Source organism: Gopherus flavomarginatus, chromosome 5, assembly GCF_025201925.1.
Source record: "Gopherus flavomarginatus isolate rGopFla2 chromosome 5, rGopFla2.mat.asm, whole genome shotgun sequence".
Lineage (NCBI taxonomy): Eukaryota > Metazoa > Chordata > Testudines > Testudinidae > Gopherus > Gopherus flavomarginatus.
The window spans coordinates 35662659-35732970 of NC_066621.1; the positions used below are offsets into that span (position 1 = coordinate 35662659).

Here is a 70312-nt window from a genome sequence, read left to right on the forward strand (position 1 = left end):
GGGGCAAGAAGGCACCTTGCTCGTTCCTCCAGCTGCTCACTGTTCACTCTGGCCATGGCTTTTCGTTGTGCCACCGTTCACTCCACCACTCTGTTGTCAATGGCCCCGCACAGTCACCTTCTGCTGCCACCTGCGAGTTGGTCTCTTGAGGTTCCACACAGTTCACAGTGATTTCAGCTGAGCTCTCAGTGGGGGAACCTCGCTGATAGTGCAGTCTGGGTGTCTTTTACACAAAAACACTGTCCCCACAGGAACACTGTCCCCACAGCAGGACTAAGCACTTAGATCTGATCATCAGTGATTTCAGCTACAGTGGTCACTTAACAGAACAAAAGACTATCTATGGAGCCTAATCAGCTCTGTCTTTAAACAGTGGAGAGGGATAGGTCCCCGCTCTCTCTCTTGATGCCCTCAATCAGCACAGGCTACGTACAGTTCTACTGCCCTTTACTTATACAATAAGAACAACAACATTTCATTCTCCCGCCCCCCACACATGCATTCAAGTGACTCGTAACCCAGCTCCAGCCAAAATCTATCACTTGGGCAACACAGCTCTGTTTGCTGGATACATAGGTAGATTAGGTGTGAATGTAAATACAGTCTGGTCCTGAAGCCTTTCCCCCCAGCCCACAGCTCATCACTAGCTGTCAGGGAGAGCTCATTTAGACTTTGCTTACAAATCATCTTTTGAAATTATTAGGTTGGCCAACATTACCAAAATGAATGCACTGACATTGTCATAAAAAACAACAGCTGTATAAGGAAGCTAGTCTATGTTCATACTTTTCAAATATATTATACTTTCAGATACACGTATTTTATCATACACTGTATATGCTTTTAAAGTGTGTATTAATGTTTCAATTTCAATTCATATTTCCAAACAGTCACTAAGTTGGCATGTTTCAGCGTAGCAGCTGTGTTAGTCTGTATCCACAAAAAGAACAGGAGTATTTGTGGCACCTTAGAGACTAACAAATGTATTTGAGCATAACCTTTCGTGGGCCCACTTCATCGGATGCATAGAATGGAACTTATAATGAGGAGATTATGTATACATACAGAGAACATGAAAACGTGGGAGTTGCCCAACCAACTCTAAGAGGCTAATTAATTAAGATGCGCTAATGTCAGCAGGAGAAAAAAAAACTTTTGTAGTGATAATCAAGATAGCCATTTAAGACAGTTTGACAAGAAGGTGTGAGGATACTTAACATGGGGAAATAGATTCAATGTGTGTAATGGCTCAGCCATTCCCAGTCTCTATTTAAACTTAAATTGATTGTATCTAGTTTGCATATTAATTCAAGATCAGCAGTTTCTAGTTGTAGTCTGTTTTTGAAGCTTTTCTGTTGCAAAATTGCCACCTTTAAATCTGTTACTGAATGGCCAGAGACGCTGAAGTGTTCTCCTACTGGTTTTTGAATGTTATGATTTCTGATGTCAGATTTGTGTCCATTTATTCTTTTGCATAGAGACTGTCTGGTTTGGCTAATGTACATGGCAGAGGGGCATTGCTGGCACATGATGGCATATATCCCATTGGTAGATGTGCAGGTGAATGAGCCCCTGATGGCGTGGCTGATGTGATTAGGTCCTATTATGGTGTCACTTGAATAGATATGTGGACAGAGTTGGCATCGGGCTTTGTTGCAAGGATAGGTTCCTGGGTGTTTTTTTTTTGTTCAGTGGTGTGTGGTTGCTGGTGAGTATTTGCTTCAGGTTGGGGGGCTGTTTGTAAGTGAGGATAGGCCTGTCTCCCAAGATCTGTGAGAGTGAGGGATCATCTTTCAGGATAGGTTGTAGGTCTTTGAGGATGCACTGGAGAGGTTTTAGTTGAGGGCTGAAGGTGACGGCTACTGGAGTTCTATTATTTTCTGTGTTGGGCCTGTCTTGTAGTAGGTGACTTTTGGGTACCCTTCTGGCTCTATCAATCTGTTTTTTCACTTCAGCAGGTGGGTATTGTAGGTTTAAGAATGCTTGATAGAGATCTTGTAGGTGTTTGTCTCTGTCTGAGGGATTGGAGCAAATGTGGTTGTATCTTAGAGCTTGGCTGTAGACAATGGATTGTGTGGTGTGTCCTGGATGGAAGCTGGAGGCATGTAGGTAAGTATAGCAGTCAGTAGGTTTCCGGTATAGGGTGGTGATTATGTGACCATTGCTTATTAGCACAGTACTGTCAAGGAAATGGATCGCTTGTGTGGATTGGTCTAGGCTGAGGTTGATGGTGGGATGGAAATCATTGAAATCATGGTGGAATTCTTCAGGAGCTTCTTTTCCATGGGTGCAGATGATGAAGATGTCATCAGTGTAGCGCAAGTAGAGTAGGGGCACTGGGGGCTGAGAGCTAAGGAAGCGTTGTTCTAAGTCAGCCATAAAAATGTTGGCATACTATGGGGCCATGTGGGTACCCATAGCAGTGCCACTGACTTGAAGGTATATATTGTCCCCAAATGTGAAATAGTTGTGGGTGAGGTAAAAGTTGCAAAGTTCAGCCACTAGGTTTTGCATGTAACTAGTTCATAAAACTGGGGGGGAGTATTGAGGAAATTCAGGGGGGAGTGTAGGGAACTCACTGTATGCATCCATGCTGATGACAGGTTCTGCTCAATAATGATCCAAAGCAGTTCAGATTGATGCACGTTAGTTTTCATCATCTGAGTTAGTTGCCACCAGCAGAAGGTTGATTTTCTTTTTTGGTGGTTTGGGTTCTGTAGTTTCCACGTCTGAGTATTGCTCTTTTAAGACATCTGAAAACATGAGCCACAACTTGTCCCTCTCAGATTTTGGAAGGCACTTCAGATTCTTAAGCCTAGAGTTGAGTGCTGTATCTGTCTTTAGAAATCTCACATTGGTATCTTCTTTGTGTTCTGTTAAATCTGCAGCAAAAGTGTTCTTAAAATGAAGAACATGTGCTGAGTCATCACCCGAGACTGCTATAACATGTAATATATGGCAGAAAGTGGGTAAAACAGAACAGGAGACATACAATTCTCCCCCAGTGAGTTCAGTCACAAATTTAATTAATGCATTATTTTTATAATGAGTCACATCAGTATGGAAGCATGTCCTCTGGAATGGTGGCCGAAGCATGAAAGGGCATACGAATGTTTAGAATATCTGGCATGTAAATACCTTGCAGTGTCGGTTACAAAAGTGCCATGCAGACACCTGTTCTCACTTTCCAGTGACATCGTAAATAAGAAGTGGGCAGCATTATTTCCTGTAAATGTAAACAAACTTGTTTGTCTTAGTGGTTGGATGAACAAGAAGTAGGACTGAGTGGACTTGTAGGCTCTAAAGTTTTACACTATTTTGTTTTTGAGTAACAAAACAAAAATAAATCTACATTTGAGACTTATAATTGTATGAGGTGAATTGAAAAATACTATTTCTTTTGTCATTTTTACCATGCAAATATTTGTAATAAAAATAGTAATATAAAGTGAGTACTATACACTTTGTATTCTGTGTTGTAATTGAAATCAATATATTTGAAAATGTAGCAAAACATCCAAAAATATTTAATAAATTTCAGTTGTTTAATAGTGAGATTAAAACTGCAATTAATTGTGATTAATTTTTTATCACGATTAATTTTGAGTTAATTGCATGACTTAACTGGATTAATCAACAGCCCTACTAAATATATATTTTTAAAAAGCAAGGCTGCAGGTAGTAACACCAGGAGGGGAGTGGGAAGTTACTTTGCCCTGCACTTCAAAAGCCCCAAGTCCCTAAAAAATCTACAATAAAAACAAACAAAAAAATATTTAAAAATAATGAGTCATTATTCTATAAATCCATTTGCAAATAAATTTATAGTTATGTAGGTAATAATTGTGCATATTTTAAAAAATAGTACCTGGTGCTTATAATTAAGCTAGTGTCCCATTATTGGGGGAAGGGGGTATATTGGAGCCCCTGGATGTTGCTATTTAATAAACAACTAACAAACCTCCCAGAGCCTAGTTTGATCTCTGGGAAATTCTTGGATTTTTAGTTTTAAAAGGTATAATGAGGCTACTCTCTCAGTATTTTGTCACTGTCACTTCCACTGCTTACCATTGGGAACTTGGCCTGTATTTGTCCTTGCAGGTAAGGCGCCCTGAAGATAATTTGATGGTGCGGGAAATGTCCCCTTTGCCCTCTTTGTAGCGTCAAGCCTGCCCCTATCTAAATTGTACCATCCATATTCCACCCCCAACACACCATACAAGATCCAAGGGTCCTACACATGCCTACCCCAGCATGTAGTGCACCTTGTACAGTGCATCAAATGCCCCAATGGCCACTGTGTGACTGAAACCAGACAATCATGACTCTCTCAAATGAACTCCCCCAGGAATATGATACAAGACCCTCTCACCCGTTGGTGAACCCTATTCACAAAGTGATCGCTCCATATCTGGCCTCTCAATCCTCATCCTCAAAGGAAACCTGCACAATGCCTTCCCAAGGTAAGCCTGGGAGCTTAGAGTCATAATGCTGCTAGACACGTGGTCTGAACAGAGATGCTGGATTTATGGCTCATTACAACGGTCCAGAACCTACCAATCTTCCTATGTCCTGCAGACCAGTTAAATGCCAACTTCACCATGACCAGACTCTTGCCATATGTTCACTCCACCCTGTATGTACCTGGGATGTTCTTGGGACCTTTCTCAGGCTGGAAGAGCTCCATGGAGCTTGCAAGCTGGTCTGAACAACAGAAGTTGTTCAATCAAAGATACTGTATCTCACTCACCTTGTATACCCTTGATTTATCCATCTCAGTGCAAAGGTCCCAGTTCTCCTCCCTCCAGGGACAAGGGACACCCCACCCTAAAACAGTCACATTGGAGATATACAAGCTAGACAAAGGGTGTGTGGGGAAACTGAGGCACAAGGAGACCAGACACATGCCCAGGGGCACATGGTAGGTTAGAAGAAGAGCTGGGAATAGAATATTCTTCTCTATTCAGGGCATGAGTTCCCTAGTTGCCTGTGCTAGAGCTGAGCTGGTGTTCATTTTTTGCTGGCTCAGGCCTGTCTGCAGGATGCTGGGAGTCCACAACTACTTTCAACACAGAGGGATGTTCTAGGGGTCTGTGCTTGGAAGCAGCTTCATGTCATCCTGTGTGGTGAGAGAATGCTTCAGTAGCTGAAACAGGAATGGAGGGCTCCTGCCCTGTTCCCTACAGAACCCCCTGCAGGGAGAGGCTGGGACTGGAGTAACCAGGAGCTCCCCACACAGCCAGTGCCCTCGCCCCGCTCTCTGCAGCACTCCATGGTGAGAGAGGCATTACCCTGTGTGTGTTAGTCCCACTCCGCTTACCCTGATGCTCTCGCCCCTCTCTGCCCACAGAAGGAGCTCGATCATGCCTTCCAACTGCAGGGATGTGGCTGTCCCAGCTCCGGGTCAGGCACAGACTCTGTTAATTGTTCATTCTCTCAGGGATAAGAAGGTGGAGCTGCCTGCAAGGGAGAGACCCAATGGGGACAGGACCAGCTGCTACCAAGCATGGACCTCACTGCCCTAAGGGCACCCTGTCCCTCCAACTTCTCTAAGAATGCCCATTATCCCAGCACAGAGACTGCCCAGGTATGTGGGAGCTACTGGGACCACCTTTGCCTTGTACATGCCAGCCCTGGCATGGCTGGGGCCACAAACAGGGATTGTTATTGTAGGATCACAGAGGCTGCACCCAGACTGGTTTGTTATCATAGGTTCTTGACTCACAAACACAACTTAGCAAATTGTGGGGAAAAAATGTTGTGGAGATTTGTTGCCCCTTACAAGAAAAATTAGACTTAGTTGAGATCCTGCCAGTCCTTGGGCTCTGGGAACATCTAAATGACATTTGTGCAAATTCTCATCAAAAGAGATTTTTAGACTGAAAAGCTCAAAAATTAATTGTAAGGAAGTGCTGATACTTAGGGGGAGAGGAAAATCCACAGGAAATGCTGCACTGAGAATATAACCATTGGTGCCATAGCACGAACACCTACACATTGGGTTTGTTATGGTAGGGTTTCCAGTGGGTACAGGTATTGTAACCAGACTGATTTATCTACCCATAGCATTTGTTATTTTGGCAGGGCTGGAAGGTTGTAGACACTCTGCATGCCACCAAGGAAGTGGGGTGGCGGGGAAGGTACAGGGAACTGATGGGTCTCTCCTCCACAGGGCATCCCCTGTGCCATCCCTGCTGGAATCTGCAAAGGGCCCATCACCACCAGAGATGCTGATCCTGAGCTGCTCCTCCAAGCTGTGGCTGCTGGAGGGGACACTATGGAGGGGCCTGCCTGATAAATTGCCGGTGACGTGCCTCTTCCTGAGACGGGAGCGGGAGCAGGGCACAAAGTGGAAGTTAGCTAATGTAACGTCAATATTTAAAAAGGGCTCTAGAGGTGATCCCGGTAATTACGTCGGTACCGGGCAAATTAGTCGAAACAATAGTTAAGAATAAAATTGTCAGACACATAGAAAAACAAACTGTTGTAAAGGGAAATCGTGTCTTACTAATCTATTAGAGTTCTTTGAAGGGGTCAACAAACATGTGGACAAGGGGGATCCAGTGGACATAGTGTACTTAGAGTTCCCGAAATCCTTTGACAAGGCCCCTCACCAAAGGCTCTTACATAAATTAAGCTGTCATGGGATAAAAGAGAAGGTTCTTTCATGGATTGAGAACTGGTTAAAAGACAGGGAACAGAGGGTAGGAATTAATGGTAAATTCTCAGAATGGAGAGGGGTAACTAGTGGTGTTCCCCAAGGGTCAGTCCTTGGACAAATCTCATTCAACCTATTCATAAATGATCTGGAGAAAGAGGTAAACAAACAGTGAGGTGGCAAAGTTTGCAGATGATACTAAACTGCTCAAGACAGTTAAGACCAAAGCAGACTGTGAAGAACTTCAAAAAGATCTCACAAAACTAAGTGATTGGGCAACAAAATGGCAAATGAAATTGAATGTGGATAAATGTAAAGTAATGCACATTGTTAAAAATAACCCCAACTATACATACAATATGATGGGGGCTAATTTAGCTACAACAAGTCAGGAAAAAGATCTTGGAGTCATCATGGACAGTTCTCTGAAGATGTCCATGCAGTGTGCAGAGGTGGTCAAAAAAGCAAACAGGATGTTAGGAATCATTAAAAAGGGGACAGAGAATAAGACTGAGAATATATTATCGCCCTTATATAAATGGATGGTATGCCCACATCTCGAATACTGCGTACAGATGTGATCTCCTCATCTCAAAAAAGATATACTGGCACTTGAAAAGGTTCAGAAAAGGGCTACTAAAATGATTAGGGGTTTGGAACGGGTCCCATATGAGAAGAGATTAAAGAGGCTAGGACTCTTCCGCTTGGAAAAGAGGAGACTAAGGGGGGATATGATAGAGGTATATAAAATCATGAGTGATGTGGAGAAAGTGGATAAGGAAAAGTTATTTACTTATTTCCATAATACAAGAACAAGGGGTCACCAGATGAAATTAATAGGCAGCAGGTTTAAAACAAATACAAGGAAGTTCTTCGCACAGCACACAGTTAACTTGTGGAACTCCTTACCTGAGGAGGTTGTGAAGGCTGGGACTATAACAGCGTTTAAAAGGGAACTGGATAAATTCATGGAGATTAAGTCTATTAATGGCTATTAGCCAGGATGGGTAAGGAATGGTGTCCCTAGCCTCTGTTTGTCAGAGGGTGCAGATGGATGGCAGGAGAGGGATCCCTTGATCATTGCCTGTTAGGTCCACTCCCTCTGGGGCACCTGGCATTGGCCACTGTCGGTAGACAGGATACTGGGCTAGATGGAACTTTGGTCTGACCTGGTACTGCCGTTCTTATGTTCTCTCTCCCCAGGGTGATGGGGTGGAGATTGGGCTGGCTGGGGGCAAGACCCAAACCCTGGGTCCGCAGGTAGTGGAGGGACAGATTCGTCCCTTCCAGGTACTGGCTGCTCTCCTGGCCACCCCCTTCTCATTCAACCCTTTTGTCTCCCAAAATCCAAACCCAGCACCAATTCCTGCTGCTCACTCAGCGTAGCTAGTGGGCTCCAAGCCAGCCAGTCAGAAAGCTGGGTAGCTCTGCCTCCCTTCATGGCTCCAGGCCTCAAGTGTACTGTGGGGGTGGGGGGGGTGGCATCACCAGCCCCTTCTCCCCTCCACCACACTGAGGGTCACCTGCCTCAGAGGCCACCAATCAGTAGAATAAACCCCAGGGGCAGGCAGGTGGGTGGGGGATGACATGGGAAATTAGTTCCCACCCCCCACATTTTGAGACCATGCTGGGTGCAATGAACCCAGGCATAATCACATAGGCACCTGCCAGCCTTTTGTTGCCCCTCAGATGACCAGGCCAAGCTGCCACCCCCTCTTACCAAGAAGGAACTGGGGCTCACACAAACACAGTGATGCTCCACACACAGGCTGGGGGAGAGCTGGGGTCTGAGGTCTTGGTGCCCAGACTGCCGCCTTGATCACTTTGCCATGCTTCCTCAGCACATAGGGTCGGCTCCAGTCACCAGCAAAGGAAGCAGGTGCTTGGGGCAGCCAACGGAAAGGGGCGGCACATCCAGGTCTCTGGCGGCAATTCGGCGGTGGGTCCCTCAGTCCTTCTCAGAGGGAAGGACCTGCCACCAAATTGCCACCAAAGAATGAAGCAGCGTGGAACAAGTGCTACTGAAGTGCCACCAATTGTGGCTTTATCTTTTTTTTTTTGCTTCGCCGCTTGGGACAGCAAAAAAGCTGGAGCTGGCCTTGTCTGCACAGCCGCCCACTGGTGCACACAATCGCCCTAGCCTGTGCAGAAGGGACTGCACTGACACACTCCTACCCTGTGCATGGGGAACAGCGATTGCACCACTCTGCACTCCCATCATTCCCGTCTCCATGGGCCATTGCTCCCCTTCATACCCCCCATCACCATCCTGCCTCCCCCCAGCCATTGCACCCCTTCATACTCATCACTGCTCTGCCACCCCCGACCATTGCACCACTTCATACCCCCCATCACTGTCCTGCCTCCCTCAGCCATTGCTCCCCTTCATACCCCCATCATCGCCCTGCCTCCCTCGGCCATTGCACCCCTTCATAACCCCCATCACCATCCTGCCTCCCTTGGCTATTGGACCCCTTCATACCCATCACTGCGCTGGCTCCCTCGGCCATTGCACCCCTTCATACCCCCCATCAGTGTCCTGCCTCCCTCAGCCACTGCTCCCCTTCATACTCATCACAGCCCTGCCTCCCATGGCCGTTGCTCCCCTTCATACCCCCATCATCGCCCTGCCTCCCTCGGCCATTGCATCCCTTCACACCCCCCATCACTATCCTGCCTCCCTTGGCCATTGGACCCCTTTTTAGCCCTCATTTCTGCCCTGCCTCCTTCAGCCATTGGACCCCTTAACATCCGCCATCAGCCTCCTGCCTCCCTCGGCCATTGTGCCACTTCATACTCCCATATCCGCCCTGACTCCCTCAGCCATTGCTCCCCTTCCTATCCCCACATAACCACCCTGCCACCATCGGTCATTGCTCCCCTTCATACTCTCATCACCGCCCTGCCTCCCTCGGCCATTGCATCCCTTCATACCCTCATCACCATCCTTCCTCTCTCCCTCGGCCATTGCACCCCTTCATACCCCCCATCACTGCCCTTCCTCCCTCAACCATTGCGCCCATTCATGACCCCAATCACTGTCCTGCTTCCCTCGGCCATTGGACCCCTTCACATCCGCCATCAGTGCCCTGCCTTCCTCGGCTATCGTGCCCCTTCATACTCCCATCTCTGCCCTGCGTCCCTTGGCCACTGGACCCCATAACATCCCCCATCACCGTCCTCCCTCCCTCAGCCCTTGCATCCCTTCATACACCCATCTCCATCCTCCCTCCCTCAGCCACTGTGCCCCTTCATACACCCATCACTACCCTGCCTCCTTTGGCCATTGCACACCTTCATACCCCCCATCACTGCCCTTCCTCTCTCAACCATTGCACCCATTCATGCCCCCAATCACCATCCTGCTTCCCTCGGCCATTGGACCCCTTCACATCCGCCATCAGTGCCCTGTCTCCCTCGGCTATTGTGCCCCTTCATACTCCCATCTCTGCCCTGCGTCCCTTGGCCATTGGACCCCATAACATCCCCCATCTCTGTACTCCCTCCCTCGGCCATTGCGCCCCTTCATACAGCCCATCACCACCCTGCCTCCTTTGGCCATTGAACCCTTCATACCCTCCAACATCGTCATGCCTACCTCGGCCATTGCGTCCCTTCCTACCCCCATCATCATCCTGCCTCCCTTGGCCATTCCCCACCCCATAAGCCAGCCTGTCCATCCCTCCGCTTGGCTCTACCTTGCCTCTCTATGTTCCCCAGGCTGCAGGCTGCTGTGAGTGAGGCTCTCGTCCCTAGATGTTTCGCAGAGCGACCTGCTGAATGAGATGTGACCCTATGTGGGGACTGAGCAGAACCGGCGGCACCTAGCCAACCTCATTCGCCGCTTCTCCAGCTTCTGCCTCCTGGATGCCATTGACCACTCTGTCAGCTGGAGCTTGTTGCACTCCTTTGGTGCCATGGTTCATGGCTACACCCTGCCCCAGCACTGTACGCGCAGCTAATTGCAGACGCTCAGTACCACAGCAGCCAAGCTGATGCATGTACAAGGCTGCTCCATCTTTGGCCACATGGTCCTGGACAACCTCCCCATACAGAGACTGCAGGAGAGCCAGGGCTTCCAGTGCCAGCCCAGCCTGTGCCATCCAGGGCCTGTTTAACTTTTTGTGGGCCCAGTGCCAAACATATTTGTGGGCCCCCTTTGGGGAAATAAGGCATGTGATAGGAGCAGTCCACAGAGCAAGGGCCTGGTAGGAGGCAATGAGCTGCAGCACAGCAGGAGTGGCCCCACTCAGCCCAGCACAAGGCCACTGTTTACAAACCCCAAACTGCTAGATGCACATGGGCCCACCCAGCCCTGCGCTGCCAGCGTGCCCCTTCCACACTGCCCCCCTGCCCAGTGCCCTGCCCTTATGCCAGTGCCCCCTCATCCAGAGACTTCCCCCACAGATCCCTATGCTCAGCACCCCCTGCCTAGAGACTCCTCCCGCTGACATCCTACTACAACTACACAGCACCCTGCACACCATACCCCCTGCCCAGCTCCCCCACCCACAGATCCCCTACTGTCCAGCACTCCCTTCACAGTCCCACCATCACAGCTGTACAGTGCCCAATATTCCTGAGGGAATTCTGCATCAAATTCTGTGCATAATATTTTAACATTCTGATTTTTAAAAAATAAATAAATGTGGAAGCTCCACCATGGCAGCGGGGAGCACAGGCCACTGGCTGCATGGAGGTGGGAGAATACCCTGCAGCCTCCCCCACCCCCCGGGACAGGGACTTGTGCTGTGTCAGGTTCAGTCTCACTGCCAAGGGCCAGGCCTGCCACAGAAACACCCTGGGGCCCTGCCCCTTTTGCGCCAGGCACACCAGATATGGACAGGGAGGCTCAGCCCAGCAGCAGGATCCAAGTGCAGAGGGACTTACTGTGGGGATATCCAGATGGGGGTAAGAGGGTTCTGTGGGGGGCAGTCTGGGTGCAGGCAGCTCAGTGGGGGATCTGGATGCTCAGGGAGATGCCAGGTGCAGGGGCAATGTGAGTCTGCAGGGGGTACCAAGTGAAAGGGGTTGGAGCTCGGCGGGGGTGGGGGGAATCTGGGTGCAGGGGAGGTGGGGTTGTTGTACTTAAAGTACTGCACAGGATCTTTTCAGGGGGAATAAGGCAAATGACACATTCATTGGTAATACATGCATCAATCAACATTGTATCTTATGCATATGATCTATATTATACTCATGCACTCACATACACACACACAAACACACTCTGTCTTCTTGTTGTTACCAGCTAGTTGCTCCCCTTAACTTCACTGGCCAGATGAGTTAGATAGGGGAGGGGTGGAGCCGGGCTTCTGCGGATCTGGATCAATGCTCCGATGTTGACAAGACCCAGGGTCTTCTGCAAGACACCTCACATTTACAGTAGCTTCCCTCTCATGCAAATCTGAACCAGATTCAAAATCTGTGTCCGTTGGTCCTTTGTGCTGCTTCCTTTTGGGTGTTGTGACAATATTGTTCAAAGAGGGTGTTTCCAAAAGAAGGTGCTTGATTCTAAACCCCCACCGTCGAGGCCGTCAATATGTCTGCTCTTCTTTAGTGAGCCCACTTGACAAATTCGATTGTCCTTGGGTCTGGCTTCCATCCTCTCTCCAACTAGCTGTCTGGAGGTGCCTGTCTTCCATGCCTTACTCATTCATACATCATTCATTCAACAGGGAAATTGATTAAGGGAGTGTGGGGAGGGGGAATCTTATTCTGCTCCTAGCAAAAAGACATTTTTCTTCTACTTTAACAATCCTTAGGGGCTATAACATTGTACCAAGGCTTAACACAAAGTTCTCTGTAAGTTTTTCTACATAGGGATGTGATACAAAGTTTCTATATCAAAGGACTTGATACAAAGTTGTATGAAAATAGCTTAATACAGGCTTATATGAAGAGGCATAATACAAAGTCATATGAAAGTTAGAGGTTATATATGGATAGGCTTAATACATTATATAGACAGGCATAATACAAAGTCATATTAAAGTTATGTGAAGATGCTTAATAGAGAGATTTATCTAGAGGGTTCATTTGGGTGGGAGTCTAGGTTAGGTGGTTGGGGCTCAGTGGGGAGGGTGTCTGGAGGGGGCTCATCGGGGTGGTACAGATGCAGGGGAGGTGGGGCTTGTCAGGGTGAGTGTTTGATGGGCCTGCTTAACAGGGCAGCCCCAGCTGCTGCCAATAGGATCTGCATGCGGGGCCCCTGTTTCCCCTATCCCAGTGATCGGTAACCTTCGGCACATGGCCCACCAGGATAAGCCCCCTGGTGGGCTGGGCCAGTTTGTTTACTCGCCGTGTCCGCAGGTTTGGCCGATTGTCGCTCCCACTGGCCATGGTTTGCCGCTCCAGGCCAATGGGGGCTGCAAGAAGCCGCGGCCAGCACATCCCTCATCCTGCAGCCCCCCATTTGCGTGGAGCCGTGATCAGCCGAACCTGCGGACACAGCAGGTAAACAAACTGGCCCAGCCCACCAGGGGGCTTACCCTGGAGGGCCGCGGGCCGAAGGCTGCCGATCCCTGCCCTATTCCCTTCTCTTCTCCATCCCATGCCCCTTCCCCACCACTCCATCTCCTCCCTATCTCACCCCCTTCCTTCCCCACTGCCTCTGTCCTCCTGCCCTGCCTGCCCCACCACAGCACTCACTGTTATACAAGATGAAGGATGGTTCCCAGCACACAGAAGGGAGCTCAGCCAGCACTAGGACCCAGAAGGTGGTGTCCAGTTGCAAAGTCCCTGGAGCTGAGCAGCACCTTCTTTTTTCAGCCTGTTTGTGCAGCTCTGCAGTCAGAGTAGGATGCTCGTCCCACCCCTCTCCCCAAGGCTCCACCCCACCTGTTCTCTGCCTCCTCTCCCCAAGTGAGCATGCTGTGGCTGTGCTTCTCCCTCACTCTCCTGCTGGAAAACAGCTGATCAGCAGCAGGGAGCAGGAGGGTGAGAAGGGAGCAAGCTGTGAGAAGAGGCAGGGGAGGGGGAACTTGGCTGCCCTACTGCAGCAGAAGCCTCAGTGCCAGGACCACCAAGCCTCTGCCCCCTGTAGGAGAGAGTGGGGGGCAGAGAAGAGTAGGCCGGTCAGGGCCCCCTTGGAGTGTGGGCCTGGCTCCATGGCACCAGTAGCTCCATGGTAAATCCGCTACTGCTTGGAGGGGAGTGGGGTCGAGTGGTCAGAGCAGAGGAGGGGCTGGCTTGGGGCCAGGACTCCAGGGTTCTGTCCCTGGCTCTGGGAGGAGAGTGGGGTCTAGTGAGGAGAGGAGGGACGATGCATGCCAGGACTCCTCAGTTCTCTGCACGGTACCACCACTCACTTGTAGGGGACAGTGCAAGTCTCTACTATACACTGAGGTTTATAACCTTCAGCTTCGCGGATCACCCTGTAACTGATGTGTTGCCTGGGAAAGCCCCACCCTGTTTTGCATATCCCCCTGGGGGCAGGGTCCCCCTCCTTCAGCCCTGAATCTCCAGCAGATGCTGCTTTCTTGGGCTGGGAACCCTCAGTAACTCCATCCCCACTCGGGTGTCCCCTGGCCCCATGGACACTCATGTCCCAACACCCTGCTCTGCCCAGCCAGCCAGTAGTCTGGAAACGAGACAGGTTGTTAGGGACCAGATCCGAGTGACTGGATCCTACACTATGGTCACAGATCCATCATGCCCACCCTCCCCCATGGGCAAGCCCCCTGGTTTCAGATCCCCCCTACGGGCACAGACCCTTGCTGTCTCTGATACTCTCCAAGGAGGAGAACAGGGCAGGGGGAGACCTCTCAGTGCTGCCACCAACACCCCAGTGCTGAGCTCCACCCAGCCTGAGGCCTGAGTGCGAGTGGAATGAAGAACTGCACAGGGGGCGGCAGCCCATGATTTGCTCCAAAACGTCTGTTAGTCTATAAGGTGCCACAGGATTCTTTGCTGCTTCTGTAATTTAGATGGTAAATATTACAGGGTCTTTCAGCTTATAGATACTAGAGAGGAGCCTTCCCCCCAGCACAAATACACATTAAAATCATTCCAGCAAAATACACATTTGCAAATAAAGAAAACAATCAAAAAGACTAAACCACCTTTGTACTTGTACTCACTATTTGAACAGAAAATTAGAGAGCCTGTAGGTACGTCTGGTTACTCTCAGAACCCAGAGAGAACAACAGACAAAGAAAACACACACACAAAGACTTCCCTCCACCGAGATTTGAAAGTATATTGTCTCCTGATTGGTTCTCTGGTCAGGTGTTCCAGGTTCACTGTTTGTAACCCTTTACAGGTAAAAGAGACATTAACCCTTAACTATCTGTTTATGACAAGGACAATCTCAGGAGCTGTAAAGGGTGCCCTGACCTTTTCCAACATGCCTGTCTAGCCTCCCTGGAGCCTCTGCTCAGAACAGAGGAGGGATCCCCCGCCACATACACAAGGCCCCCCCATGGAGCGACCCTTTCCCATGGAGTGGGGCAGAAATTCCTTCCTGACCTGGCTGAGCCCAGCACTTGCCCTAGAGCATGAGAGTTGTTGCCAGATTTTCCCATTACTCTGGGATATGCTCATTTATTAGGGTTACTTTTCTGGAGGGGGGTGTTCTGTAATTCTATTGATGTACTGCCTGTGTTACATGTGTTTTCATACAGAGCTCTGCTTCTCCCTGCTGCAAGTTCCCTCCTACTGGAGTTATCCTGCAGGACCTCGGTTGCCCTGGGCTGGGTTCTTCCAGCCCCAGAATCAGACTCTCACACACAGACACACACCCCACATGTCTGAGTGGACAGGGTTAATCAGCACTCCCAAGCTGACCCCTTATATGCCCCTGGGCTCAGCAGACTGGGTCAACCAGCACCTCAAAGCTGCCACCCTCATACATCCCTGGTTCAGCATGTCCCTAGCCCCACTTTCCTGCCCCAGTTGCTCTGGGTCACCCACGTGATGAGCAAACCCCTCAGGATTTTGGGGAACAGCTGGGATCTGTAGCCCAGGTGGGAAGAGCGTGGCTGCGGGGCGAGTGAGGAACCCCCAAACCCACCAGGCTGAGGGCCGGGGCTGTGCTTAGACACACGGAGCTGCAGCTGCGCAGGGCACCGGTGTGTTTGGGGCCCCGCTCTGCTGGGCCAGGAGCAGGGGAGCAGAGCTGGGTCCTGCAGGGGAGCAGAGCTGGGTCCTACAGGGAGCCGAATGCGACATGGGCAGCACATTCCAAGGGCGGGAACTGGCTGCTGGGGGCTCTGGGGAGGGGACTCACCCAGGTGTGAAACACTCCCTGGCATGAGGCCAGGCAGGCTAGGGGGCTGTGGCAGTATCCTTTGTTGTTCCCCATAAGGTGCATTCTCCCCTCCACCACTGCAGAGCACCCCCGATCTCTCCGCAGAGCACCCCCCTCCCCTCTGACAGTATCCTTTGTTGCTCCCCATAAGGTGTATTCTCCCCCCTCCCCACTGCGGAGCACCTCCTATCTCTCCGCAGAGTACCCCTGTCCCCAGGGGCAGCTCTAGATATTTTGCCGCCACAAGCACGGCAGGCAGGCAGGCTGCCTTCAGCAGCTTGCCTGCAAGAGGTCCCCGGTCCTGCGAATTTGACGGCAGCCTGCGGGAGGTCCGCCGAAGCCACGGGACCAGCAAACTCTCAGCAGGCAGGCTGCAGAAGGCAACCTGCTGCCACCCTCACGGTGACCGGCAGAGTGCCCCCTGTGGCTTGCCACCCCAGGCACGCGCTTGGCATGCTGGTGCCTGGAGACGCCCCTGCCCCTCCAGCAATATCCTTTGTTGCTCCCCATAAGTTGCATTCTCCCTCCCCCTGCAGAGCACCCCCCTTCCCTCCGGCAGGGCTGCCATCATTATCCACACCCCAGAGCCAGTGACAGCTCCTGCCTGAGCCCCCTGACCCAGTACAAGGCACCACCTCCTACCTAAGTCCCCTTCCGCAGCAACCTCCATGGGGCAGGGCTGAGGCCCAACAGAGTGGCCAGGAAAATCCAGGGCTCTGCATTGGGCCCAGTGGAACTAGAATAGGAGTGTGCAAACTACAGCCTGCAGGCCGGCCGGCCCCTCAGGCATTTGGATTCGGCACCACATCCGCCCCTCAGGCAGAGGGTTCCCTGCATTGCCTCCAGGCACCGCCCCCCGCAGCTGCCATTGGCTGGGTATGGGGAACTGCTGCCAATGGGAGCTTCACGGGAGGTACCTGGAGGCCCGGCAAGGGCAGCGCACATGGAGCCCTCTGACCTCCGTGCCCCATAGACTGCAGCGTTTATAGGAGCCGTGCACAGTTGGGGATAGGGCAGGCTTGCAGGGAGCCTGCTCTGGCCCCAGTAGGCGCTGCTGCCACCCCGGAGCCGCTTGAGGTAAGTGGGGCCAGGCTGGAGCCTGAACCCCTCCTGCACCCTGTCCCCCAACCCCGTGCCATGAGCCCTCTCCTGCAGTTTGCACCCCTTCCCTGAGCCCCCTCCTTTACCCCAACTCCTGCCCTGAGCTCCCTTGTACACACTGCACCCCAATCTCCTTCCCTCTGACACTCTGCACTCCCTCCTGCATCCCAGCTCTCTGCCCTGCATACAATTTCCCCACCCAGATGTGGCCCTTGTCCCAAAAAGTTTGCCCAACTCTGCTTTAGCGTTCAGGGTAATGGTACAGAGTCCCTGTTCAATACAGTGCAATGACAGACTGTGAGTAGGTGTGTTATGGGTGTATCGGGGGAATTGCTTTCCTCACTTCACCATGCACGCTTGGTAACAGTGGAATGGGGATAATGCTCATGCTTTGTAATGTTTGGAGCATGTAGTTGGTCTATGGCCCAAAACTTTGTGGCTATTTATTACATGTGTAAAAAGACTAGGGTCTCTCTTTCCCCCGCCCCACCCCCCCATCTCCTGCAACATACAGCTCCCCTCCCCTGTCCTCCCACTAGAATTTCCACCTCACCCTCTCCTTCCCATTCATTAAGGAATCAGCATTTCTCAAAGCAGATGTGCACAAAAACCGTTGGTAAAAGCTGTGAACTTGAAGAAAAGCTGTTTTTTCAGATGGCAGGTAGATGTATTTCAGGATCCTGTTGTTCAAATGATCTCAAATGTGGGTTGCTAACCCTATGTCAGACCTGCAGGAGGCACCCCAAATTTTAAGACTATCCAAGTAAGCATGGGGATTTCAGAGCACTTAGAAAAATTGGTTTTAAACAGAAGCCTTCTCTATTTTACCCATAACTGACCTAGCACTCAGCTGTAAAATTGTATGAAATTGTATGAGCTGCTTTGCTATCTCCAGATCCCCAGCCTGGGACAATCCTGAAAGTACAGGGGCTCTGAGCAGTGTGACAGGGCCCATGGATCTCGATGTGATGGTATCCGCTGAAGAAGAGCACCCAGTGAGAGGATACAGCCTGGGACAATAGCTCCATTCATCTCAGTGGGTGTTCTCAGCCCCCCCTCCGCTGATCAGTGCTTGGGAGTTTGTGTTATGCACCAAGATTTCTTGTTCTTAGTTCCTCATTCTGATCTAGTGGTGTGGTTTTGGTGCATGCTCCTGGGACAGGGCTTCCCTAAATGCCGGCTAAGGGAGGGGTGGGGGTGAGGGGCAGGGAAAGGATGTCAGATACTCCCTAGTGAGGCAAGGTCCTCAGATCCCAGCACACATGAGGGGAGGCCAAGAGAGGGGCCAGACACCATATAAAGGTGCATGGACCCAGGGCTGCCCAGAGGATTTAGGGGGCCTGGGGCAAAGCAATTTTGGGGGCCCCTTCCATAAAAAACAGTTGCAATATTATATAATACTATATTCCCATGAAAAAAGAACAGGAGTACTTGTAGCACCTTAAAGACTAACAAATTTATTTCAGCATAAGTTTTCATGGGCTACAACTCACTTCTTTGGATGCATAGAATGGAACACACAGACAGATGATATTTATACATACAGAGAACATGAAAAGGTGGATTCTCATGGGGGTCCTGGGGCAAATTGCTCCACTTGCCCCCCCCCCCCCCCAGGTGGCCCCGCATGGACCCCTAGATCTTGGCACACACCAAGGGGCAGGGAGATGGGGTCAGACACTCTCAGATAGACCTTCCTCCCAGATCCCAGGACATACACAGGGGCAGGGAGAGGGGCTCAGAGCCTCCTAAAGGGGCTATACATATGAAAATATGCTTAGGAATGAAGCCTTATGGGTGGCACCGTCACACTCTCCTTCTGAACTTACTGCCAGAGATTTGGACACTGTCCATGGCGGAGACAGTACATGTAAAACCCCTGTTTGTCTTTGGCTGCACTCTCATTTAGTACCTTTTAAACCATATGATGTCATTCATAAGTGTTCTAACAAGTCTTGGGGTTCTTGGTCCCTGAAAACAGGTTGAGATGTAATATTGCTAACAGAATGCAGATGGTAATATCTGTTAGAGTAGTTCTCCTGGCATTTAGCCATCAATGCCATGAGGCGGTGTGCCTCAGTTTCCCCTTCTGCACAGCAGCATGGGCCTGTTAAGCTTTTGCTGCTCTGCCAAGCTCTCAGTCTGTTTACAGGTATAGGCTGAAAAGTAACATGCTTGTGGGGTTGTCTTATGACCATCTCTAGTCTGTACAACAGTTTCTTCCACAAATCAAGATGTTCCACATCTTTAAAGGGTTTACCACTAGTATTAACTTCTTTATTTTATCCTATATGTAACCCTTCTGCCCCTCTGAGTTGGCAGCAACAAGGGCCGGGTTCAGTACCCAGGAGTTCCGTTTCAATAACAATGCATAACCTGCTCGAGCCCCCACCCAAGTGACCTGGGACACTTACATACCACCCCTGCCCCGGGTGCCTCTAAAAGGCAATACTTCCCTACTCACAAGGCCGGAGTCTGACTGTAGCAAAATACTTTTAATAAAGGAGGGAAACAATGTGGCATCACATTGGAGAAATACCACAAACAGGATTATAACACAAACCATAAGCAAAAAAAACCCACCTCCAAGTACATCTGGCAATGTCCTTTCCCCCTTAGGGTCTTAATTCCAATCACCCCAAAGTCCAACAACCCTAAAGTCACTGTCCTTTGTTCCAGTTTCTTTCAGGTATCTTTGGGGGTGGAAAGGCTCACGCTTTAGCCAGCTAAAGACAAAATGGAGGGGTCTCACCTGGGCTTAAATAAACTTTCTCTTGTGGGTGGTGACCCCCTTCTCTCTCCTATGCAAAGTCCAGCTATAAAATAAAGTATTGGAGTCACCTGGGCAAGTCACATGTCTGTGCATGACTGAGTTCCTTACCAGCCAAGCCACATTCCTGGAAAAGTCCAGTTGTGGATTGGTGTCTCCAAGTTCATTGTTGGCTTAAGTATGTTTTGATGGGGCACTTACTGGGAATCGTTTTTTCTCAGGAAGCTGACCAACTGCTTCACTACAGCCTACTTAGAATCAAACAAGTATGCAGCCAATATTCATAACTTCAAATACAAAAATGATACATGCATACAAATAGAATTAATAGATTCAGTAGATCATGACCTTTAAAAAGATATGTTACATGGCATATGTAGCATAAAACACATTCTAGTTATGTTATATATATAAGTATATTTTCATAAAGCCTTATCGGTGTCACTGTCATAAGAAGAACCCCAGATTCTAGCTCACATGATGCCTCCAGAAACCCTCAGAGGGACAGTACTGCCTGATCTCAGGGCACATATGGGAGGGAATAATGTGGGTGTGACTGACACCCACTCACCCTGCCTCCCACCATCACATCACCTGAATCCCCTAACCCCTCTGACCTCCTCATAATCCCGCTCCCTTTGCTGCAGCCCCAATTCCCTCTACACCTGTTCACCACTGCCCCCTAATTCTCTGTCCCAGCAAATACTCACATATGGCATTTATTTATTTGTTACTAGTTTAAGCACCTTCTGAGTCTTTTGCCGTCCTGCAATTACATTTCCCCAGTCCCCCAAATAATAAGATTAAAAACTCCTTTGGCAGAGTCAGGTTGTAGCAGCAAGAATGGTTTGCTCTCAGACTTATCCCAAGGGTTGGATATGAACTTACAGCCATTCAACCACATTGATAGTGGCCTGTGAGCTGTGGCTAGCATATAGCTTTATTGATTGGGAGATTGGTATAGTTGCTAGGATGTCTACAAACTAGGGAAGGGGGCAGTAAAGGGGAGCTGTGCTGCAGGGTGCTATATTTATAGGACTTAGGATAAGTTCCACCCCAGGAGGCTGTGAAAAATGCATTAGATTGTGAAATCTGCTCTACCCCAGGAAATCTGGCCATTGTAGGAGAGTTGTAGAATTTCCACACTTAGTTTTATGCAGCTGCTGGCAGCAGTGCTGCCTTACAAGCTGGGCAGCTGGAGAGTGGTGGCTGCTGGCCAGGAGCCCATCTCTTAAGGCAGCACGGCTGCCAGCAGCAGCCCAGAAGTGAAGTTCGTGGTATGGTATTTCCACCCTCACTTCTGCACTGCCACCACCAGCAGCTTCCTGCAGCCAGGAGAGGTTCTGGAGGTTGGAGTGTAGAGCCCAGTGCACAGGAGGAGCCCTCGGCTGGGGTGCCCTAGACCTGCCCCTTCCCGGCTCTAGACCTTGTGCTCAGTGGGTAAAGGGGCCTTGGACTGGCTGTGTGTGTGCCACACCAGTCCGGGAGTTGTCCATCCACAAGGCTGAACCTGTATCCAGTGCTGGTGCAACCCATTAAGCAACCTAGTTGGTCACCTAGAGCACTAGCATTTGGGGGCGGCATTTCAGGTCCTTCAGCGGCAACCACGGTGGCCAGATCTTCGGCCGCCCCAGTTGTCATCGTCGTCATTTAGGTGGAGGAAGCTGGGGCAGGAGGGCGTGGGGAGGGCCGCCTGCAGCAAGTAGGGGGGTGGGCAGCATGCCGAGGAACTCCCTGCCCCAGCTCACCTCTGCTCTACCTCCTCCCCTGAGCACGCTGCTCCACTCTGCTTCTCTCCCTCTCAGACTTGTGGTGCCAAACAGCTGATTGGCGCCGCAAGCCTGGGACGCAGGACAAGTGGAGAGGTGATGGCGTGCTCGGGGAGGAGGTGGAGCAGAGGTGAGCTGGGGCAGGGAGCTGCCGCACGGCTCCTCGGGCTGGGGGAAGCTGCTGTGGGGGGGTGCCACAGGGCGGAGAGGGGGAGCTGCTGGGTGGGGTGCATTAGGGCGTGGGGGGGTGGAGAGCTGCCCCAGGGCGGAGGGGGAGGCGCAAGGTGAAAGTTTTGCCTAGAGCGCGAAACATCCTTGCACCTGCCCTGCCTGTACCATCCCCCCAAAGTGACAGCCCTCCCCATACTATGCCACTCTTACTTCTGTGATGCTGCTGGTGGCAGCACTGCCTACACAGCTGGGATCCCAGCCAGCAGCCACTGCTCTTGGGCCTTCCAGCTCTGAAGGCATCGCCACCGCTGGCAGCAGTGCAGAAGCAAGGGTGGCATGATATGGCATTGCCAGTCCTACTTCTGTGTTGATGGTGGTGGCCACCCTCACTTGAGTGCTGCTGCTGGCGGTGGTGCTACCTTCAGATTTGGGCTCCCAGCCATCAGCCACAGAGCTTCCTGTCACCAAAGGAGAATCCCAGAGGTGAGTCTGACCTGGCCCGGGGAGCGGCCCATGCAGGGGAAGAGGAAGACCCGTCCTTCCCCAGCCTGACTAGGATGAGCAGCTGGAGCTCAGTAGGTGGTAGGAGCCCGTGGTGGGGGATCCCCCAGCCCTGTCCCTCCCTGGCTCTGGTCCCAGCACTGAGAGGTTTAAGGGTCTTTGGAATGGTTGAATGTAGGGGGAGCATATCACCTCCCTGACCATGACACCATGGGCTGTTGCCCACCCATAAGACCAGCCCTTCCTCTCCCAAAAAAGTGATGACCTCTCTCATACTATGCCACCCTCCATTTTCTGCTGCTGCTGGTGGTGGCACCGCTGCCTTCAGAACTGGGCTCCTGGCCAGCAGCCACTTCTCTCCAGCCACCCAGCTCTGAAGGCAGCGCCACTGCCAGCAGTGCTCAGAACTAAAGGTGGCAATGCTGCAACCTCCTCTTGAATGGCCTTGCAACCTGGCCCAGGGCCGGTGCAAGGATGTTTCTTGCCCTATGCAAAACTTCCACCTTGCGCCCTGCCCCCCCGCACCCCCACTCTGAGGTGCCCCCGTGGCAGCTCCGCCCTGAAAAGACCCCTTTGTGGCAGCTCCCCACCCTCTGCCCCGAGGCACCCCCCCACCCCAGCTCACCCCTGCTCCGCCTCCTCCCTAGGCACGCTATCGCTGCTTCACTTCTTCTGCCTCCCAGGCTTGTGGCGCCAATCAGCTTAGGTGCCGCAAGCCTGGGAGGCGGGAGAAGTGAAGCAGCCACAGTGTGCTCGGGGAGGAGGTGGGGCAGGAGTGAGCTGGGGCTGGCAGTTCCCCTGTGTGCTGCCCCCCACCCTTTACTTGCTGCAGGCATCTCTCCCCTGCTCCTCTGCGTAAATGCCACCGGCGGCTGAAGATCCGGCTGCTATGGTCGCTGCCGAAGAAAATGGTGTCTCCCAAATCCTAGCGCCCTAGGCAACCACCTAGGTCGCCTAAATGGTTTTACTGGCCCTGACCTGGCCCCACAGCTGCATTTTGGGTTGGGAACCCCCACGATTTCAACACCGTGAAATTTCAGATTCAAATATTTGGAACCGTGAAGTTTTTAAAATCCCCTGATATTGACCAAAATGGAGTGTGAATTTGGTAGGTCCCCCCATGAAGCTGATATGTGCTATGTTACAGAGAGATGCCGGAGAGATGGGAGATGTTTCTAGTTCAGAGTGCGCAAGCTTTTGGGACAAGGGCCACATATGAGTGGGTAAATTGTATGCAGGGCAAGGATTTGGGATGAGGGAGGGAGTGCAGGCTGTGGGAGGGGGTGCAGAGTGCAGGAAGGGGCTCAGGGCAAGGAATTGGGGCAGAGGAGGGGTGCGGAGTGTATGAGGGGGCTCAGGGCAGGGAATTGGGGCACAGGTGGGGTGTAGAGTTCAGGAGGGGGCTCAAGGAAGGGGTGAAGCAGGGGTGTGGACTGTGGGAGGGGGCTCAGGGCAGGGGTTGGGGTGCAGGGTGTATGAGGGGGCTTAGGACAAGGAGTTGGGGTGCAGGAGGGGTGCAGACTGAAGGGGGCTTAGGGCAGGGGTTGGGGTGCAGGAAGTGGCAGGGGGATCAGGGCAGGGGATTGGGGTGCAGGAAGGGTGTGGCAGGGGCTCAAGGAAACGGGTTGCGGTGCAGGAGGGATACAGGGTGTACAAGGGGGCTCAGGGCAGGGAATTGGGGTGTGAGGTGCAGGCAGGGGCTTAGGGCAGGGAGTCGGGTGCAGGAGGGGTGTGAGGTGCAGGCAGGGGGCTCAGGTCAGGGGGTTGGGGTGCACAGGGTGCAGCAGGGAGCTTGGTGCAGGAGGAGTGCAGGGTGTACAAGGGGGCTCAGTGCAGGGAGTTGGGGTACAAGGCGCAGGCAGGGGACTTAGGGCAGAGAGTTGGGGGGCAGGGTGCAGGAGGGGTTCAGGGTCTGGCCTGGCCTCCCTTATCTCAAACGGCTCTGGGGTAGCAGCAGCTGGTACCAGGGCCAGGGCAGGCTCCCTCCACGCCTGCCCTGTCCCCAGCCCCGCACTGCTCACAGAAGCGCTGCGGCCCCTGGGGCAGGGGGCACAGAGGGCTTCTCATGTGCTGCCCTTGCCACCTCAAGGTACCTTCCCCGAAACTCCCACTGGCCACGGTTCCCTGTTTCCGGCCAATGGGAGCTGTGGGGGGCGGTGCCTGGAGGCAATGCACGGAGCCCTCTGCCCCCCAGCCCGGAGGCCGCAGGGACATGATGCCCGAAGCACTGTGGGCCGGATCCAAAGCCCTGAAGGGCCGCGGCTGGCCCATGGGCTGTAGTTTACCTACCCTGGTCTTGACTCTCACAAACACAGCTTAGCAAATTGTGGGAAAAAAATGTTGTGAAAATGTGTTGACCCTTACAAGAGAAATTAGACTCAGTTGAGGTACTGACCTTCCATTCCTTGAGCTCTAGGAACACCCAAGCCCCACTTGTGCAAATTCTCATCAAAAGTGATTTTTAGATTGAAAAGCTGAAACATTAACTGTAAGTGCTGATATTGAGGAGGAGAGCAAAATCCACAGGAAATGCTGCACTGAGAATATAACCATTGGGATGGTTATTGTAGGGTCTCTAGTGGGTACAGGTGTTTTAACCAGTCTGGTTTGTTGTTGTAGGTCTACCCAAAGCATTGTTATTTTGGCAGGGCAGGAAGGTTGCAGACACACCTCATGTTACCAGGGAGGTGGGATGGGGGGGAAGGTCACAGGGAACTAATGGGTCTCTTCTCCAGAGGGCATCCCCTGTGCCATCTTTGCTGGAATCACCAGAGATGCTGATCCTGAGCTGCTCCTCCAAGCTGCGGCTGCTGGAGGGGACATTATGGAGGGGCCTGCCTGATACATTGCTGGTGACAAGGATCGATCTTTTTTTGCATGTGCCACTTCCTGGGATGGGGATGGGAGCAGGGCACAATGTTCCCTCTCCCCAAGGTGATGGGTTGGAGATTTGGCTGGCTGGGGGCAAGACCCTGCCCCCAGGTGCTGACTGCTGTCCCAGCCACTCCCTCCCCATTCACATCTCCTGTCTCCCAAACTCCAAATCCAGCAAATTCCTGCTGCTCACGCACTGTAGCCGGCAGGACCTCCCCAGCCAGTCACAGGGCAGATTGGCTCCATATCGAACAGTTAACAGCACAGGCAGGCTCTGTGCCAGCCAGTCACTGCATGGGCAGGCTCCATGCCAGCCGAGCAAAGACCCGGGTAGCTCTGGCTCCCTCCATGATTCCATGTCATCACAGGGCTCAAGTGTGTGTGGGGGTCACCAGCCCCTTTGTCACCCCTCCTTTGCGCTCAGGGTCTCCCCTGCGATCCCAGGGCAGGACCCATAAATAAGGAGTCAGACCCCTAAATCAGGAGAGTAAACCTGGGGTGGTGGTTAGAGACAGGACCTGCCGTGGCCCTTGTCCCTCATGCTCCCTTCCCCATATCTTTCCCCTCCATATCCCTACCCCCTCCCTGCCCCTCACCCCAACCCCTAGCATCCCCCACTCGCTCCCCATTCACCTCTCCTTGCTGCTCCTCACATTCCCCTGCCCCCCATCTCTGGTACCCATAGCCAGGGGCACCCGTCTTCCCAGGCCTCAGCCCTCTGAAATCATTGCGAGGTGGTGGCCATCTTGACTAAGGGCAGCCTGTGGTGTCAGGCCCATTGGCAGGGATGGGAGAGGGAGACCATGTTGGAGAAGGGTAAAAACCCACCTAATGTGCAGAAGATCACGAAATGCCTCTCCCCCAGCTCTGCCCCCACCACCTCCATGTCTCTGGCAGGTCTATGGCACTGTGATGACCATAAACCGGGGGAACCCGGTTGCACAGGAGGTGCTGGTGGATTCATGGCCCGAGTTCAAAGTCATCCTCACCCAGACGCGCAGAAAGGTGAAGCTGCTCAGCCACCACGCTGCACCTGGAGACCTGTATAGCTTGGGCGGATGACTGGGATTCTGGGCCCTTCCACTTCAGGGGGCCACAGGGTTGAGCCAAGCTGGCTTGAGAGCTGGGTATGGGACACGCAGCCCATCCGCTCTAGGGGGGACCAGGCTGGCTCTGGGGAGATGGAGAAGGCAGATCGGTCATTCCATTGGGAATTCTCCCATCTTGGCTGTATATCTCCACCAACAGGTGGCATTGGATGACTCTGATTTGTACACCAACACATACATAGTGTACTACCAGGGCCTAGGTGCCAGCCGGGCCCTGCTGGCCAGTGTGGGTGCTGTCAACTGGGGACAGAGCTTCCGCATCCTTGGTAACTTGTGCCCCAAAGCATCTGGGAGAGCCCCACAGCAACTGAACATATATGTCCTGTCTGGGTCAACCCCAGGATCCTGTCCTACAATGACAGCCCCAAAGCCCTCTCCTCATCCAGGCTGCAAGGCTGCTCCCCAGAGCCCTATGCAGGGCAGGAACATATGAGGTAGCCCCGTGACAGTGCTAGGCTGGGGTCAGATCACCTGACCACACCATCTTCCCTTAGGGTTGGGGCTGGGGATTTGAAAGCTCAGACCCCTGCCGCTCCTGACTCGTGTGCCAGGCTGGGCTCCCCACACATATGGACACTTTTGTCACCATCATTCATTCCCTTTCCCCACTGCTCATGGCCCGTCGCTGCCCCCTGCAGGCCTCCAGGATGGAGTGTACGAAGTCTGCAAGGACATCGCCAAGGCTAAGGGGATCAAGCTGGAGGTGTTGCGCTACTTCACCTATTTTCACCCAGATCCCAGCTCCATGCCTGAGATCCGGTCAGTGTCTGCCTGTGTCACAGGGCCCCACAGGGGGTGTGCTAGGGAAGGAGGCAGCCTAAGAGGTGGGGACAGTGGCCAGCATGGCATTGGGATTAGGGTGACCAGAGAGCAGGCATGAAAAATTGGGACAGGGGGTGGGGGGTAATAGGCACCTATATAAGACAAAGCCCCAAATATCAGGACTGTCCCTATAAAATCTGGACATCTGGTCACCCTAACCTTGGGATGCACAAGGTCTGGCCGACTATTTCTTATGCAGGACCTAGGGCACTGGGGTCCTGTTGCCACCAGCAGAATCTCAGTGGGATTGGCACTGAGCCCAATCTCTTTCAGGGACCCTGCAAGGACTGGGGAGCATAGCCAGATTCAGGTGGGGCCAGCCATGGGGAGGGGGATCCCTCTTCAGCTCCTGCACAGAGCTCCCAGCCTCTACCAGGAAAGACTGATACAAATGGCTTCTGTGCCGCCAGTGGGGCCCCATCCATGGCCCCTGGGGACCAGGCAGTCCTTCAGCCAGCCAGCCATGGGCAGTGACAGACCGTGCTCCCACCCATCCCTGCACCACAGCTCACCTAGCCCAGGATGGAGAGGAGCCTTCCCTGTGCACAGCCTGTTCAGACCTCGGCTTCTCACCCAGGACCCAGAGAGGGGCAGATACCCCGGGGGCACTTTAGGGATGGGGGGTCTCTATCAGCAGGGCTGGCTTTAGGCCTATTCCACCAAATCCCCCGAATTGGGCCTCACGCCTAAGAGGGCCCCATGCCCAGTGAGAATCCCTTCCCTGGCTAGTCCCTTCGGTGGCACTTCAGCGGCGGGTCCTTCAGTGCTGCCAAAGACCTGGAGCGAGTGAAGAACCCGCTGCCGAAGTGCTGCTGAAGACTTGGCGCACCACTTGGTGAGTACAAGCCCCACGTGTTTTTTTTACACGTGCGTGTGGTTTTTGGTTTTTTGGTTTTTAGTCATCCCTGCCGGGGCCCTGTTGAAACTGTTCGAATGGGGCCCCACACTTCCTAAACCCGGCCCTGTCTATCAGGAAGGGGAATGAAACACTCAGTTCTAATGAGACGAGATATTAGGCAGCCTTGCCACTGTATGAGTAAGGGGAAAAGGCCCCGTGTCCCATTTCCCATCCCCCAAGCAAGGCAGCTACCTCACCCCTCCACTTGGATCTATTATCCCCCATCTCCTGAGTCCCACAAGTTTGGCCAGGTCTGGAGCTCATCTTGCTATGATCTTCATGGCAAACCCCCCCTGCCCTGGGGGGAAAGCCCAGTCTGACTGACTGCTTCTCCCACACACCCTGCTGGGAGAAGAGCAGCCAATCAGAGCTGCTGCAGTAAGAGATCCCTGCCCCTGCCTTTCCCTGAGGTAACATGACACCTTCTCATGAGACGGGTTGGGGGAAGAGGAAGCAGAATTTGTTCAGCATCTCAGGGTGGTTCCACTCTCTCCTCCCCCACCCCTCTTGTGAGCAATGGGACAGCGTGGTGTCCCTCTTCACCCCTTCCCTAGGACACCCAGCCTGGGAAGCATAGAGGGGAGCCTGCTGTAGCCCCCACAGGGCTGGGAGGGGTGGAAGAACACCAGGAGGTGCAGAGGGGAAGCTGGGAGGGGGCGGGGCTGGAGACAGAGTTGATGGGTGCCTGTGTGGGGGCAGAACTGATGGGACAGAATGATTTGTGGGGCAGCAAATGGGCAGATATGGGGATAGGAGATTCTGCAGTGAGGCCCACACCACCATAATAAATCTGGGATTGCTGGTAATACTGATCATGTCACATCCAGGGGTTGGGGCCAGAGGAGTTCAGCTGTCAAGGAAGACCAGCAATCACAGTGTCATATTTTAAAAAAAAACCTCATGATGTTAAGGCCATCTCATGATTCTGAGGTGTCACTCTGATCGCTGACCTTTGGGGCTTTGCCGTGCTGCTTTCTGCCCCCCTCGGCTGGACCCTACCATAAGGCTCTCGTCCTTGGATGTCTCCCATGCTGACGTGCTGAATGGTACGTGGGTCTTTGGGGGGAACGAGAAAAGCAGGAAGTACTTGGCCAGCCTGATCTGCCACTTCCCCAGTGTCTGCCTGCTCGATGCTGCTGGGCACCCAGTCAGCTGGACTGCTTCATACCCGTTTGGTGCCATGGGGCTTTCCTACACTCTGCCTCGGCACCGGCAGTGCGGCTACGTGGGGATGCTGAATACTTTGTTAATCAAGCGGTTGCACACACTAGGCTATCCCAGCTATGGCTGTGTGGCCATGGAGAACTACCCCATGCAGAGGTTGCAGGAGAGGCAGGCCTTCCAGCGCCAGCCCCACCTGTGGTACTTCATTCTTCACAACCCAGCATTGGGGAAAGTCCCGACGTTAACCCCCAGGCCAGCACCAGGCACAGCCCCTGCATGAGTCAGCCCAGCCGCCCAAGGGACCTGTCATAAACAGATAGCTAAGGGTTAATGTTCTTTTACCTGGAAAGGAGTAACCTGAAACACCTGACCAGAGGACCAACCAGGAAACAAGAATTTTTCAAATCTGGGTGGAGGGAAGTTTATGTGGGAGTCCTTTGTTCTGTTCTTGAATCTGTCCCTCTCAGCTATGGGAAGGATTTTTCTGTTTCTTGCTTTCTAATCTTCTGTTTCCAAGTTGTGAGTACAGAGATCATAAAACAATAGGGGTTATTGTTTTTTTCTTTTGTATTTACATGGTGTAGTTGCTGGAGTGTTTTGAATTGTGTTCTTTTGAATAAGGCTGTTTATTCATATTTCTTTTAAGCAATTGACCCTGTATTTGTCACTTTAATACAGAGAGACCATTTTTATATATTTTTCTTTCTTTTTACATAAAGCTTTCTTTTTAAGACCTGTTGGAGTTTTTCATTAGTGGGGAACTCCAGGGAACTGAGTCTGTGCTCACCAGGGAATTGGTGGGAGGAAGAAGTCAGGGGGAAATCTGTGTGTGTTAGATTTACTAGCCTGACTTTGCATACCCTCTGGATGAAGAGGGAAGTGCTTGTGTTCCCAGGACTGAAAATAGGAGAGGGTGGAGTCCCTCTATTTAGATTCACGGAGCTTGCTTCTGTGTATCTCTCCAGGAACCCAGGGAGGGAACACCTGGAGGGGGGAAGGGAAATGGTTTATTCCCCTTTGTTGTGAGACTCAAGGAATTTGGGTCTTGGGGTCCCCAGGGAAGGTTGTTGGGGGGACCAGAGTGCCCCAAAACACTCTAATTTTTTGGGTGGTGGCATCTTTACCAGGTCCAAGCTGATAACTAAGCTTGGAGGTTTTCATACTAACCCCCATATTTTGGACGCTAAGGTCCAAATCTGGGATTAGGTTATGACAGGACCTGACAAGGGAGGCAGGTAGAGGAGTCAGGGGATCATTCTTGGCCAAGTGGAATCCGTAACATCTCCCAGTTCCAGCCCCACAGGCCTTGCCCTCCCCCATAGCCCTATATCCACCTTTAGAGGGTCTGTCCTACACTTCCAGGCCCATAACCTACCCTCCTTGATGGATCCTACCACGCCAGACCCATACACATAGTACCCTCATCCCACTTCCCTACACTGCCCCATCCCAGTTCCTCCAACAATGGCTCAATGATCTTCCACCCAATCTAGCTACATGCTCACCTGCCTCCTGCATCTGCTCTGCTCCTCCTCCCCTGCTTTCCCTGGGACACCCTGTTCAGTGTATTGCATCTCTAACTCTTCCACAGTCAGTGTATCACCCTCCCCCTCCCCTGCCAGAGACATCTTCCCCAGATCTTTCTCCCCCACTTCCTTGGGGCTTCTCATGTCTCTTGCTGTTCCACCCTGCTCTCATCAGCTCTTTTCCCATTTCCTGGACAATACAAGCCGGGGCAGCTTTATGTGGGGTGGGAGGGGCTGGGAAATAGGTCCCCATTCAGCAACATCTCCTTGAGCACAGCGTGCTTTAACCCATGATGCTTCTAACCCATGATGGATCTGGCTGTTCTGCATTGATACTCACCAGCCTGAGAGTGTTCCCATGCCAAGCACCAGTCTCTCTGAGTAACTCAAGGGTTAAATATCTCCCAGGGATGTTGATTATCCTTAAACCAAACTTCACCATCACCAAGAACTCCTGGCCTGAGGTCACAGTCAAAAGCAATCCAGACGTGTTAAATTCAGCAGCACACAGCCAAGACACCCAAATCCCTTTAACTCTGCCCACCGACATTGACCGATAGTAGGAAGCGTTTTGGGCTTAGTGATCCCAGCTGTGATTAAACTGATTGTTGAAAACACCTTTGAGTATTTCCCCTTCGTGGCATCACTCCCTGGCAGGGCTGGGACCACGCGGGCGAGGGGAAAGGTAGAATTACAGCTAGGGCCATGCAACAGTTTTTCAACCCACTTTTCAAATGAAATTTTCCCAAAAAAGGTTCTGCTTGTTCCCAGAAAATGTTGGCTTTGTGTCAAAATACTGACGGTCAGAAGACCAAAGTGTTCTGGGTGCATAACCTGGTCTGCAGGGTTGTCTCCGCAGCAACAAGGGTCAGGTCAAATATCTAGAGCTTCCTTTGGAAAAGTAACCAATAGCACCAGTTGGAGCTATCCTAGCAAATTTCTACGATCACTAAATATCATCCCTGGAGGGACTTTAAGAGAGAAACTGAGTGTGTGTGAAACAAGAAGAGCTTTGTTAGAGGGGACGGGGAAACCAGCATGCAACTGCAGAGAGCTCAGCAATAACAGCTCACCTATCTGTACTTATGAATAATAAGTAAACAACCAGTCCTGCCCCTTAGTGTCTCCGGCGTATCAGTGTCTCCAGCTGTGTCCTCTGATTTAGTTCCCCACCCACAACCACTGAACAGATGCCCCTTCAGCAGTGGTTTCCTCCTCTGCTAGGCTTCACTCACCGTTTGCTGTCAGCTGTTGGCCTCGTCCCAGAGCCTGGCATTAGACAGGCCTGTGCCCTATCCTTTCAGAAATGCCAGCTGGGCCAGCACCCAGGCTCCACCACCCCACCCAGCTCTGGTGATTTCAGCCTCGTTTGCATGGAGTAAGGGAGGGCTGCCATCCTCTGCTGCCATCCTCTGCTGCTTTGGCAAAGGGCCACCTCGGTGCTGCCTCCCAATGAAGAGTTTTCCAACTTCAAATCTGGCCCCCCGCCCCCTCCATATCTCCAGCAGATCTACGGCGCCACAATGAACAGTGGAGAAACAGTAAATCAGGTTGGCCAGAAACCGCCGGCTCTGCTCAGCCCCCACAAAGGGCCATGTCTCGTTCAGCAGGTCGGCATGAGAGATGTCCAGGGACAAGAGCCTCAGAGCAGAGTCCAGCCTGGGGAGCACAAAGAGGCAGGGTAGAGGAGCCAATGGAAGAGAGGTACAGACTGACTCAGGAGGTGGGGAATGGGACATGGGGCCTTCTCCCTCAATGGGTGCTGGCTCCGATCCGACCCTGGGGCTTGGGAACTGATTGGCTCAGAGAAGTGGGGAGCATGGGACCTTTCCCTGGTAACACAGGTGGGAGCAGCACTGTGTCATTGTAACACAGGTGGGAGCAGCTTTGCGGGTCTCAGAGGGGGTATCTCCTCAGGGAAGCTTCTCCCCATTCCCAGAGCATCCCCTGGAGCCAGGCCCTTTGCTGGGGGCCTGAGTGACTGAACCAGCTTTGGGCAGGGAAGATGCCCCTGCCCTCGGGGGGTCCTTGTGGCTGGAGGAGCCACAACATGGGGCAAGTGGCTGGTAGCTGTCTGTGCTCTGCCTAGGCTGCTTGCCAGGGTGTAGGTCTCCAGGAATGCAAGTTGGGCAACTGTTTGGCAGGGCCATCATGTGCTGTGGAGCAAGGGAGGCCATTGTCCTTCTAGACCTTGGCTTGTCCTTCCCGCATAGGACTATCAGCTCCTTTTTGCTCCACCTGACTGATCCTGTAATAGTCAAACACAGCTTTGCTCTTCCTGCCCCCTGAGTTTTTCTGAAATGACACCTCTGGTGTTGGGGAATCACGAGTCTTACACACACACTGTGGAATCCAGCTGGGCACAAAGTGCTGGTGGATTCACAACCCTAGTCCAAAGCCGTTCTTAATCAGTGACCCACAGAAGTGTCCCCCTTCAGCCAAATCAATCTTTCCATTGGGAGTTTCCCTTTAACCTTTCGGCTCTGTGTCAGGTGGCATCAGACAACTCTGACTTCTACATGAACATGTACACAGAGTTCTGCCAGGCCCTTCTGGGCAGCGTGGGCATGATCAACTGAGGTTAGGCTTTCTGCATCCACGGCAATGTCTGGGGCTGCCTCCTCCTGAGCACCACAATCACTGCGTGTCCCCCACACCATCTAGGGCCAAACTCCAGCCAGCCCCAACACTGCCAGACCCTGAGTCTCCAGGTCCACACATTTCCCACCAGCCTGCTCCCATGTGCCCCATGGTCTCAGGACTGGATTGCCTCACTTGGTGCAGGCTCACTTTCATGAGACCGGCATGCCAGTGGGTCAGCTTGTTCCCCTCTCCTCCCCACATTCCAAGCTGGGCCTCCAACAGCCACGTTCCCCATCAGGACTGTCACTGCTCAGGGCCTGTCGCCACCTCCTGCAGGGCTCCAGGATGGTGTGTATGAGGCCTTGAGGGACATCACCAGGGCCAAGGGGGTGCAGCTGGAGGCATCCAACTACTTCACCTACCTCCATTGGATCCCAGCACCATGCCTGAGATCTGGTCAGTGTCTGCTTGGGGGTGGGAACAGTGGGGTGGACAGAGTCACTGGAAGACCCACAGACTGGCCAGCAGGCCCTATTCCTCACCTCATCTAGGCCCCAGGCACGGGCTCGTGAGGCCAGTGGCTGCATCTCACTGGGATGGGCACTGCACACACAGGCTGTTCTCTGGCTGCTCAGGGACCCCACAGACACTGGACAGCTCAGGCACAAGGGGGTGTGTGTGTGTGTGTGTGTGTGTGTGTGTGTGTGTGTGTGTGTGTGTGTGTGTGTGTGTGTGTGTGTGTGTGTGTGTGTGTGTGAGAGACTCGTGATTCCCCAACACCAGAGGTGTCATTTCAGAAAAACTCAGGGGGCAGGAAGAGCAAAGCTGTGTTTGACTATTACAGGATCAGTCAGGTGGAGCAAAAAGGAGCTGATAGTCCTATGCGGGAAGGACAAGCCAAGGTCTAGAAGGACAATGGCCTCCCTTGCTCCACAGCACATGATGGCCCTGCCAAACAGTTGCCCAACTTGCATTCCTGGAGACCTACACCCTGGCAAGCAGCCTAGGCAGAGCACAGACAGCTACCAGCCACTTGCCCCATGTTGTGGCTCCTCCAGCCATAAGGACCCCCCGAGGGCAGGGGCATCTTCCCTGCCCAAAGCTGGTTCAGTCACTCAGGCCCCCAGCAAAGGGCCTGGCTCCAGGGGATGCTCTGGGAATGGGGAGAAGCTTCCCTGAGGAGATACCCCCTCTGAGACCCGCAAAGCTGCTCCCACCTGTGTTACAATGACACAGTGCTGCTCCCACCTGTGTTACCAGGGAAAGGTCCCATGCTCCCCACTTCTCTGAGCCAATCAGTTCCCAAGCCCCAGGGTCGGATTGGAGCCAGCACCCATTGAGGGAGAAGGCCCCATGTCCCATTCCCCACCTCCTGAGTCAGTCTGTACCTCTCTTCCATTGGCTCCTCTACCCTGCCTCTTTGTGCTCCCCAGGCTGGACTCTGCTCTGAGGCTCTTGTCCCTGGACATCTCTCATGCCGACCTGCTGAACGAGACATGGCCCTTTGTGGGGGCTGAGCAGAGCCGGCGGTTTCTGGCCAACCTGATTTACTGTTTCTCCAGCTTCTGCTTCCAGAATGCCCAGAGCAGCCCGGGGCAGGGGGTGGGGCGGCGGAGCACAAGAATTCTCCAGCCCTGGCCTCCTCCGCCTTTCACCATCCCCTGGCGCCCCAGCATGGCGCATCCAGGAGTGGCCCTGGACAGAACTAAAGTAGTGTGGCTCAGGTGGGGCCTGAGCTCCTCCCCGCTCAGAGCCACATGGTAAAGGGGTGGGTCTGCGAGCTCCGATCCCGCCAGAGCTATGCCACTGCAGTGCTGTCCAGGGGCCAGGGCAGCTCCTGGATGTGGCACGCTGAGGCTCCAAGAGAGGGGAGAGACGGGAATAATCCAGGAGTGACCCTGGACAGAGCTAAAGCGGCATGGCTCCAGAAGGGCCTGAGCTCCTCCCTGCTTGGAGTCACATGGTAAGGGGGTGCAGCTGCAAGCTCCTGGCTTCCTGGCGGAACCTCAGGCCCCTCTGAAGCGACACTGCTGCAGTGCTGTCAAGAGCCGCTCCTGGATGTGGTGTGCTGAGCCCCTGGGAGACGGGGGAGGTGGGGGTAAGCAGCAGGGCCAGGAGGGTTGGATAAGGGGCAAGAAGTCCCAGGGACAGAGAGGGGGCAGAGGTTCGTGGGGGGCGGTCAGAGGACAGGGAATGGGGGGTTGGATCGTGGGCATTCTGGGGGTCTGTCAGGACTCTGCGGGGGGAGGGGTGGATAGGGATCAGGGCAGTCAGAGAACAGAGGGGTTGGTGGGGGTGGGGTCCCGGGTGGTGGTTGGGGAGAGGGTCTCAGGGGGTGGTGAGGGGACAAGGAGCAAGACGGGTCAGGGATTCTGAGGGGTAAGTCGGGGGGCAGGAAGTGGATGGAGGTTGAATGGGGGCAGTTTGAGGCTTGCAGACAGCTATTTAACACAAAGAGCCAAGCTATTATCTTTTCCATGGGGAAGAGATCACATGAGAAGAGCAATATCCTACACCACCTACCTCCTTCCCAACCCTACCAAGGGAGACCCCCCCTCCCCTGCATTCACCGAGGCTCCAGAGCGGTTAATTCAGTGGTTCTCAAACTTTAGTACTGGTGACCACTTTCACATAGCAAACCTCTGAGTGTGAAACCCCACCTCTTATCAATTAAAAACACTTTTTAAATATATATATGTGGGACTATTATAAATGCTGGAGGCAAAATGGGGTTTGAGGTGGAGGCTGATAGCTCACGACCCCCAGTAATAACCTCATGACCCCCTGAGGGGTCCTGACCCCCGTTTGAGAACTCCTGGGTTAATTTAATTTTAGCACCCTGTGTCCATTCACATGCATGTGCTATTTTGAGCATTTCAGTTTTCACAGCATAGGCTCACCCCCGATTCTGGAACAAGCTCAAATGCTCAGTTCGTGGAGTATGTACGTACACTATACTAAAGACAAACCCACAGTAACCATCTCCAGTTTGTGAGGGACCCCGTGGAGCCAGTCTCTTGGAAACAGATACCTTTATGGAGGTTAAGCCCATTAATGGTTATTAGCCAGGATGGGTAAGGAATGCTGTCCCTAGCCTCTGTTTGTCAGAGGATGGAGATGGATGGCAAGAGAGAGATCACTTGATCATTACCTGTTAGGTTCACTCCCTCTGGGGCACTTGGCATTGTCCACTGTCGGTAGACAGGATACTGGGCTGGATGAACCTTTGGTCTGACCCAGTATGGCCATTCTTATGTTCTAACCTAAATGAACCCAAAGTTATGGAGATACATATAAGTCAAGGAAGCTGGCAGAGTATCAGAAACCTGGAAAAATCTCTGACTGGATGGGCTCAGGCATTTGGTCACAAGCTGCGGTGGTTCAAAAGTTTTGGATTTTTTTTAAGCAGAATTTCTTTATTGTTTCTTTAAACAAACACAGCAAGCAGCAAATATTTGGCCACACACTTCTGAAACCCCAAACCATGTTCAGGTTTTGGCAGACTAATTTCAGCTTTTCAATTAAAAAAACCACAACAAATTTTGAAGGAAAGCAGACATTGTCCGTGATTTTTTTCTGCTTTTTAAAAACCCCCAGTTTTCGATCCAAAAGAAGTTTTGACAGAACATTTTTATCCAACCCTTTTAATGAGCTTTAGTGCCTTTTAGCACTAGCTGATGCTGAGAACCAGTGATACCTTGTAAAGGTGACTTGAAAAGAAGTTCTGTCGAAACTGGGTTTGTGCGTAGATGTGGAAGTTTTTAAATGTTTATTTTTCCCCAAGGCTACTCGGGGGGGGGGCAGGGGTGAAGTGGGGTAATTGTTTTGGGCCCCACACAAGCCCCCACAGGAATATAGTATTCTATAATATTGCAACTTTTTTTTATTGAAGGGGCCCCTGAAATTGCTTTGCCCCAGGCCCCCTGAATCCTCTGGGCGGTCCTGTGGATGCCACTAGCTAACCTGTTAGCTGGAGCCTCATGGACCCCTTTGGTGCCACAGCTCACGGCTACACCCTGCCCCAGCACCATAGGTGCGGCTACATGCAGGTGCTCAGCACCATGGCAGCCATCTTTGGCCACATGGCCCTGGACAACTTCCCCATATAGAGGCTGCAGGACAGCCAGGGCTTCCAGCACCAGCCCAGCCTGTGCCATCATTATCCACACCCCAGAGCCAGTGACAGCTCCTGTCTGAGCCCCCTGACCCAGCACCAGCCACCACCTCCCACCTAAGTCTCCTTCTCCAGCAACCTCCATGGGGCAGGGCTGAGGATCAACAGGGTGGGCACTCCATTGGGCCCCATGGAACTAGAAACATCTCCCATCTCGCCAGCACCTCTCTGTAACATATGGCAGAGCTTTGACCTTGCTCCCATGGGTCCTGCGCTTCTAGCCGATTTATGCTAGCCTCAGTGGCTCACTGTGACCCTCCACGTAGCCCTTCTCTCTCTAGGGCCAGGGTTACAGTCTACTAAGCCCTTTTCATCATAGGCCTGCAAGGAGGTTGGTGAGAGAACTCTCACAGTCTCTGTTGTCCCTGGGAGCTTATTTCAGAACAGTTTAGCCTTCTGTCCTGACAGGGGCCTGACCTCCCCTCCCAGGAGGTGTTCCTGTAGTGGTGGGTTGCGGGGAACCTGGGCCCGCCCTCTACTCTGGGTTCTGGCCCAGGGACCCTAATGGTAGCAGCTGTTGGCAGCCAACCTTTCACCGCCAGAGTTGCTACATTTCCCTGGGCCACTTCCCCACAGCTCTCCTGCTTCTCCCTTCTTCACCCTTACCTTAGGTTTCCCTTAATGATGGTTTGAGGGTGTCTTCATTAACCAGCCCTTCAACCACATTTCCTGTCCTCTGGCTCCCTGGCTCTCTCCTGCCTAACTGGAGTGAGCCCTTTTTATAGTATCTGCAGGGCCTTAATTAGAGTCAGGTGGTCTCATTAACTTAATGGCCTCACCTGACTCTTTGCAGGTTAATTAGAGTCAGGTGTTCTCATTAGCTTGGAGCAGCCCCTGCTCTGGTCAGTCAGGGAACAGAAAACTGTTAATCCAGTGGCCAGTATATCTACCTTCTGCTATTCTGCTGTACCCAACTGGCCTGGGTGTATCACACATAGAACATACCAGCCTCATGGTGCGGGGGCTACCAAATTCATGCTCCATATGGGTCAATATCAGGGGATTTTAAAAATCGTAAACTTCACGGTTCCAGATATTTAAATCTGACATTTCACGATGTTGAAATCGTAGGGATTCCTGACTCAAAATGCAGCTGTGGGGCCAGGTTGCAAGGCCATTGTAGAGGGGGTCACTGCCTTCAGAGCTGGGTTGCCGGAGAAAAGTGGCTGCTGGCCAGGAGCCCAGCTCTGAAGGCAGCGGAGCCACCACCAGCAGCGGAGGAGTGAGGGTGGCATAGTATGAGAGGGACCATAACTTTTTTGGGAGAGGGAGGGCTGGTCTTAGGGGTGGGCAATAGTCTTTATGGTCAGAGGTCAGCCATCCCAAAGCCCCTTAAGCCTTTGAGTGCTGGGACCAGGGCAGGGAGGGGCAGGGCTGGGGGTTCCTACCATGTACTGAGCTCCAGCTGCTAATCCCATCCATGCTGGGGTGAGATGGGTCTTCCGTTTCCCCTGCATGGGCCACTCCCTGGGGCAGGTTAGAGCCACCTCCAGGATCCTCCCCTGGTTTCAGGAAGCACTAAGGCTGATGGCTGGGAACCCAGCTCTGAAGGGAGCACGACCGCCAGCAGCAGCACTCAAGTAAGGGTGGCCACCCTTACATTTGTGCTACCACCACCTGCAGCACAGAAGTAAGACTGGCAATACCATACCATGCCACCCTTGCTTCTGCAGTGCTGCCAGCAGTGGTGATGCCTTCAGAGCTGGAAGGCCCAAGAGCAGTGGCTGCTGGCTGGGAGCCCAGCACTGAAGGCAGTGCTGCCACCACCAGCAGCAGAGAAGTAAGAGTGGCATAGTATTGGAGGGGCTGTCACTTTGGGGGACAGGGCAAGACAGGTCCAGCCTTATGGATGGACAACCCCCAGGGTGCTGTGGCACATACACAGCCAGCCCAAGGCCCCTTTAACCACTGAGTGGTAGGTCTGGAACCGGGAAGGGGCAGGTTTAGGACACCCCAGCCGAGGGCTCCTCCTGTGTGCCAGTCTCTTCACTTCAACCTCCAGCACCTCGCCTGCCCGCAGGAAGCTGCTGCTGATGGCAGTGCAGTAGTGAGGGTGGAAATACCATACCATGAACCCTCCCTTCTGGGCTGCTGCTGGTGGCAGTGCTGCCTTCCGAGCTGGGCTCCCGGCCTGCAGCCGTCACTCTCCAGCCACCCTGCTTGTGAGGCACCACAGCAGCCCAGAATTGAGGGTTCATGGTATGGTATACCATATCCTGCAACCCTGTACAATAGCCAGGTTTCCGGAGGTAGACCGGATTTCATGATCTGTAATGCATTTTTCCCAGCTGTGAATTTGGTAGGGCTCAGTAGCCTCCCTGGGTGGAACTTACCCTGAGTACTATAAACATAGCACCCTGCAGTCCAGCTTCCTGCGCTGCCCTCTTCCTTGGCTTGTAGACATCCTAGCAACTGTAACAATCTCTCATCCAATAAAACTATATGCCAGCCACAGCTCACAGGCCAGTATCAATGTGGTTGAATGGCTTTAAGTTCATATCCAAACCCAGAGAGAAGTCTGAGAACAAACCATTCTTGCTGCTACAGTCTGACTCTGCCAAAGGGGTTTTTAATCTTATTATTTGGAGCTGTGGGGGAAATATAATTGCAAGATGGCAGAAGATTCAGCAGGTGCTTAAACTAGTAACAAATAAATAAATGCCATTTGTGAAAGTTTGCTGTGACGGGGAATTAGGAGGCAGGGCGAAATAGGGGTAGAGGGGACTGGGGCTGCAGCAAAGGGAGGGGGACTATGGAGAGTGGGATATTGGGACAGGATATAAGGTGGTGGGAGGGAGGCTGAGCAGATCTGAGTTACGCCGCTATTCTTCCCTCCCATATGTGCCCTGAGGTCTGGGGGGGGGGGTCTCACACCTTCAACCCTTCCCAAGATACTTTCCAATGCATAAAAAGGCGTTAACAATATACAATGCTGGTGCTGACCCTTGGGAGGGGGGGCATTTTATTGTGACACTGGGGATCTGGAGATACCAAAGCAGCTGCTGCTGATTAATTTCGTACAATTTTACAGCTGAGTGCCAGGTTGGCTACAGTTAAAATTGAGTAGGCTTCTGTTTAAAACCAATTCTTCTAAGTGCTCTGAAATCCCCATGCTTACTTGGATTGTCTTGAAATTTGGGCTGCCTCCTGGAGGTATGGAGTCGGGAGAGTGATAGAGTGGCCACACATCACATTTTGGTCTACATCATGCAGACAGTGCTACAGGTAGAAGAACTGTCGCTGCAGCGTTTTCAGTGTAGACACAGCTTGATCCTGTTCCACATCACATCTGTTTAATTTTACAACCCCTTCAACCTCCTACCCTTCAGGTACATGATGCCATCTAACACTACACTGTCATTTACCTTTCATGCATACCCACCTCACTGATAACCGTCTTCCAGGCAGGAAGACCCTGTGCTCATTAGTGACACAACGTGTACAACTCAGCACTGGAATGAGGCAAAATACATACCTTTCCTTCGATCACACACTGTGGAGGAGGAGCAGGAAGAGGGGCTCACCTCTGTTGAAGGGAACAGCCCCCCCAAGCCACCTCATCTCAATCACAGCTCTTCTCAGCTGCTCCAGCTAACCATTCCCCCATTCAGTACAGCAACATGTAACGCTCTGAGGACAGCTGGAGCTCAGGGGCTCTTGGCAGCTCCAGGGGCAGAGTTAAGGGCCATGGGCAGGCACCTTAACTCCTCATTGCTTGGTTTTCAGATGTGAGAGTTTTGCTGGGCTTAACATTCTGGAAGGGCGCATGGAACTTCTGGGCAACATTAACTCCGTGGTTTGCCAGTGACTTAGCATGCAAGGGAGCAGGAGACATGGACACAGCTCTGCTGCAGCTTGGAACAAAGACACGGGGTGTGAGGAAGGCGACTGTGTTTGTGAGAACCCCAGAGACTCAGCATCCCAGGAACTCACAGAGGGATGCAGAGACAAAAGGAGGGAGATTCAAGATCAATCCCACAGAGTTGCTGCGGCCAACATGGCCTCTGCCTTCAGCTCGGGTTCTCTGATGCTGGATTCCAGCTAAGTAATAAATATGACGTTAGGTCATGGCAGATACTGATTGCATTGCTCTTGGCGGGTAATGAACCATGACAGCCACATCCCAGAGCGCTTCCATCTTGTTGTAGGTGAAACCTGCCCAGACTGGATCCCATGACCACTCCCCAATGCTGATAGGAACCCAGGTGAAATGCCAGCCTCTGCATAAGCAAAACAAGCACAGAGTGTAGGGCACACACTCCTCAGTGGACAGGGCTGGGAGAGACACAGGCCAGAGGGAAGGATGCAGCCAAGGAGAGAGGCCCAGAATGGAAGCTCCCATGCCAGCAGAATCCTCTACCAAAGGAAGAGACAGAGTTAGCAGAGCTGCTATGCAGGAGCCCAGGTCTGGGACAGCAGGGACTGTGGGTCAGGACAGAGGGGCGCCAGCAGAGATGCTTTGCCCATGCCCCACTCCTGGCTGTGCTCGTGTTTCTTCAGAATTGTACACCACTGGCCTCAGGAAATCATTTCACCCCTGGCTGCCCATGGAAGGCGCCTGATCGTGCCTTGTGACTTCAGGGAGGTACCCCTGGCTCAGGGCCAGACACAGACTCTGCTAATGGTTCATTTGCTCCCATTTGCTCAGGATTAAGAGACTGGAGCAGTACTCAAGGGAGAGATCCAGCAGAGACGGGACCAGGTGCTGCCAGGCAGGGACCGCACTGTTTTCTCTGGGACTGCTCCTTACCTTAGCACAGAGACTGCCCAGATGAGGCAGGTCTTGGGATGCATCAGATGAGGTATTTCCAGTAGAGATAAGGAGGTGTTAGTACCTTTATACAAGGCTCTGGTGAGACCTCATCTGGAATACTGTGTGCAGTTCTGGTCTCCCATGTTTAAGAAGGATGAATTCAAACTGGAAGAGGTACAGAGAAGGGCTACTAGGATGATCCGAGGAATGGAAAACCTGTCATATGAAAGGTGACTTAAAGAGCTCAGCTTGTTTAGCCTAACCAAAAGAAGGCTGAGGGGGGATATGGTTGCTCTCTATAAATATATCAGAGGAATAAATACCAGGAAGAGAGAGGAATTATTTAAGCTCAGTACCAATATGGACACAAGAACAAATGGATATAAACTGGCCATCAGGAAGTTTAGACTTGAAATTAGACAAAGATTTCTAACCATCAGAGGAGTGAAGTTCTGGAACAGCCTTCCAAGGGGAGCGGTGGGGGTGAAAGACATATCTGGCCTCAAAACTAAGCTTGATAAGTTTATGAAGGGGACGATATGATGGGATAGCCTAATATTGGCAATTAATTGATCTTCGATTATTAGCGGTAAATATGCCCAATGGCCTGCAATGAGATGTTAGATGGGGTGGGATCTGAGTTACTACAGAGAATTCTTTCCTGGGTGCTGGCTGGTGAATCTTGCCCACATGCTCGGGGTTTAACTGATCACCATATTTGGGGTCAGGAAGGAATTTTCCTCCAGGGCACATTGTCAGATACCCTGGTTTTTGTTTTTTTTTTTGCCTTCCTCTGCAGCATGGGGCACGATGCCAGAGGAGGCAGGAAGCCTGCTTTAGCCCCACTATGCCACCGACTGGACTTTTACTGACCTGTCAGTGGTGCTGACTGGAGCCACCAGGGTCTGTGAAAACGATGCCTGGCAACCCTGACCCAGCCACGGTCAGGGTCACGGACAGGGTTTCCCCTGTGATACCAGCCCAGGGGTCAGACACCAAAAATCAAGAGAGTAATCCCGGAGTGGGGGGCAGGATACCACCATCTTCCCTGGCCTCAGCACACTGAAATCACTGTGTGGTGGTAGCCATCTTGAGTAAGGGCAGCCTGTGGTGTCAGCCCCATTGGCAGGGATTGGAGAGGGTGGCTATTTTGAAGAAGGGCAAAAAACTGCCAAAGTGCAGAAGATCACAAGACACTGAACCCCCCCCAATAAACATTGGGAAGCTCCTGACAGAGTCATGAGAGCTGGAATTGCTGCCCTGCCCCTAGCTCTAACCTCCACCACATCCATGTCACCGGCAGGTCCATGACGCTGTGATGACCATAAATTGTGGGAACCCGGTAGCGCAGGAGATGCTGGTGGACTCGTGGCTTGAGTTCAAAGCTGTCCTCACATGGCCATGCAAAGAGGTACCACCCTCAGACACCGTGCTGCGCCTGGGTGTCCTGGCTCTCTCAGGTGCTGGGGAGTGGGACCTGGGGCCTTTCCCCTCTGGGTGGGCCATGGTGTGAGGGCCAGGCTAGCTCAGGGGCAGGGATTGGGATTCAGTTCCGTTCCTCTCTAGGTGGCCCCAGGGTAGGGATCAAACTGGTTCAGAGGGGCAGGGATTGGTATTAAGGACCTTTCCACTCTACAGCAGTAGTTCTCAATCTTTTGGGGCTTAGGACCCATTTGTAACTGTTGTGACCCAGTAAATAGTCTGGGGGTGGAGACCCTGGGGTAGTTTCTGTCGGATTCTGTCCCCTGTGCGGGGTAGGGTCCTGCCTAGCACTCACCTCAAAATGGCAGCTCCTGTGGTGTGGGGCGGGCTGGGCTTGGCTCTTTGCTCTGGCCATTGCCACCTCCAGGGTTTCAGTGCCACTCAGGTTTGGTCCCAACCCCCTGACTGGACCAAATTTGTGAGAGTGGAGTTGTGCCCTGGCTCATGGGGCTGCAGTGCCACTCACTCAAATTTGGCCTCCCATCATCATAGCGGTTGAGCCAAACCTGAATGCCACCGGGACCCCAGAGGTTGCAGTGCCTGTAGCAGGGAAGTGAGTTCTGCCAGTGCCATGGGACAGTAGCCACAGGAGCAGCCATGTGACTGTTTCAAATATTCTGGCAACACATTTTTGGGTCCTGACCCAGAGGTTGAGAAACCCAATCACCTCTCTGCACTTATGAATAATAAGTAAACACCCAGTTCTTCCCCTTAGTGTCTCCAGCTGTGTCCTATGATTCAGTTCCCCACCTACAACCACTGAACAGATGCCCATTCAGCAGTGGTTTCCTCCTCCACTATGCTCCACTCACGGTTTGCTGTCAGCTGTTGGCCTTGTCCCAGAGCCTGGCATCAGACAGGCCTGTGCCCTATCCTTTGCAAAATGCCAGCTGGGTGCCACCACATGCCACAGCTCTGACAGCCACAAGGGTTGCCCAGGCAGTAGTGCAAGGTGGTGGAGGCTGGGGACTGGCCCAGCTGGTATAAGTACAGATAGGTGATTTCAGCCTCATTTGCATGGGGTAAGGGAGGGCTGCCCAGGGCTCCCTCAGTCCTGCTGTCATCCTCTGCCGGTTTGGCAAAGAGCCACTTTGATGCAGCCTCCCAATGAAGAATTATCTGACTTTGCAAAATTTGACACTCCTCCCGCCATGCCTCTGGCAGATCACAGCACCGTGATGGACATAAACTGCAGGAACCTGTACTTTCAAGATTGTCCCAGGCTGGGGATCTGGAGATAGCAAAGCAGCTGCTGCTGATTAATTTCATATAATTTTACAGCTGAGTGCCAGGTTGGCTCTGGGTAAAATAGAGAAGGCTTCTGTTAAAAACCAATTTTTCTAAGTGCTCTGAAATCCCCATGCTAACTTGGATAGTCTTGAAATTTGGGGTGCCTCCTGCGGGTCTGAGGTAGGGTTAGCGACCCACATTTGAGATCATTTAACAGGTTCCTGAACTACAGCCACCTGCCATCTGAAAAAACAGCTTTTCTTCAAGTTCACAGCTTTTACCAATGGTTTTTACACACACCTGCCTTCAAAAATGCTGATGCCTTAATGGGATGGGAAGGAGAGGGTGAAGTGGAAATACTGGTGGGAGGACAGGGGACGGGGGCTGTATGTTGCAGGAGATGGTGGGCGGGATGGAAGAGAGAGACATGCCCGTCTTTTTACACATGTAATAAATAGCCACCAAGTTTTTGGGTCATAGACCAACTATACACTCCAAACATTACAAAAGGAGAGAGAGCTAAGATGGATTCCACAGAGCTGGGGGTATTGAGGCAGTTGTTGCTGCCAACACAAACTCTGCTTTCAGCTCAGCTTTGCCAAGCCAATCTGAGGATTCTCTGATGCCAGATTCCAGCTGAATAATAAACGTGACACCATGTTGCTGCAGATACAGACTGCATTGCTCCCGGCAGGTAAAGGACCATCACAGACCCATGCTAAGCCCAGCCCAGAACCCATGGCTGCTCCCCAATGCTGATAGGGACCATGCGAGATCCAGGCTATGGCATGGATGTAACAAGGAAAGAGTGTCCCAGGGTACACAACCCTTGGGGGAACAGGGCTAGGAGTGACACAGAGCCGAGGCAAAGACAAAGCCAAGCAGAGGGGCTCAGACTGAGGGCTCCCAACACAACCCTCAATCAAAGCAATAGACAGAAACTGCAAGCTAGGAAGGAGCTGCAGTGGGGGAGCCCAGGGCAGGGACAGCAGGAGCTGTGGGACGGACTCAGGATTGAGGGGCACCAGAAGAACTTGTTTCCCCATATCCCACGCCTGGCTGTGCTCACGTTTCCTCAGAATTCTAATCCACTGACCCCAGGAAATCATCTCACCTCTCCCTGCCCATGGAAGGAGTGCCCGTAACTGCAGGAATGTTGCTGCCCCCAGCTCCGGGCCAGGCACAGACTCTGTTAATGGTTCATTCACTCTGAGATAAGAGGCTGGAGCAGCCCCTGAAGGAGAGCAAGACTCAGTGGAGACGGGACCAGCTGCTGCCAGGCAGGGACCTCACTGCCTCACGGACACCTTGTCACTCTATCTTCACAGGGGCTGCCCCTAACCCTGGCAGAGAAATTGTCCAGGTAAGTAGAAGCTACTGGGGCCACCTGAGTCCTGTACAGACCAGCCCTGGCATGACTGGGGCCACAGACATATAGACAGGACAAACTGGGAGGAGTGGTAGATATGCTGGAGAGTAAGAATAGGATAAAGAGGGATCTAGTCAAATTAGAGGATTGGGCCAAAAGAAATCTCATGAAGTTCAACAAGGACAAGTGCAGAGTCCTGCACTTAGGACAGAAGAATCCCATGCAATGCTACAGACTAGGGACTGAGTGACTAAGCAGCAGTTCTGCAGAAAAGGATCTAGGGGTTTCAGTGGATGAGAAGCTGGATATGAGTCAACAGTGTGCCCTTGTTGCCAAGAAGGCTAACAGCATTTTGGGCTGTATACGTAGGAACATTGCCAGCAGATCAAGGGATGTGATCATTTCCCTCTATTGGGCATGGTGAGGCCTCATCTGCAGTACTGTGTCCAGTTTTGGGCCTCACATTACACACACTACAAGAAGGATGTGGAAATATTGGAAAGAGTCCAGTGAAGGACAACAAAAATGATTAGGGGGCTGGAGCACATGACATAGGAGGAGAGGCTGAGGGAAGTGGGATTATTCAGTCTGCAGAAGAGAATTAGGGAGGATTTGATAGCTTCTTTCAACTACCTGAAGGGGGATTCCAAAGAGGATGGATCTAGACTGTTCTCAGTGGTACCAGATGACAGAACAAGGAGTAATGGTCTCAAGATGCAGTGTGGGACGTTTAGGTTGGATATTAGGAAAACCTTTTTTCACTAAGAGGGAGGTGAAGCACTTGAATGGGTTACCTAGAGAGGTGGTGGAATCTCCTTCCTTAGAGATTTTTAAGGTCAGGCTTGACAAAGCGCTGGCTGGGATGATTTAGTTGGGGACTGGTCCTGCTCTGAGCAGGGGGTTGGACTAGATGACCTCCTGAGGTCCCTTCCAACCCTGATATTGTATGATTCAATGATTCTATTGTAGAGTCTATGATGAGTAAGGGAGAAGCACCCAGACTGGTATGTTTTTGTAGGGTCCCACAAACACAGTTTAGCAAATGTTGTGAAGATTTGTTGCCCCTTACAAGAGAAATAAGACTCAGCTGAGGTACTGACCTGCCACTCCTTGAGCTCTGGGAACATCCAAGCACCACTTGTGCAAATTCTCATCAAAAGTAATTTTTAGATTGAAACCTTAAACATTAACAGCAAGAAAGTGTTGTTACTTAGGAGGAGAGGAAAATCCACAGGAAATGCTGCACTGAGAATATAACCATTGGGGTGGTTATTGTAGGGTCTCTGGTGGGTACAGGTGTTGTAACCAGAGTGGTTTGTTATTGTAGGTCTACCCACAGCATTTGTTATTTTGGCAGGGCTGGTGGGGGGGGGGGCAGCTGGGGGAAGGTCACAGGGAACTGATGGGTCTCTTCCACAAAGGTATCCCCTGTGCCACCCCTGCTGGAATCTACCAAGGGCCCATCCACTCCAGAGATGCTGATCCTGAACTGCTCCTCCAAGCTGCGGCTGCTGGAGGGGACACTACGGAGGAGCTTGCCTGATACATTGCTGGTGACAAGGACCGATCTTTTTTCCCAGGGATGGGAGCAGGGCAGAAAGTTCTCTCTCCCTAGAGTGATGGGATGATGAGATTGGGCTGGCTTGGGGCAAGACATAACCCCTGGGTCAAAGGCTAGCTGGGGGGGCAGGCCCCTCAACTCAGGTGCTGGCTGCTCTCCGAGCTGCCCCTTCCCCACTCACATCACCTGTCTCCCAAACTCCAAATCCAGCAAATTCCTGCTGCTCACCCAGTGTAGCCGGCAGGACCTCCCCAGCTAGTCACAGGGCAGATTGGCTCCATATCAAACAGTTATAGCACAGGCAGGCTCCGTGCCAGCTGAGCAAAGGCCTGGGTAGCTCTGGCTCCCTCTATAATTCCATGTCCTCACAAGGCTCAAGTGTGTGTGGGGGTCACCAGCCCCTTAGTCGCCCCTCCTCCGCACTCAGGGTCTCCCCTGCGATACCAGGCCAGGACCCACAAATGAGGAGTCAGACCCCTAAATCAGGAGAGTAATCCTGGGGTGGTGGTTAGAGACAGGACCTGCCTCGTCCCTCATACTCTCTTCCCCATATCTCTCCCCTCCATATCCCTGCCCCCTCCCTGTCCCTCACCCCAACCCTTAGCATCCCCTATATCCCACACTCGCTCCCCATTCGCCTCTCCTTACTGCCACTCACATTCCCCTGCCCGCCATCTCTGGTACCCATAGCCTGGGGCACCCATCTTCCCCCCTCAGGCCTCAGCCCCCTGAAATCATTGTGAGGTGGTGGCCATTTTAACTAAAGGAAGGATCTAGTGTCAGCCCCATTGGCAGGGATGGGAGAGGGAGACCATGCTGGAGAAGGGCAAAAACCCACCTAATGTGCAGAAGATCACGAGATGCTGAAACCCCCGAATAAATACTGGGTGGCTCCAAACAGAGTTGTGGGAGCGGGAATTGCTGCCTCCCATCCAGCTCTGACCCCAACACCTCCATGTCTCTGGCAGGTCTATGGCACTGTAATGACCATAAACCGGGGGAACCCGGCTGCGCAGGAGGTGCTGGTGGATTCATGGCCCGAGTTCAAAGTCATCCTCACCCGGCCGCGGAGAGAGGTGAAGCCCCTCTGTCACTGCGCTGCACCTGGGGACCTGGATGGCCCAGGAGGATGTAGAATGGAACCCGAGGCCTTTTCTCTCTAGGGGACTCCAGGATGGGGGGCCAGATTGGCTCAGGGAGGAAACGGACTGGGATTCTGGGCCCTTCCACTTCAGGGGCCAACGGGGTTGAGCCAAGCTGGCTTGGGGGCTGGGAATGGGAGACGCAGCCCTTCCCCTCTAGGGGGGACCAGCCTGGCTCAGGGGAGACCAGGCTGGCTCAGGGGAGATGGGGCAGGCAGATCAGTCATTCCACTGGGAATTCTCCCATCTTGGCTGTATGTCTCCCCCAACAGGTGGCATTGGATGACTCTGATTTGTACACCAACACATACACAGTGTACTACCGGGACCTAGGTGCCTACCGGGCTCTGTTGACCAGTGCAGGTGCTGTCAACTGGGGACAGAGCTTCCGCATCTTTGGTAACTTGTGCCCCAAAGCATCTGGGAGAGGCTCACAGCAACTGAACATATATGTCCTGTCTGGGCCAAACGTAGGATCCCACCCTACAAAACCAGTCCCAAAGCCCTCTGCTTCCCTCGGGCTGCAAGGCTGCTCCCAGGAACCCTGTGCAGGGCAGGAACATATAGGTTACCCCCTTGACAGTGCTGGGCTGGGGTCAGCTCACCTGATCACGCCCTCTTCCCCGAGGGCGGGGGCTGGGGGTTTGGAAGCTCCAACTCCTGCCCCTCCTGACCTGTGTGTCAGGCTGGGCTCCCCACACAAAAGGGGCCTTTTGTCACCACCATTCAGTCCCTTTCCCCACTGCTCATGGCCCATCTCTGCCCCCTGTAGGGCTCCAGGATGGAGTGTACGAAGCCTGCAAGGACTTTGCTGAAGCTAAGGGGATCGAGCTGGAGGTGTTGCGCCACTTCACCTGTCTTCACCCAGATCCGAGCTCCATGCCTGAGATCCAGTCAGTGTCTGCCTGTGTCACAGGGCCCCACAGGGGATGTGGTAGGGATAAGGCAGCCTAAGAAGTGGGGGCATTGGCCAGCATGGCACTGGGATTAAGGTGATCAGACAGCAAGCATGAAAAATTGTGATGAGGGTGGGGGGTAATAGTCACCTATATAAGACAAAGTCCGAAATATGAAGGCTGTCCCTATAAAATCGGGACACCTGATCACCCTAACTGGGATGCCAAAGATCTGGCCGACTATTCCTTATGCAGGGCCTAGGGCACAGGGGTACTGTTGCCACCAGCAGAATCTCAGTGGGATTGGCACTGAGACCAACCTCCTTCAGGGACCCTGCAGTGACTGGGGAGCATAGCCAGATTCGTGTGGGGCCAGCCATGGGGAGGGGTATCTCTCTTCAGCTCCTGCACAGGGCCCCCAGCCTGTGCCAGAAAACCCTGATGGAAATGGCCCCTGGGGACCAGGTACTCCTTCAGCCAGCCAGCCCTGGCAGGGCTTGGGCAGTGACAGACCGTGCTCCCCCCATCCCTGCACCACATCTCACCTTGCCCAGGATAGAGAGGAGCCTTCCCTGTCCACAGCCTGTGCAGATCTCGGATTCTCATCCAGGACCCAGGAAGGGGCAGATACCCTGGGGCACTTTAGGGATGGGGGATCTCTATCAGGAAGGGGAATGAGACACTCAGTTCTAATGAGACGAGATATTAGGCAGCCTTGCCACCATATGGGTAAGGGGAAAAGGCCTCGTGTCCTATTTCCCATCCCCCAAGCAAGGCAGCTTCCTCACCCCTCCACTTGGATCTGTTATCCCCCTCTTCTGAGTCGCACAAGTTTGGCCAGGTCTGGAGCTCATCTTACAATGATCTTGATGGGAATCGCACCCTGCCAGGGTTGGGGGGGTAGCCCTGTCTGATTGACTGCCCCTCCCACACACCCTGCTGGGAGAAGAGCAGCCAATCAGAGCTGCTGAAGTAAGAGGTCCCTGCCCCTCCCTCTCCCTGAGGTAACATGACACCTTCTCATGGGACGGATTGTGGGAAGAGGAAGCAGAATTTGTTCAGCATCTCAGGGTGGTTCCACTCCCTGGTCCCCCACCCCTCTTGTGAGCAATGGGACAGCGTGGTCTCCCTGTTCACCCCATCCCTGGGACACTCAGCCTGGGAAGGGCAGAGGGGAACCTGCTGTAGCCCCCACAGGGCTGGGAGGCATGAAAGAACACCAGGAGGTGCAGAGGGGAAGCTGGGAGGGGCTAGGGTGGGCAGGGCTGGAGACAGAATTGATGGGTGCCTCTGTGAGGGCAGAACTGATGGGGCAGAATGATTTGCTGGGCAACAGACGGGCAGATATGGGGATAGGAGATTCTGCAGTGAGGCCCACATCACCATAATATATCTGGGAGTGTTGACAGTACTGATCATGTCACGTCCAGGGGTTGAGGGCAGGGGAGTTCAGCTCTCAAGGGAGACCAGCAATCACAGTGTCATAGTTTTAACAAACCTCATGGTCTTAGGGCCATCTCATGATTCCGAGGTGCCACTCTCATCACTGACCTTTGGGGCTTTGCTCTGCTGCTTTCTGCCCCCCGTAGGCTGGACCCGGCCATGAGGCTCTCGTCCCTGGATGTCTCCCACGCTGACCTGCTGAATGAGAAATGGAGCTTTGGGGGGAACGAGAAAAGCAGGAAGTACCTGGCCACCCTGATCCGCCACTTCCCCAGTATCTGCCTGCTGGATGCTGCTGGCCACCCGGTCAGCTGGATCGCTTCATACCCATTTGGTGCCATGGGGCCTGCCTACACTCTGCATGAGCACCGGCGGCGCAGCTACATGGTGATGCTGACTAATTTGTTAGCCAAGCGGTTGCATGCTCTAGGCTATCCCAGCTACGGCTATGTGGATGTAGAGAACTACCCCATGCAGAGGTTGCAGGAGAGTCAGGGCTTCCAGCGCTTGCCCAACCTGTGGTACTTCATTCTTCACAACCCAGTCCCGGGGAAAGCCCCCACATTAACCCCCAGGCCAGCACCAGGCACAGCCCCCGCGTGAGTCCCCAGCCCAACAGGCCAGGGGACCTGACAAGAGAGGGGGTGTAAGGGAGTCTGGGGATCATTGTTGGCCAAGTGGAATCAGTAAAATCTCCCAAGTCCTGCCTCACATGGGGCCTACTACCCCCAGCCCCACAGGCCTTGCTCTCCCCCACAGCCCTATAAGCACCTTTAGAGGTTCTGTCCTAATCTCCAGGGCCCATAACCTGCCCTCCTTGATGGACCCTACCACCCCTGACCCATACACACAGCACCCTCATCCCACTTCCCTGCACTGCCTCATCCCAGTTCCTCTTCCAGACACTCCAGCAACGGCTCAATGATCTTTCACCCAATCTAGCTACATGCTCACCTGCCTCCTGCATCTGCTGTGCTCCTCCTCCCTTGCTTTCCCTGGGACATTCTGCTCAGCGTATTGCATCTCTAACTCTTCCACAGGCAGTGTGTCAGCCTCCCCATCCCCTGCCAGAGACATCTTCCCTAGATCTCTTTCTCCCTCACTTCCTTGGGGCTTGTCATGTCTCTTGCTGTTCTACCCTGCTCTCATCAGCTCTTTTTTCCATCTCATGGACAATACAAGTTGGAGCCGCTTTAAGTGGGGTGGAAGGGGCTGGGAAATAGGTCCCCATTCAGCAACATCTCCTTGAGCACAGCGTGCTTTAACCCATGATGCTTCTAACCCATGATGGATCTGGCTGTTCTGCATTGATACTAACCAGCCCGAGAGTGTTTCCCTGCAAAGGACTCCCTCAAGGGCCAGTCTGACTCAGTAACTCAAGAGTTAAATACCTCCTGCGATGTTGATTATCCTCAAACCAAACTTTACCATCCCTAAGGACTCCCGGCCTGAGGTCACACCCAAAAACAATCCAGATGTGTTAAATTCAGCACCACACAGCCACAACACCCAAATCCCTTTAACTCTGCCCACAGACGTTGACTGATAGTAGGAAGCGTTTTGGGCTTTGTGATCCCAGCTGTGATTAAACTGATTGTTGAAGACAACTTTGAGTATTTCCCCTTTGGGACAGCACTCCCTGGCAGGGCTGGGACCACGTGAGTGAGGGGGAAGGTAGAATTACAGCTAGTGCCATGCAACATTTTCCCATATTTCAAACCACTTTTCAAATGAAATTTTCCCTAAAAAGGTTCTGCTTGTTCCCAGAAAATGTTGGCTTTGTGTCAAAATACTGAAGGTCAGAAGACCAAAGTGCTCTGGGTGCGGAACCTGGTCTGCTGGGTCGTGTCCGCAGCAACAAATGTCAGGTCAAATATCTAGGGCTTCCTTTGGAAAGCTAAGCAATAGCACCAGTTGGAGCCAGCCTATCAAATTTCTAGGATCACTAAATATCTTCCCTGGAGTGACATTAAGAGACAAACTGAGAGTGTGTGAAACAAGAAGAGCTTTGTTAGAGGGGACGAGGAAATGAGCACCCACCTGGGGAGAGCTCATCAATAACAACTCACCTCACTGCACTTATGAATAATAAGTCAACAGCCAGTCCTGCCCCTTAGTGTCTCTAGCTGTGTCCTCTGTTTCAGTTCCCCACGCACAACCACCGAACAGATGCCCCTTCAGCAGCGGTTTCCTCCTCCGCAACGCTCCACTGATGGTTTCCTATCAGCTGTTGGCCTCGTCCCAGAGCCTGGCATCAGACAGGCCTGTGCCCTATTCTTTGAGAAATGCCAGCTGGGCCAGCCCCCAGGCTCCACCACCCCACCCAGCTCTGGTGATTTCAGCCTCGTTTGCATGGGGTAAAGGAGGGCTGCCCAGGGCTCCCTCATTTCTGGTGCCACCCTCTGCTGCTTTGGCAAAGGGCCACCTCAGTGCTGCCGCCCCATAAAGAGTTTCCAACTTCAAATCTGACTCCCTCCCCCGCCCCAACCGTATCTCCAGCAGATCCACGGCACCACAATGAATGTAAACTGCAGGAACCTGGTTGGGCACAAAGTGATGGAGGATTCACAACCCTAGTTCAAAGCTGTTCTTACTCAGCGACAGACAGAAGCGTCCCCCTTCAGCCACCATGCTGCACCCAGGTGGCCAGGCTGGTTCAAGGAGTGGGACACAAGGAGTAGGACCATTTTTCCCTATAGGGGGCCTCCGGGGAGAGGCCCGGCTGACTTGGAGGAGGTGGGGAGGCGGAGCAGGCAAATCAATCATTCCACTGGGAGTTCTCCTTTAGCCTTTCTGCTCTGTGTCCCCAACGGCAGATGGCATCAGACAACTCTGACTTCTACACATGTACACAGAGTTCTGCCAGGCCCTTCTGGGCAGTGTGGGAATGATCAACTGAGGTTAGGCTTTCTGCATCCACGGCAATGTCTGGGGCTGCCTTCTCCTGAGCCCCACAGTCATTTCATGTTTCCCCCACCATCTGGGGCCAAACTCCAGCCAGCCCCAACACTGCCAGACCCTGATTCTCCAGGTCCACACATTCCCACCAGGCTGCTCCCATGTGCCCCATGGTCTCAGGAAAGGATTGCCTCACTTGCTGCAGGCTTCCTTTCACGAGACCGGCATGCCAGTGGGTCAGCTTGGTCCCCTCTCCTCCCCACATTCCGAGCTGTGCCTCCAACAGCCACGTTCCCCATCAGGACTGTCACTGCTCAGGGCCTGTCGCCACCTCCTGCAGGGCTCCAGGATGGCGTGTATGAGCCTTGAGGGACATCACCAGGGCCAAGGGGGTGCAGCTGGAGGCATCCAACTACTTCACCTACCTCCATTGGATCCCAGCACCATGCTTGAGATCTGGTCAGTGTCTGCCTGGGGGTGGGCACTGTGGGGTGGGCAGAGTCACTGGAAGACCCACAGACTGGCCGGCTGGCCCTATTCCTCACCTCATCTAGGCCCCAGGCACAGGGGCTCGTGAGGCCAATGGCTGCATCTCACTGGGATTGGCACTGCCCACACAGCCTGCTCTCTGGCTGCTCAGGGACCCTACAGACACTGCACATCTCAGGCACAGGGTATATGTGCGTGAGACTTCTGATTCCCCAACACCAGAGGTGAAATTTCAGAAAATCTCAGGGGAGAGGAAGAGCAAAGCTGTGTTTGACTATTACAGGTGATCCTGTATCCTGCAAAGCCTGGTGGGGCAAAAAGTGGAGCAGACAGACCTATGAGGGGAGGGCAAGCCAAGGTCTAGAGGGGCAATGGCCTCCCTTGCTCCACAGTACATGATGGCCCTGCTGAACACTTGTCCAACCTGCACCCTGGAGACCTGCACCCTGGCAAGCAGCCCAGGCGGAGCACAGACAGCTACCAGCCACTTGCCCCATGTCGTGGCTCCAGGAGCCACAAGGACCCCCCGAAGGCAGGGGCATCTTCCCTCTCCAAAGCCGGTTCAGTCACTCAGGCCCCGAGCAAAGGGCCTGGCTCCAGGGGATGCTCTGAGAATGGGGAGAAGCTTCCCTGAGGAACGAGGTACCATCTCTGAGACCTGCCAAGCAGGGACATGACACAGTGCTGCTTCCACCTGTGTTACCAGGGAAAGGTCCCATGCTTCTCACTTCTCTGAGCCAGTCAGTTCCCCAGCCCCAGTGTCGGATCGGAGCCAGCACCCATTGAAGGGAAAGGCCCCATGTCCTATTCCCCACCTCCTGAGCCAGCCTGTCCCTCTCTCCCCTTGGCTCTACCCTGCCTCTTTATGCTCCCTAGGCTGGACTCTGCCCTTAGGCTGTCATCCCTGGACATCTCCCACGCCGACCTGCTGAACGAGACGAGGCCCTTTTTGGGGACTGAGCAGGGCTGGCGGTACCTGGCCAACCTGATTTGTCGCTTCTCCAGCTTCTTCCTCCTGGATGCCTAGGGTAAGTGCAAGGAAATTTCGTGCCCTAGGTGAAACTTTCACCTTGCACCACCCCCCCAGCTAACCGCCCCGCACCTAGGGAGCCCCCCCCTCGCAGCAGCTACTCCCCCTTGAAAGCCCCACCTCCACTTCAGCTAACCCCGCTTGGGGAGCCCCCCTGCCATGGAAGCTTACACCGTCCCTCTCCATGGAAGCTAACACCACCTGCCACAGCAGCTAACCCCGCCCAGAGAGCCCGCACCAGCTGTCCTCCGCTGAGCACGCTAGCGTTGTTCTAATTCTCCTACCCTCTCAGGCTTGCGGCGCTGATTAGAGGAGACTTAGAGCAGGGGCTGTGTGCTCAGCAGAGGAGACAGAGTGGAGGTAATCTGGGGCAGGGAGCAGTTCCCCGTGCACCCCCCCATTACTGCAGATGGCCCTCCCTGGGACCCCTGCCCCAGCTCACCTCCACTCCACCTTCTCACCTGAGAGGGCTATTAAGCACCCTAGTTTGCCTAAATCATAGAATCATAGATTATTAGGATTGGAAGGGACCTCAGTAGATCATCTAGGCCAACCCCCTGCTCAAAGCAGGACCAAGCCCCAAATCCCTAAATGGCCCATCAAGGTTTGAACTCACAACACTGGGTTTAGCAGACCAATGCTCAAACCACTGAGCTATCCCTCCACCAACCGTGCGGATACCACCAGCCACCCTGTTAGCTGGAGCCTCATAGACCCCTTTGGTGCCATGGCTTATGGCTATATCCTGCCCCAGTACCATAGGTGTGGCTACTTGCAGGTGCTCAGCACCACGACAGCTAAGCAGACACAAGCACGAGGCTGCCCCATCTTTGGCCATGTGGCCCTAGACAAGCTCCCTATAGAGAGGCTGCAGGAGAGCCAGGGCTTCCAGCGCCAGCCCAGCCTGTGCCATCATTATTCACGCCCCAGAGACAGGGACAACTCCTGCCTGAGCCCCCTGACCCAGCACCAGCCACCACCTTCCCCTCCCCAGCAACCTCTATGGGACAGGGCTGAGGCCCAACAGGATGGGCAGGAAAATCCAGGGCTCTGCATTGGGCTCCATGGAACTAGAAACATCTCCCATCTCTCCAGCACCTCTCTGTAACAGCACATACCAGCTTCTTGAGGGGGAGGGTGTGGTGGGAACCAAATTCATGCTCCATTTGAGTCAATATCAGGGGATTCTTAAAATTGTAAACTTCATGGTTCTAGATATTTAAATCTGAAATTTCACGGCCCAGGGCACTGGCCCAAAGACTCACCCATTGGGCTACCCATTGGCTGAGGCCTACCACCCAAACTGTGGAGGAGGTTATGGACTCGGTGAGGGTATGGGTCCGAAGACATCAGCTGGCTCAGGTGACAGAGGCTGTCCTGCTAACAGAGGAATATGTCGAGGCCGAAGGGCTCAAGCGGGTGATGAAGCCCAGTAAAGGGGCCAGGTAAGAAGCCCACCGGATCTTGCTTCAAAAAGGGGGTCAGACCCGGGGCTCACTCGCAGTCGAGAGCTGACCTGTTGGCAGTGGCGACATCCGGGCCATAAGAAGCAGGACTGCCCACAAATGGAGTGTGGGCTGGCAGACTTTTGTGGGTGGCCTGGTGGACGGAGGAGAGCAGAGGACAGTCCCTGGCTATGGTACCAGTGTTGCTGGGAGGGGATCCCCGGAAAGGGGTGGTAGACTCCGCCTCCACTCGCTCACTGGTACTGGAGGGTTTAGTTAAGCCTTGCTGAGTGATTCCAGGGGCAACCACAGCCCTACGGTGCATGCATGAGAATACCTGAGATGTCAACTGGCCTGGGTACCTTTGAAAGTCCATGGGCACTTCTGGTGGCAGCGGGTAGTGTTGGTAAAGAACTTGCCCTATTCGGTCCTACTAGGAGGTGATTGGGGACCCCTGTCAGGAGAAGCCTGGAGCCGAGACAGGGAGCTGGAGGAAGGAGACCAGGGATACCTAACTGAGAGAACAGAAGGGGGCAAGGAGAGGGTCAAACACCGATTAGGGAAGGGAACTCCCCTCTCTCCTACGGTGCGGGGGGAAGGAGGAGACATGAGACAGAAAACTCCCAGACAACAAGCTGAGCCCCTTAAGGAGTGTTGTCTATATGGGAATAATAGACCTGCCAGGCAGGAGTGCCAAGAGTGCGGCTCTCAGGAGCCTGGGGGAGACAAAGACTGGGGGGCCCAGGAATTGAACCCAGACGCTGGCGGACCAGATCTGTGCAGGGCCAAGTTAAGAACTTTAGAGGCCCTAACCACTGAAAAGATTATGGTGCCCCCCATATGTAATTCAAAATAAAAATAATACTATACTGTAAAATAAAATTTTATTTTTTGAAATGACACAAAACTTACATGTATGATGAAATTAAAATAGCTTCTTTCTAGATTTTCTGATTGCAAAATTCTGGATACGTTCATTGAAGCTGACTTGATTAAGCATGTCTGCTTCCATACACAATAGAGAAATTGAATCAAGACTGTCCTGACACTTTGTTCTTCTCTGAGGGTTTTTTATTCTTTTCAGCTGAGAAAAAGAGCATTCTGCGGAGCAGTTAGTAATCATCAATGTTAGAAAAATACGTAGTGCGATCTCTACATTTGGAAATGCACATTGTATTCCGTCTTTCAATTTTGTGTCATGAAGATCAATGTGACTGAATTTCATTTTTCCTGTTTTATTACACTTTGCTCTCATATAACAGTGAAACTGCTGTAGTTCTCCACAAAGACTCATGTTCAAGTCAACAGGGTCAGAGACAACTAGCTTTTTGGAACCTTGTGAATATTGACAAAAGAGTCCTGTGGCACCTTATAGACTAACAGACATATTGGAGCATAAGCTTTCATGGGTGAATACCCACTTCATCAGACGCATGCATATTCACCCACAAAAGCTTATGCTACAATACATCTGTTAGTCTATAAGGTATCACAGGACTCTTTGTCCCTTTTTACAGATCCAGACTAATACGGCTACCCCTCTGATACTTGTGAATATTGTTCATCAGATAAGCCCATATCATTTAGAAAAGATAATCTACTTGATACTTCTTTGTACCCTTCACCTCTCCTCTTCATATGCGATTCATGTGTAGCAGTTATAGTGTAGTAAGCCTTGCCCACATGTTCAGGGTTTAACTGGTCACCGGAGGTCAGACTAGATAATCATAACGGTCCCTTCTGACCTTAAGGTCTACGAGTCTATGAGTCTATAAGTAAATTAGTGAAATTTGTCTCTAGGATTCAATGCTGTTTCTGTTGCACTGCTATCATTTGCTTGTTTTTTCCTGATTTGCTTGCGGGACTGGGCTTCTTTGTAGTTAGTAGCAGGCAAGATATCTTTTGATATGTCTTCAAATCTTTCGAACTCATTCCTCAAAGTGTGTAAGTGGTCTGCTAATGACTGACAGAGGTCTGCACATGTTTTCAAATCCAATTCTTTTTCTTAGAGAGCTTGACTTGTGTGGTAAAAGTGTGGTAAAATTTCATTCCACATGGTCAACATGAATACAAAATATAGTTCTTGCATCTTGTTTGCAATGTTTTCTGCCTCTCGTATAGTTTCTCCCTTTGTGATTGGTCTTCAGCTATACTTTCTAATGCAGTGGTCCCCAACGTGGTGCCCACTGGGGCCATGGCGCCTGCTGGGGCATCTATGTGCACCCGAGTACTGTCCGGAGGAAGAGCATCCGCCGAAATGCTGCTGAGAAGCATCATCATCCAGAAGTGTCGCCGCCGAAACGCCGCTGATTTTCAGCGGCATTTTGGTGGTGATGCCTCTGGATGACGCTGCTTGTCGGTGTCATTTTGGGGGAATGCCTACTGATGTTACCTCTTCTCAGCGGGATTTTGGCGAATGCTTGTCCGCCGCCCATGGTCCTCAGTGGCTTGTCATCCAGCGCCTACCAGACGAAAAAGGTTGGGGACCACTGTTCTAATGTATCCACAATATTTGAGTAGGACTCCAGAATTGCAATTGTTGCCACTGCATGTGCCATCCAGTGAGTATTAGAAAGAGAAAAAAGTATAAAGAAACTGCACTGTTAAGAAAAACCTTACTGCCACCAGACAACAATCAACAGCATTGTGACCAACAAGACTGAGAGTGTATGCAGCACATGGTATGAATATGGCATATTTGTTCTGTTCTAAAAGCTTCTTCTGCATTCCTTGATAATGCCCTGACATGTTGGCAGCATTGACGTAAGACTGACCTCTGCATTTTGAGAAATCTATTTTGCAAACTTGGCACAGATAATGCAGTATTTGATTTGCCATTTCTTCACCAGCATGGCTTTTCAAATTGAGGAATATTATAAATTGTTCAACTAGTTTTCCATTTGTGGGAGACACAGATCTTAGTACAGTACTCAATTGATCAACATGTGAAAGATCAGGTGTAGAGTCGACAGAGGAACTGAAGTACCCAGCAGTACTTATTTCATCCACAATAGCTGAACAAACTTTGTCACTCATTAGACCAATGAGTTCATCACATATTGTCTTGGATAAGTATGATGGGTTACCTTTGCCAGCATTCCCATATTTTGAGATATGGCCACTAAAAATGGGTCAAACTGAGCCACAAGCTCCAACAATCCCAAGAAATTTCCATTCTGCGATGATCCAAATGTGTCATTTGATCCCCAGAAAGGCAGACCATGTTCACCTAATGTTTGAATAAAGCTATAACACGCTGCAAAACATGTTGCCAGTATTCACACTCCCCTTTAATTTGTTCTTCCAATTTTTGTGTCAATCCAAAGCCCTGCCTTTGATTTAAATATGTCAACATTGAATCTCTGTGAGTAGTGCTATTTTCATGTTGTACAATTAAAACAGTATTCCGCCAGTCACTAAATCCACCTGCAGCAAACTAGGATGTTGAAGGTTTATGCACAAAAAATTTGCAAACAAAACAGTACACAGACCCTGTTGATGGTGAATACAGTTTCCATTCTCGAGTGTATTTCTCAGCATTCGCTTTCATGCCAAAAAATATTTTTTGTGGACAATATCTTATTTGTCTGCCATTGGCAAAAGTCCAACGTGATTTCTCATATGGTGGTGTTGACAGTCATTTGGTCCATGATCTATCCAGTAAGCTACATCATCAGTACTGAAATCAACCCACATACCTGGATCTTTTCTCCTGTTATTTACAGCATGAGCAGGTTCAGTCTCTGACACATCCACACCTTCTAGAACTATAACAATGTCAGTTTTACCACCAGGAGTAGGATGATCAGTTACAGTCTCTGATTTCCTCACATTATTTCAATCTATGTTAGTAGGACGCCCCCCTGGTTTAGGTGGGGATAAGTAATAAAAAGAGGACAGTGAGAAGGGGGAAGGGAAAGAGTGTGTAGTGGAGTGTAAGGAAGTCTAACAAAGTTCTGATTTTTCCCATGATGACTACTTTGATGCTTTTTTGAAATATCAAATATCAATTTTAAAAAAAAAATCTCTTTTTTTTGTGCCCCCTGGTTTGCTGGTGCCCTAAATACATGCTTAATTTGCCTATTGGGTAATCCACAGCCCAGGGTCTGTGGTCTCTGCCAGGCCAAGCAGGGCTGGTGCAGCCATTTAGGCAAAGTAGGTGCCGCCTAGTGGTTGAGGGTGTCTAAAAACCCGCTCAGGCGAGGAGGTGGAGCGGAGGTCAGTTGGGGCGTGTGGGGGGCCTGGGGAGGGCCACCCGCAGTACGGGGAGTGGTGCACAGGGGAACCACTCCCCGCCCCAGATCCCGGGCGGGGTTAGTTGCCACGGAGGAGGGCGGTGTTAGCTGCTGTGGAGGGAGGTGGGGTTATCTTCCAAGAGGGGTTTCCCTGGGCTGGGTTAGCTGCCACGGAAGGGGGCAGTGTTAGCTGCTGTGGAGGTGGGAGGGGTTAGCTTCTATGGGAGGGCTCCCTGGGCTGGGTTAGCTGCCGTGGAGGGGGTGCTTTCAAGGGGTGGTAGCTGCTGTGAGGGGTGGGGTTCCTGGGTGGGGGGGTGGGATAGCTGCCACGGCGGGTGGGGTTAACTGCAGTGGGAGGAGGGCCTTCTCAGGTGGGAGGGGTGGGTGGGTGTGGTTAGCTGCCACTAGGGGCAGTGGGTGGGGTAGGCAGGGGGTGGTGCAAGGTGGAAGTTTCACCTAGGGTGCAAAACTTCCTTGCACCAGCCCTGGGGCCAAGGGGCATTCAGAGGTGACCAGTCTTTACCAGAGATGTGGGGAAGGACCTGTAAAACCCAGGGAGAGCCCACGGGAGTCCCCAGTGGGGACACAGGCACTCCCACTGAGGAGCAGGTTTGTCTGCCCTAGGAGGGGCAGGGACAGGGTGAGCCTGGTGGCTCCTTGAAGGGGGCAGATGTGTGGCAGGGCAAGGGTAAAAACCTCTTTAAAGCCCTGCCAAAATGCTAGCTGCAGTCTGCTCGCTGACAGCTGAGCTGAGCCACCAGAGACTATATAAACCCTGAAAAAACCTCAGAGGAGGCTAGAAAGGGAGGAGACAGGAGGCTACTATTGCTGTTGCCTTACCAAAGGGGGAAGCCTCTGGGACAGGGGATCCTGGGGAGGGTCTGTGGGGCACTAGCTGTTGGGAGACCAGGGAACTGCACAAACGTTGTAAATAGACACTTGGGTGATCCAGCAAAAGAAGGCGTGGAAGGCTCTTTATTATACCAGCCTAAGCACAGGGTGCAGGAACAAAAGTGAGAGAGTCAGCAAAAAACCCTGTGACACTCCCCCTACAGTCAGCCACCCCAAAGTTTCTTAAACCTCTGAGTGCTGGGACCGGAGTCACCGAGGGGCAGGGCAGGGGGCTCCTCGGCTGGGGAGTCCTACCACATACTGAGCTCCAGCTACTAATCCCAGTCAGGCTGGGGAAGGATGGATCTTCCTCTTCCACTGCATGGGCCACTCCCTGGGCCAGGTCAGACCCACCTCTGGGATTCTCCCTTGGTGGCAGGAAGCTCTGTGGCTGATGGCTGGGTGCCCAGCTCTGAAGGGAGCACCACCGCCAGCAGCAGCATTCAAGTGAGCATCGCCACCACCAGCAGCGCAGAAGTAAGTAAGAATGGCCATACCGTATCATGCCACCCTTACTTCTGCACTGCTGCCAGCGGTGACGATGCCTTCAGAGCTGGAAGGCCCAAGAGCAGTGGCTGCTGGCTGGAAGCCCAGCTCTGCAGGCAGAGCTGCCACCACCAGCAGCAGAGAAGTAAGAGTGGCATAGTATGGGGAGGGTTGTCACTTTTGGGGGGATGGTACAGGTCCAGCCTTATGAGTGAACAATCCCTGGGGTGCTGCGGCACATACATTGCCAGCCCAAGGCCCCTTTAACCACTGAGCACTAGGTCTGAAGCCAGGAAGGGGCAGGTCTAGGGCACCCTAGCCGAGGGCTCCTCCTGTGCACTGGGCTCTACACTCCAAACTCCAGAACCTCTCCTGGCTGCAGGAAGCTGCTGGTGGTGGTGATGTGAAAATGAGGGTGGAAATACCATACCATGAACCCTCACTTCCAGGCTGTTGCTGGCAGCCGCGCTGCCTTTAGAGATGAGCTCCTGGCCAGCAGCCACCACTCTCCAGCCGCCCAGCTCGTAAGGCAGCACTGCTGCCATAAAACCGCATAAAACTACATGTGGAAATTCCATTATTCCCCTACAATAGCCAGATTTCCTGGGGTAGGGCAGATTTCACGGTTTCGAATGCATTTTTCACAACCTCCTGGGGTGGAACTTGCACTATATCCTATAAACATAGCACCCTGCAGTGCACCTCCCCTTTGCTGCCCCCTTCCTTAGCTTGTAGACATCCTAGCAACTATACCAATCTTCCAACCAATAAAGCTATATACCAGCCACAGCTCACAGGCCACTATCAATGTGGATGAATGGCTGTAAGTTCATATCCAACCCTTGGGATAAGTCTGAGAACAAACCATTCTTGCTGCTACAACCTGAATCTGCCAATGGGGTTTTTAATCTTATTATTTGGGGAACCGGGGGAAATGTAATTGCAGGATGGCAGAAGACTCTGAAGAACAAATAAAGAAATGCCATATGTGAATGTTTGCTGGGAGAGGGAATTAGGAGGCGGGGGGAATAGGGGTAAAGGAGATTGGAGCTGCAGCAAAGGGCGAGGGATTATGAGGAGATCAGAGGGGTTAGGGGATTCAGGTAAGGGATATTGGGTTCAGGTGATGTGATGGTGGGAGGGAGGCTGAGCAGGTCTCAGTCACGCCCACATTCTTCCCTCCCATATCTGCCCTGGGATCGGCCACTATTGTCCCTCTGAGGGTGTCTGGAGGCATCATGTGAGCCAGAATATGCGGTTCTCCCAGCTTAGGGGGCTCTAAGCCCCTCTCCCTGCCCCAGTGCATGTGCTGGGATCTGGGGGGAATGTCTCTCTGAATGTGTGCAAGCCCAACTTCCTGTCCCTTGGTGTGTGCCGAGATCTGGGGGTCCAAGCACCTTTATATGGCGTCTGGCCCCTCTTCTGGCCTCCCCTCATGTGTGTTGGGATCTGGGGACGCTGCACCACTAGGGGGTATCTGAGGTTCTTCCCTCCCTCTCGTGGGAGCCAGTACCTAGGGAAACCCTGTCCCTCTGATGGGGAGCTGAGTGCAGCCATCCCAGGAGCATGCACCAAAACCACCCACTAGATCAGGATGAGGAACTGAGAACAGGAAAGCTTGTTGCATAACACAAGCTCCCAAGCATTTACCCGGGGAGGGAGGCTGAGAACACCCACTGAGATGAATGGAGCTATTGTCCCAGGCTGTATCCTCTCACTGGGTGCTCTTCTTCAGTGGATACCATCACATCGAGATCCATGGGCCCCGTCACACTGCTCAGAGCCCCCTGTACCTTCAGGATTGTCCCAGGCTGGGGATCTGGAGATAGCAAAGCAGCTGCTGATGATTAATTTCATACAATTTTGCAGTGCCAGGTCGGCTATGGGTAAAATAGAGAAGACTTCTGTTAAAAACCAATTTTTTTAAGTGCTCTGAAATCTCCATGTTTACTTGGATAGTCTTGAAATTTGGACTGCCTCCTGCGGGTCTGTTGTAGGGTTAGCAACCCACATTTGAGATCATTTGAACAACAGGTTCCTGAACTACAGCCACCCGCCATCTGAAAAAACAGCTTTTTTTCAAGTTCACAGCTTTTACCAATGGTTTTTACACACACCTGCCTTCAAAAATGCTGATGCCTTAATGGGATGGGAAGGAGAGGGTGAAGTGGAAATACTGGTGGGAGGACGGGGGAGGGGGGGCTGCATGTTGCAGGAGATGGTGGGCGGGAGGGGGGAGAGAGACACACTCATCTTTTTACATATGTAATAAATAGTCACCAAGTTTTTGGGTCATAGACCAACTACACAATCCAAACATTACAAAAGGAGGGAGAGCCAAGATGGATCCCACAGAGCTGGGGGTATTGAGGCAGTTGTTGCTGCCAACACAAACTCTGCCTTCAGCTCAGCTTTGCCAAGCCAATCTGAGGATTCTCTGATGCCAGATTCCAGCTGAATAAGAAACGTGACACCAAGTTGCTGCAGATACAGACTGCATTGCTCCCGGCAGGTAACGAACTGACAGCCCCATGCCAAGGGGTTTCCATCTTGTCATAGGTAGAAACCTGCCCAGCCCAGAACCCATGGCTGCTCCCCAATGCTGATAGGGACCATGCGAGATCCAGGCCATGGCATGGTGTAACGAGGAAAGAGTGTCCCAGGGCACACAACCCTTGGGGGAACAGGGCTAGGAGTGACACAGAGCCGAGGCAAAGACGAAGCCAAGCAGAGGGGCTCAGACTGAGGGCTCCCAACACAACCCTCAATCAAAGCAATAGACAGAAACTGCAAGTTAGGAAGGAGCTGCAGTGGGGGTACCCAGGGCAGGGACAGCAGGAGCTGTGGGTAGGACTCAGGATTGAGGGGCACCAGAAGAACTTGTTTCCCCATGTCCCACGCCTGGCTGTGCTCATGTTTCCTCAGAATTCTAATCCACTGGCCCCAGGAAATCATCTCACCTCTCCCTGCCCATGGAAGGAGTGCCCATGACTGCAGGGATGTGGCTGCCCCCAGCTCCGGGCCAGGCACAGACTCTGTTAATGGTTCATTCACTCAGGGATAAGAGGCTGGAGCAGCCCCTGAGGGAGAGCGAGACCCAGCGGAGACAGGACCAGCTGCTGCCAGGCAGGGACCTCACTGCCTCACGGACACCTTGTCTCTCTACCTTCACAGGGGCTGCCCCTTACTCTGGCAGAGAAATTGTCCAGGTAAGTAGGAGCTACTGGGTCCACCTGAGTCCTGCATGGCTGAGGCCCCAGACACATAGACAGGACAAACTGGGAGGAGTGGTAGATAAGCTGGAGGGTAGGGATAGGATAAAGAGAGATCTAGTCAAATTAGAGGATTGGGCCAAAGGAAATCTGATGAAGTTTAACAAGGACAAGTGCAGAGTCCTGCACTTAGGACAGAAGAATCCCATACAATGCTACAGACTAGGGACTGAGTGGCTAGGCAGTAGTTCTGCAGAAAAGGATCTAGGGGTTTCAGCGGATGAGAAGCTGGATATGAGTCAACAGTGTGCCCTTGTTGCCAAGAAGGCTAACAGCATTTTGGGCTGTATACATAGGAACATTGCCAGCAGATCACGGGACGTGATCATTCCCCTGTCTTCGGCATTGGTGAGGCCTCATCTGCAGTACTGTGTCCAGTTTTGGGGCCCACCCTACAAGAAGGATATGGAAAAACTGGAAAGAATCTAGTGAAGAGCAACAAAAATGATTAGGGGGCTGGAGCACATGACTTAGGAGGAGAGGCTGAGGGAAGTGGGATTATTCAGTCTGCAAAAGAGAATGAGGGAGGATTTGATAGCTGCTTTTAACTACCTGAAGGGGGATTCCAAAGAGGATGGATCTAGACTGTTCTCAGTGGTACCAGATGACAGAACCAGGAGTAATGGTCTCAAGTTGCAGAGTGGGACGTTTAGGTTGGATATTAGGAAAACTTTTTTCATTAGGAGGGTGGTGAAGCACTGGAATGGGTTACATAGGGAGGTGGTGGAATATCCTTCCTGGGAGATTTTTAAGGTCAGGCTTGACAAAGCCCTGGCTGGGATGATTTGTTGGGGACTGGTCCTGCTTTGAGCAGGGGGTTGGACTAGATGACCTCCTGAGGTCCCTTCCAACCCTGATATTCTATAGTAGGGTCTATGGTGAGCAAGGGAGAAGCACCCAGACTGGTATGTTTTTTTAGGGTCTTGACTCTCAGAAACACAGCTTAGCAAATTGTGGGGGAAATGTTGTGAAGATTTGTTGCCCCTTACAAAAGAAATTAGACTCAGTTGAGGTACTGACCTGCCACTGCTTGAGCTCTGGGAACTTCCAAGCACCACTTGTGCAAATTCTCATCAGAAGTAATTTTTAGATTGAAAAGCTGAAACATTAACAGCAAGGAAGTGTTGATACTTAGGAGGAGAGGAAAATCCATAGGAAATCCTTCACTGAGAACATAACCATTGGGGTGGTTATTGTAGGGTCTCTGGTGGGTACGGGTGTTGTAACCAGAGTGGTTTGTTATTGTAGGTCTACCCACAGCATTTGTTATTTTGGCAGGGCTGGAAGGTTGCAGACACCCCTCGTGTCACTAGGGAGTCGGGGAGGGGGCGGCTGGGAGAAGGTCACAGGGAACTGATGGGTCTCTCCCACAAAGGTATCCCCTGTGCCACCCCTGCTGGAACCTGCCAAGGGCCCATCCACACCAGAGATGCTGATCCTGAGCTGCTCCTCCAAACTGCGGCTGCTGGAGGGGACACTACGGAGGAGCTTGCCTGATACATTGCTGGTGACAAGGACCGATCTTTTTTCCGGGAATGGGAGCAGGGCAGAAAGCTCTCTCTCCCCAGAGTGATGGGGTGATGAGATTGGGCTGGCTGGGGACAAGACCCAACCCCTGGGTCAAAGGCTCGCTGGGGGGGCAGGCCCCTCCCCTCAGGTGCTGGCTGCTCTCCAAGCTGCCCTCTCCCCACTCACATCTCCTGTCTCCCAAACTCCAAATCCAGCAAATTCCTGCTGCTCACCCAGTGTAGCCGGCAGGACCTCCCCAGCCAGTCACAGGGCAGATTGGCTCCATATCAAACAGTTACAGCACAGGCAGGCTCTGTGCCAGCCAGTCACTTCATTAGCAGGCTCTGTGCCAGCTGAGCAAAGATCTGTGTAGCTCTGGCTCCCTCCATGATTCCATGTCATCACAGGGCTCAAGTGTGCGTGTGGGTCACCAGCCCCTTTGTCGCCCCCCCTCCGCGCTCAGGGTCTCCCCTGCGATACCAGGCCAGAACCCACAATTGAGGAGTCAGACCCCTAAATCAGGAGAGTAATCCTGGGGTGGTGGTTAGAGACAGGACCTGCCTCATCCCTCATACTCTCTTCCCCATATCTCTCCCCTCCATAACCCTGCCCCCTCCCTGTCCCTCACCCCAATCCCTAGCATCCCCCATATCCCGCACTTGCTCCCCATTCGCCTCTGTTAGCTGCTCCTCACATTCCCCTGACCCCCATCTCTGGTACCCATAGCCTGGGGCACCCATCTTCCCAGGCCTCAACCCCCTGAAATCATTGTGAGGTGGTGGCCATTTTAACTAAAGGAAGGATCTGGTGTCAGCCCCATTGGCAGAGATGGGAGAGGGAGACCATGCTGGAGAAGGGCAAAAACCCACCTAATGTGAAGATCATGAGATGCTGAAACTCCCCAATAAATACTGAGTGACTCCATACAGAGTTGTGGGAGTGGGAATTGCTGCCTCCCATCCAGCTCTGACCCCAACACCTCCATGTCTCTGGCAGGTCTATGGCACTGTAATGACCATAAACCGGGGGAACCCAGCTGCGCAGGAGGTGCTGGTGGATTCATGGCCCGAGTTCAAAGTCGTCCTCACCCGGCCGCGGAGAGAGGTGAAGCCCCTCTGTCACTGCGCTGCACCTGGGGACCTGGATGGCTCGGGAGGATGTAGAATGGAACCTGAGGCCTTTTCTCTCTAGGGGACTCCAGGACGGGGGGCCAGATTGGCTCAGGAAGGAGACAGGGACTGGAATTCGGGGCTCTTCCTCTTCAAGGGGCCACAGCGTTGAGGCAAGCTGGCTTGGGGGCTGGGAATGGGACACGCAGCCCTTCCCCTCTAGGGGAGACCAGACTGGCTCAGGGGAGATGGGGCAGGCCGATCAGTCATTCCACTGGGAATTCCCCCATCTTTGCTGTATGTCTCCCCCCACAGGTGGCATCGGATGACTCTGATTTGTACACCAACACATACATAGTGTACTGCCGGGACCTAGGTGACTACCAGGCCCTGCTGGCCACTGCGGGTGCTGTCAACTGGAGACAGAGCTTCTGCATTCTTGGTAACTTGTGCCCCAAAGCATCTGGGAGAGCCCCACAGCAACTGAACATATATGTCCTGTCTGGGTCAACCCCAGGATCCCACCCTACAATGCCAGCCCCAAAGCCCTCTGGTCCCCCCAGGTTGCAAGGCTGCTCCCAGGAGCCCTATGCAGGGCAGGAACATATCTGGTTGCCCCTTGAAAGTGCTGGGCTGGGGTCAGCTCACCTGACCACATTCTCTTCCCCGAGGGCTGGGGCTGGGGATTTGGAAGCTCAGACTCCTGCCCCTCCCAACCCGTGTGCCAGGCTGGGCTCCCCACGCATATGGGCCCTTTTGTCATCACCATTCAGTCCCTTTCCTCACTGCTCATAGCCCATCTCTGCCCGCTGTAGGGCTCCGGGGTGGAGTGTACGAAGTCTCCAAGTATGTCACCGAGTCTAAGGGGATCAAGCTGGAGGTGTTCCGCTACTTCAACTATTTTCACCCAGATCCCAGCTCCATGCCTGAGATCCGGTCAGTGTCTGCATGTGTCACAGGGCCCCAAAGGGGGTGTGCTAGGGAAGGAGGCAGCCTAAGAAGTGGGGGCATTGGCCAGCATGGCATTGGGATTAGGGTGACCAGAAAGCAAACATGAAAAATTGGGATGAGGGTGGGGGGTAATAGGCACCGATATATAAGACATAGCCCTAAATATGAGGGTGTTCAGCATCTCAGGGTGGTTCCACTCCCTGCTCCCCCACCCCTCTTGTGAGCAATGGGACAGCGTGGTCTCCCTGTTCACCCCTTCCCTAGGACACCCAGCCTGGGAAGGTCAGAGGGGAGCCTGTTGCAGCCCCCACAGGGCTAGGAGGCATGGAAGAACTCCAGGAGGTGCATAGGGGAAGCTGGGAGGGGGCTAGGGTGAGCAGGGCTGGAGACAGATTTGATGGGTCCTTGTGTGAGGGCAGAACTGGTGGGGCAGAATGATTTGCTGGGCAACGGATGGGCAGATATGGGGATAGGAGATTCTGCAGTGAGGCCCACTCTGGGAGTGTTGACAGTACTGATCATGTCACATCCAGGGGTTGTGGGCAGGGGAGTTTAGCTGTCAAGGGAGACCAGCAATCACAGTATCATATTTCTAACAAACCTCATGGTCTTAGGGCCATCTCATGATACTGAGGTGTCACTCTGATTGCTGACCTTTGGGGCTTTGCCTGCTGCTTTCTGCCCTCCTAGGCTGGACCAAGCCATGAAGCTCTCGTCCCTGGATGTCTCCCACGCTGACCTGCTGAATGAG

General features: G+C 52.6%; 3 protein-coding genes across 3 annotated transcripts in view; all 3 read left to right on the forward strand.

Moving 5' to 3' along the window:
• Positions 1-24994: 24994 nt before the first annotated feature.
• LOC127051477 (glycine N-acyltransferase-like protein 3) lies at positions 24995-33192 on the forward strand. Its single transcript, XM_050953801.1, has 7 exons — positions 24995-25072; positions 25992-26099; positions 26343-26469; positions 26842-26962; positions 28929-29285; positions 32043-32154; positions 33106-33192. Exons 1-7 carry the CDS (start codon positions 24995-24997, stop codon positions 33190-33192), a joined length of 990 nt encoding a protein of 329 aa, XP_050809758.1.
• Positions 33193-47679: 14487 nt separating this feature from the next.
• On the forward strand, positions 47680-55660 carry LOC127051479 (glycine N-acyltransferase-like protein 3). The gene is made up of 6 exons (XM_050953802.1): positions 47680-47757; positions 48734-48841; positions 49180-49306; positions 49680-49800; positions 51393-51845; positions 55510-55660. The coding sequence occupies exons 1-6, from the start codon at positions 47680-47682 to the stop codon at positions 55658-55660; spliced, it is 1038 nt and encodes a 345-aa protein (XP_050809759.1).
• Positions 55661-67421: 11761 nt separating this feature from the next.
• The window catches only part of LOC127051480 (glycine N-acyltransferase-like protein 3), a 5586-nt gene continuing 2695 nt past the window's right edge, over positions 67422-70312 (forward strand). Inside the window, exons 1-5 of the mRNA XM_050953803.1 lie at positions 67422-67499; positions 68498-68605; positions 68926-69052; positions 69426-69546; positions 70252-70312. The exon at positions 70252-70312 is cut by the window's right edge and continues 342 nt beyond it. Of these exons, the coding sequence (XP_050809760.1) occupies positions 67422-67499; positions 68498-68605; positions 68926-69052; positions 69426-69546; positions 70252-70312 (495 nt within the window). The remainder of the gene's footprint in view (positions 67500-68497; positions 68606-68925; positions 69053-69425; positions 69547-70251) is intronic.

Coding starts and splice junctions, on each gene's coding strand:
- LOC127051477 (XM_050953801.1), top strand. CDS start 24,995: ATGCTGATCCTGAGCTGCTCCTCCAAGCTGCGGCTGCTGGAGGGGACA. Junction 26,470..26,841: donor ACAGAGCTTCCGCATCCTTG/GTAACTTGTGCC, acceptor TGCCCCCTGCAG/GCCTCCAGGATGGAGTGTAC. Junction 32,155..33,105: donor CAATGAACAGTGGAGAAACA/GTAAATCAGGTT, acceptor GCTCTGTGTCAG/GTGGCATCAGACAACTCTGA.
- LOC127051479 (XM_050953802.1), top strand. CDS start 47,680: ATGCTGATCCTGAACTGCTCCTCCAAGCTGCGGCTGCTGGAGGGGACA. Junction 49,801..51,392: donor AGCTCCATGCCTGAGATCCA/GTCAGTGTCTGC, acceptor TGCCCCCCGTAG/GCTGGACCCGGCCATGAGGC. Junction 51,846..55,509: donor GCACCAGGCACAGCCCCCGC/GTGAGTCCCCAG, acceptor TATGCTCCCTAG/GCTGGACTCTGCCCTTAGGC.